The sequence below is a fragment of the Hypanus sabinus genome, chromosome 6 (genome assembly GCF_030144855.1).
Source record: "Hypanus sabinus isolate sHypSab1 chromosome 6, sHypSab1.hap1, whole genome shotgun sequence".
NCBI lineage: Eukaryota > Metazoa > Chordata > Chondrichthyes > Myliobatiformes > Dasyatidae > Hypanus > Hypanus sabinus.
Window position 1 is genome coordinate 107,391,718 of NC_082711.1, and position 72,089 is coordinate 107,463,806.

Sequence of the window (72,089 nt, forward strand, 5' to 3'; positions counted from 1 at the left end):
AGATGGATGAAGAAAGGAAACTATAGGCCAGTTAATCTGACCTCAGTGGTTGGGAAGATGTTGGAGTCAATTAATAAAGGGTGGGGTCTCAGAGTATTTGGAGGCACATGATCAAATAGGCTGTATCCAGCATGATTTCCTCAAGGAAAAATCTTGCCTACCAACTCTGTTGGAATTCTTTGAAAAATCAACAAGCAGGATAGTCAAGGGAGAATCAGTTGACATTGGGTACTTGGATTTTCAAAAGATACATATGAGGCTGCTTAACAAGCTATGAGCCCAAAGTATTACAGGAAAGATCCTAGCATGGATAAAGCAGTGGCTGATTGGCACGAGGAAAAGAGTGGGAATAAAGAGAGCCTTTTTTAGTTGGCTGCCAGTGACTAGTGGTGTTCCACAATTGTCTGTGATGAGATTGATTCTTTTTACATTACATGTCAATGAATTGGTTGATGGAACTGATGGCTTTGTTGCAAAGTTTGCAGATGACATGAAGATAGGTGGAGGGGCAGTTAGTTATGAAGAAATAGAAAGGCTATAGAAGGACAGAGACATATTAGGAGAATAGGCAAGAAAATGGCAGATGGAATACAGTGTTGTGAAGTGTATGGTCATGCACTTTGGTAGAAGAAATTAAAGGGTTGCCTATTTTCTGAATGGAGGGAAAATCCTAAAAACCGAGGTGTGAAGGGACTTGGGAGCTCTAGTGCAGAATTTCCTAAAGGTTAATTTGCAGGTTGAGTCTGTAGTAAGGAAAGCAAATGCAATGTTCGCATTCATTTCAAGAGAAGTAGAACATAAAAGCACAGATGTAATGTTGAGACTTCACAAAACACTGGTGATGCCTCACTAGGAGTATTGTGAGCAGTTTTGGGTCCCTCATCTTTGAAAGGATGTACTGAAGCTGGAGAGGGTTCAACGGAGGTTCACAAAAATGATTCCAGGATTGAACGGCTTGTCATATGAAGAGCGTTTGATGGCTCTGGGCCTACGTTCTCTAGAATTCAGAAGAATAAAGGGTAACCTGATTGAAACCTGTCAAATGTTGAAAGGCCCTCATAGAATGGGTGTGGAGAGGATGTTTCCTATGAGGGTAGAGTCTAAGACCAGAGGACACAGCCTCAGAATACAGGGGTGTCATTTTAGAATTGAAGAGGAATTTCTTTGGCCAGGGAATGGTGAATCTGTGGAAGTCTTTGCCATAAACATCTGAGGAGGCAGTTGATATAAGGCAGAGGTTGATAGATTCTTGATCGCTCATCACATGAAAGGATAGAGGGAGGAAGCAGGAAATTGGGGCTGAGAGGAAAATTGGATCAGCCATGATGAAACAGTGCAGCAGGCACAATGGTCCAAGTGGCCTAATTCCGCTCTTATATCTTATGGTCTTTTGGTCTAACTATCCCTGATTAAACTGGATCTAACTAAGTGAAGAACTCTGCTGTCCTTCAGAACTGATTGTATTAGATTGTCCACCACAGAAGCAGAGTAATTGGTCTATAATAACTTGTTTTATCCTTGTTTTAATAAGTGACAGTCACAGTCGTCCAGTTATCTAGTACCAGCGCTGCAGACAGGGCTAAATGTAAATAACTAAAGAAGGAGAAAATCCAAAAAACAGAAAAGACAGAAAAGCCTCTAAAAGGAAAATCATTAACGTAACAAGTGTCTGCAGAATAATAAACTAAAGATACAACAGTGGTTCCATGGTTGCAAGAGGTGATCCCACCTGCTCAGTCTCATTCTGGAGCTATCTGAGCCTCTGAGGACAGCTGAATTCAGAGGTGGACACATGCATGGCTATTGCCTCAATTGCAGGTTCCAACCCAGAGACAGACAGGTGTCAGAACGACATGGATGGGCATCTGCAGGACGAGGTGAGAATCCTCTGGGCGACTGACCACCATCAAACCAAAATATATGGGAATGAGGAAAAGGATTTTACTGCCGGCATATGAAACCCCAGGAATAATCAGGAATTTCAAAGCATGGGAATGCTGTAACAGTTGGAATCATCATAGTCAACCTCCAAAAAGCATTTCCCCTACTTTACACATATATCATAGAAGGTACATTGTCCTTCCAGTGTGAGGTCATGGATTGTCAGGGTCCAGGTGAAGTTGGATCTTGGTCCATGTTGAAGCCAACCGTGTGGGAACAAAAAGTCCTCAGGACTTGGAGGGAACAATCCCTGGAATACTTACATTTTTGAGGTAGCAGCAGGAGGCTAGTAAGCAGAAGGAAAAGAATAAAGGCTATTTGGCTCATGACCCCTAGCATGCACATTGGCACTGACATCAGCTGCAAGGTTGGGGTTCAATTCGCCACTGCCTGTAAGGATGACCGCATGGGTCTCTTGTTTCATTCCAAATACATACAATTAGAGTTAATGAGATGTGGGGATGCTATATTGACACTAGAATCGTGGTGAAACTTGCAGGCTGCCCCACTGATTTGATCTGAATTGGTGCTAACAATGCATTTCACTGTATGCTTCAATGGACATGTTCCAAATAAAAAAAAAACCTTCCTTTCAAAGGAGAGAGGTTTGTAGATCCCTGTGAAGGCCTGCATCAGTACAAACCCTTTCAAGATGAATGTGTTGCACCCAAACATATACTTGCAGGCAAGCTGATTGGTACATTCGGAAAGCACAGACACTGATTTAGCTGATGGATGAAGAGAAAGATATTGGATTAAGAGACAGTCACAGAGTTTATAGAATTAGAAACAACACATTAATTTCTCAGGGAAGGGAGCTTTGCATTATGTTAGTTCACAGCTGCACACGGGAGAGGTTTAATTTTCCCATCGCTTGTCAAGTATCAGCACCTTCCATGGTCTCCAGAATGTGATTTGGACCTGTCCATGAGCACTGAGAAAGATCAAAGCCAGAGATTTTCCAGATTGGGTCTATTTCGTGAAGTTTGGGAATTCTGGTGAACTCTGGTCTGTTTACAGAGCGGACATTACTTTGTTGGATGAGTAAATAACAGATCTGCATGACTTTAAGCAATTACTGAGGTCCTGGTCATAAGGATTTTATTTTAATTCATTTATAAAATGTCCAAGGAACTGTTTCTCCACGGCAAATAGACAGAGGGATTTTCCATCACATTAAGGCTGATAAGCTTTAGAAACTCACATGGATTTACGGGAATGAACTGTTTGGTTGGATGTCAACAAATTGAATATTACCTTTTTTGGATCATACACAGTATTTGGCTTGGGGTACAGAGGGGTCAATGTTAATGCCCATGGCTGGTGTTGATATTCCAGGGCTTGTGTTTACCAGTAACTGGACCAGACTGACTCTTGTTGCTAGCTTAGCACCTACCAGATGCATCTCCACCACCCTACAAGATCTCTGCACTCCTTCGACTCAAGTCTCTCATACATTCCTAATTTCCATCCGCCCATTGCCGGCAGCTGTTATCAGATGCCCCGGCCCTTATCATTGAAAGCCCTGCATAAACCTTTCTCCCTCTCTACCAATCTGTCAACCTTTCTTAAAATCACTTCTTAAAACCTGCCTCTTGAACCAGGTGTCTGGTAATCTGTGGAGTCACACAGTAGTGTAGCAGTTAGCACAGAACTTTACACGACTGGCCGTAAGATCGGGGTTCATTTCCCATTGCTGTTTAAGGAGTTTGTCACAGTGTGTGCTGACAGGTGATAGAATCCAGGTGCCGACAAACAACAGACTCCCATGTTGAGACAGAGTCAAGAGTCAGAACATCGTTGGCTTGACCAAGCAAAACAGCAGGATGAATCAGTCTTGAAACACCAGAGCCCCACAAACAGTGCTAATTGAGGATCCACATTAAATGACCGCAGTACGCTGAAAACCCTTGCCGGTAAAAAAATAAACTTGACAAGATTAAACAGAAAGCACAAGGGTTTAACAACTCTAGATATGACAACAATTTATAAATATTAATCCCTGTGTTCTCCCCATGACCACATGGGCTTCCCCCCAGTGTTCTGGTTTCCTCCCACAGTCCAAATACATATGGTTAGGGTTAGTGAGTTGCAGGCAGGCTAGGCTGGCACCAGAAGCATGGCTGCCAGCAAAAACCTGGCTGCATTGACTTGCTGCAAAATGACGCATTTCACCGTATGTTTTATGTACATGTGAGAAATAAAGCTAATCTTTAAATCTCTTTAATGTCATCTTACTTCAATGCTGTAAAATAGGTTGGAATGTTTTACACCACCGCAGGTGCTGTGTAAACTCAAGTCAGTATTGTAGTTCAGCTCCTTTGCCACTGAGAAATTACTTCCTGCCATTACAAACTCAGCAACTCTCTAAATATTCCTTATCCACAGGTCACAAATGTCATCCAAAATCAACTGATAAACATATCACAAAAGATTGTTGAATAGCAAGTCAGAATCCTCTGTTGAACGATGCACCAAGTAAGCTGATGTAGAAATACTGCGGATTGACTTCTTGATTCGAACACAATCAGAAATCATGCCAATTTATCAGAACAGTTTGCTGGTCATTCCTCCATTTTAAATGCTACACTGCCACCTAGTGATATTAGAAATTCATTGCAACTTCAACAGAGCCTGCTCCATGCAGCTGCTTAAACAGACTGTGTGATCTGGTGACCCAAACGTAACTATCCAAATAATAATCTCCTTCATTAATTGTCTGTGATGTTGTAATTGTTCATTGGTACATGTCGGTATTAATGATAGAGAAATCCCTCTAACAAGAGAAACTAAAAATGATGGAAGTTACTAACAGCAAAAAAGACCGGTGATAAATCAGCACATAGAAGGAAGATTGAAAGTCTGGCTGACTGGTGCCACAGCAACAACCTTTTACTCAATGTCTGCAAAACCAAGGAGCTGATTATTATCTTCAGGGAAAAAAATGAGAGGTCCATGAGCCAGTCCTCATCAGAGGATCAGAGGTGGAGAGGGTCAGCAAATTGAAATTTCCCAATATTATTATTTCAGAGCACCTGTCCTGGGCCCAGCATATAAGTGTAATTATGAAGAAAGTGTGTAGCGCCTCTACTTCCTTAGAGGTTTGCGAACATTTGGCACAACTTCTATAAGTTTGAGAAACTTCCATAGATGTGTAGTGGAGAGTATATTGACTGACTGCATTATGGCCTGGTATGGAAACATCAATGCCCTTGAACAAAAAGGTTCTGGCCTAGGCCATCATGGGTAAAGCCCTCCCCTCCATTTAGTAATCTACACAAAGTGTTGCAACATCATCAAGAATTTCCCTGACCCAAGACATCCTATCTCTTCACTGCTGCCATCAGGACGAAGGTGTTGGGGCCTCAGGACTCACACCACCAGGTTCAGGAACATTTATTACCCCTCAACCATCAGATTCCTGAATTAAAAGGGATAAACCACTCAACTTCACTTGCCCCATCATTGAAATGTTCCCACAATCAATAGACTCACTTTCAAGAACCCTTCATCTCAGGTTCTTCATAATTATTGCTTATTTATTATTATTCTTTCTTTATATTTGTATTTGCAGTTTGTTCTTTGCACACTGGTAGGACACCCAAGTTGGTGCAGTTTTTCATTGATTCTATTATGGTTCTTATTCTATTTTGGATTTGCTGAGTATGCCTGCAAGAAAATTAATATCAGGTTGTACATGGTGACACACACTATACTGTATGTACCTTGATAATAAATTTACTTTGAATTTTGGAAATTCAAAGAACACCAGAAAATAGATTTTCAGTAGAAACACTTTATCAGCACAAGGCTACCTGACTAATGCTTAAAATCCAAAGCATTTTAACACCATTTACACTCATGATGCAGATATGGACAGAAGGAAGGTTATACACCTATCTCTGGCACATCAGGACAGCAAAGACTCTTGTTTTATTAATTACAGTTCCGCCTTCAATGCTGTAATTCCAAGCAAACTCATCTCCAAACTCCTAGACCTGGGAGTCAACTCCTCCCTTTGCAACTGCATCCTTGGCTTCTCAACCTACAGACCCCAATGAGTAAGGATGGGCTATAACTCCCCCACCATGACGATCCTCAGCACTCATGCCCCACAAGGTAGTGGTCTCTGTCTCGTATTCTACACACTCACAACTGCATGACCATATTCTGATCTAACTCCAGCAACAAGTTTGCAGAGGACGCCATCGTACTAGGCCGTATGTTAAATGGCAATGATTTGGAGCATTGCGGCATGCTGTCACGTCGACAATTTCCCCTCAATGTCAACAAAACAAAGAGCTGACCTTTGATGTAGGAAAGGAGGTCAGTGTGCATACACCTGCTTACATTAGTGACACTGAGATTGAGAGGACGGAGTGAAAATCACCCACACAGCCCAATCATGTAGATGCCATGATCAGGAGTCAAAGAAAATTTGGCATGTCCCTTTGATCTGCACCAATTTTTCTCAATGCACCTGCAACTGTTCAGCCCAAGACCACAAGAAGCTGCAAAGAGTTGTAGACACAACTCAGCACATCACAGAAACCTCTGCGTGTACTTCTCGCTGCCTCAGTAAAGCAGCCAGCATAATCAAGGACACCATTCTCCCCTCTTCCCTCTCCCATTGGCAAAAGATCAGAAAGCACATAGCACCAGGCTCAAGGACAGCTTCAATCCCATGTTACAAGGTTATTAGGCAAACTCTTAGCAATGTAAGAATGGACTTCAAAGCTACTTCATTGTAGCTTTGGAACTTGTCTGCCTGCATCGCTGCACTTTCTCTGTTATACTTTGTTCTGCATTATGTTACTGTTTTCCCTTCAATACCATTGTAATTAAATGATCTGTACTAATGATCGTCACTGTACCTTGGTACATGTGACAATAGTAAGCCAATAGGGAACTATTAAACTGTGCTCCCACTGGCCCTCTCAGGAATGGGGCATTTTGAAGAGTGGGGAGTGGTTCCTACCTAATCTCCTAATGAAAATTTAACCATCAATCAATATTGTCAAAATATTATCACTTTTATGTTGTCCTATACATTTGTATTAGGAGTGATGTTTTTTCTCTCCTCTATATTATGTATTGCAATGGACTGCTACTACTGAGTTAACAAACTTCATGTCACGTGCTGAAGGTAATAAACTTGATTCTGGTTCATTCTCTTGTAAGTGAGACTGTAAGCAGTGCTTCAGCAGCTATTTTGGAAAATTGATTTCCATGTAAGCAGGAGGAACAATGCCTGATGACCACTGGGTACGCAAATTGGTAAGACTGGAGTTCAAGGCCTAGCGTTTGGTGACCAGCAGGTCAACATTAAGGATCCAGGCCTGAGGATGAGATTATCTGAGAATGATCTCAGGTTTAGCAGATCAATAGCAGAAACTCCTTGTGTCTACACTCAATTGCTCTGATTAAGTTACCCCAGAATAAGAATCAGTTCATCAAACAGTTCCCAAAATGGAGGTTACAGAGCAGCTTCACAAAATGGCAGCCTTCATTCCTTCAAGCACATTGTTACCAGATTTGGATATGGCCTAAGTGAGGAGTGAGACACTGAAGCAGGTTGATAGTTCACAGACTTTAATACAAACAGTGGTAAAGGGGAAATAAAACAATAAATGCAAGGCCAAATAGGGCTGTCAACTGACACTCTCAAATGGGAAATGAAGCCTACACTGTGGCTGAAAAGAACATCGAAACATTAAACAAATACCGCTAGTCTTCAGAGTCAGTTGACTCAGAAGTCCAATTTCTCAGGGAAGGCCAAATGCAAACAGACAGCGAAGCATTACTATGCTCTGTCCAAGTCTCGACAAGTACCACAACAAGAAATATGGAGTTAAATACTACCACAATTAAATAATAACTAGCTGACACGTGCAAATTCACAAGCGCAATTGCGGTATCTCCTGCGCTGCCGAATCCGTGGTTATGGCATACATGGCAAGAACAAAGGCAATTGGTTTGTCTTCCTTCACTGATCTCGACTCATTCAAGTTCGACGTATTCCTCTATATTTTAATTTGTTCATCGCCAACATGAGAGCATAAGATTATAAGAGTCGTAGGCAGCAGCTTTTTCCCAGGACAGCAATGGTCAATATCTGAAGACGTCATTTAAGTTGAGTGGAGGAAACTTTAGACAAGGTGTCAGAGATAGTCTTTTTTCCCACACAAAATGGTGGGTGCCTGGAACACACTGCTGGGGTGGTGGTGGGCTCTAATACAACAGGGACATTTATGAGCCTCCGAGACAAGCACATGGATGTAAGAGAAGTGGAGTATTATGGCCTATGTAGGAAAGAAGGGTTAGATTGGTCGTAGAGTAGGTTTATATTGACTGGTACAGCATTGTAACTGAAAAGCCCATACCGTGTCATAATGTCCTATGTTCATTCCATTTATTACAAAAATAAATTACTCCACATATTGGAGACTTCAAAGTTAGAGAACATTTACCCCAGATCATCCTCAATTGATTTGGACAGTCTTAATTAAGCTCTGGTCAGCATGGTCCCGGAGCAAAATGTTTAGGGTTAATCTAAAAAATAACCCTAAATTCTGTGTTAATAATTACTTAATCTCAATTTAAATTTCCAGTTGCATGATTGGCAAATCCAAGTTGGATAATTGGAGTGAAGCTACAGATTAGCAAAGATTTAAAATCATTTGCCAAAATTGGCTTACAGACTGAGTGATTGACTCCTGCTTTGACATGCACCTTCACGATACCCAGTTACTTTAATTTCCTGAAGCAGACTTTTCAGCATTTTGCCTACCAGCCCAGGATGAAATTCCATTCATTCGTTTATTTTATGGTGCAGTTTGGTTTTAAGGTTTTAATTGAAAGGATTGTTTATGTTATAAACATTTAGATAACATCCATAACACAACAGTCTGAATGTCTGGATTAATATTTCTCAGTCTTCACCAACTTAGAATACTGAGTGAAGGAGTTATTTTTCAATTTGTATTGATGCCCTGCACAACTTATTTGCAAACTTTGACAGTAAAACATAAATCCAATGTTTCAACAAACAGAAGGCGAATTGGATAGATAAGCAGTACTGTGAATCCCTGGGTCACTGCAGAGGAAAGTGACTGAAGAGAATATCAAGAAAAATTAACCCTTTAAAGGGGATGTTGTCTTTTTTGTGTTTTGTTTTCTCTGGTGATTCGTGGGCAGTTTCTTTTTTTTTGCTAAAAGTAAATTCTGGCCTCCTTCTAGCTGGTTTTTGCTCTTCCAGTAATTGCAATGACATTCAGATGACATTGTGGCCTCTCAGAATTGAGGAGATTATCTTAACCACTTAGGATTGATGGCACTTAAAGGCTATGTTTCATACAGGGACTACAGAATAAAGAACACGTTACTACGGAACAAAAACTGTGATGATAATGGTGAGATTTAATGACTGCACAAGAAGGAATTTCCCTGTCATAACGGTTTCATGAAGAGAGATCTAATCAAGCCCACTCTGCTGATAGCTTTCCACAAGTTTGACCTTTCATTTTTACTATCCAGTCAGTTACATCTTTTTCTAATTCCTGTTGCATTCCACAACATAACAGATAAGTGCAAAAATGGTTCTTCAAAGTCAGGAATTCACAACCTGGGGTTGACAAACCCCAGGCTTAGTGGCATTGGTCCGTGGCATGAAGAAGGTTGGGAACCACTGATCTAACTCAACTCCCTTCTTGTTTGCCAATTATTTTTAAATCTTAATAGCTAAAATCAAAACATTGTCAGCATTGGTGTTCTTATATTCTGGATATTTATTGCTTGCTTATTTAATATTATCACTTCTTTCTTTTTGTATTGGCACAGTTTGTTGTCTTTTGCACCAGAAGGTGGTGTGGACTTTCATTGATTCTATTAAGGTTAGTATCTATTGTGGAATTATTCATTACTTATTGAGATATAGTGCAGAATAGGTCCTTCTGGCCTATGAGCCCAGTGGCCCCGATTTAATCCTAGCCTTATTCAATGGACAATCCTAGCCTTAATCACAGGATGACTTACAGTGACCAATTGTGTGGTAGTTAATAGGTTATTCCTTTGTCACCCAGTGAGCTACTCCCATGTGGGAGGAGCTCATATTTTGTACAAGCAGGGTATGCTGGTGCCCTGGTGTGCTCTGCACTATCCTTCAATAAGAAATGGTGTCAGATGAGGCTGGTTGTCAATGTTCAGAACATGGAACAACCTACAAATGTAGCCGAGATCCGCAGTTTTCTTGGCAAGGTAAACCTGCTGGGAAAATACATTCCAGATTTGACAGAGAAATCAAAGCCACAACTTGACCTTCTCTCTCAGAGTAGCATTTGGACCTGGGTCACACCACAGACATTTTCATCACTTAAGCAGAGCTTATCTCTCCACCGACATTGGTGTTCTTTGATCTGAACAAAGAAACTGTGATCTCAGCAGATGCCTCTTCCTTTGGCCTAGTGGGAAGGCTCGTGCAAAACTGCAGTGGTGTATGGAATCTGGTGGCATATGTTTCAAGAGCACTGACTCCTACTGAACAGCGTGATGCCCAAATCGAAAAGGAGGTGCTGGCTGTCACATGGGCTTGTAAACACTTCACTGCTACTTGACAGGCACTAAATTCCGATAGTCCACAAGCCACTTGTCAGCCCCTCAGCTTGAAACACTTGGATGACTTACCTCCACATCTGTAAAGATTCTGAATAAGGCTTATGCGGAACTGCCCCCAGCAAATCTTTCACACCAGCAGGCATTGTTGATGATGCCATACAAAAGTGAGTGGATGGAAGCCGACTCCACCCTCATGGAAGATACCAAAATCCACTTAGCTCAGGTACGTGAAAGATTTCCTGCATCATAATGTAAACTGGACGAAATTCTCATGGAGTTGGAAAGGGACCAAATCTGTGGCAAGATCATGAGATACTGTGAGCATGGATGGCCAGCTGTTCCAGAAGGAGTTCCCAAACTCAGACCTTACTGGCTTAAAAGATACACACTCACGATTCATGATGGTTTGCTGCTAAAGAGATCTGGACTCATCATACTATGCATGCCAAAATCATCAGTCAGATGCACCAAGGGCATCAAGGTATCAAAAAATGTCACCTGGGAGCAAGACTATACGTGTGGTGGCCTGGCCTGAGCACGCAGCTGGGAGATTATGTAAAGTGATGTGAAGCATGCTGAAAACTGCACAAAAATCATGCTGAACCTTTCTGTTCCACAGAATTCCCACACTTTCCATGGAAAATGGCAGGCACAGATATTTTCGAAAAGTGACAAATACCTTCTCTCTGTGGGTTACTATTCATGGAGTGTTCAGATGTCCACGCTGTCCTCTACATCCTCAGCAGCAATTACACAGCACCAGGTGTGAGTCAACGGTCCACAATTCAGATGATCAGAATTCAAAGCCTTTGCGAGGAACGATGAGCTAAAACAGCAGACAAGCAATACCCACAGGCAAAAGGACAAGCGGAAAGAGCAATGCCAATTGTTAAGAGTCTCCTACTGAAGGAAAAAGACCCCTCCGAAACACTGATAGATTATGGCTCCACACCTCTTGCGAATGGCTACAGTACATCTCTCTACATCTGCAGACCATGTAGAAATTTTACGAAGTTGGAATAAATTTCTCCAGAAACTAACTTCCTTCTTGAATTCCATGCTGAGGAAGAAAGCGGACTGCTTGATAAAGTACAGATGCTAATATATCCTGCAAAATGCTTATAGGGGAACACTGACCTCTGTTATCTCCACTGCTTATCTCTCTTCTGCAATTAGCTTTGTTGAATTCTGGGATTCCTTCAACATAACACTAGCTAAAGCCAAGCATAACAGCTGAGAGGCACAAACTGGTACAACTGTGGCAGCCAAATGGAGAGCTCCGTGTCTGCCTCAGCTCAACAGGAGATCCTTCTGACTTTTCTCAGTCAGAAAGCTGTGCTCAGGTCAAAAGCCAAGGTGGGGGCAGCACAACACTTTACAGTACCAGCAACCCAGGTTCAATTCCCACTGCTGTCTGTAAGGAGTTTGTAAGTTCATTCCGTGACTGCATGGGTTTCCTCCAAGTGCTCTGGTTTCCTCCCACAGTCCAAGGACGTACCAATTGGTAGGTTAATGGTCATTGTAAATTGTCCTGTGGTTAGGCTAAGGTGATATTGAGGATTTCTGGGCAGTCTGGCTCAAAGGGCCAGAAGGGCCTGTTTCGTGTTGTATCTCAATAAACAAATAAACAAATAAAATCTGGGCTCATACTGACATATAATACAGAGTTGGCGCTATCCTGTCAGAAAGCTGCCTTTCCACTGCAACCCTGAAAGTAAGCGCCATTATTTGAGTAGTGTGATGTGATCAATCAAGTCGAGTTTGTTCTCCCTAGCGGTTGTCTATCGGAGGGTCCTCAGTTGACTGTGGAGGCCGATCCAGAATCCACATCTTCTGGTGCAGTGTGGGTGAGAGAAGGTGGTGGCTGTGTCAGTGGCTGGGTCTTTTGGTTGTTCAGTCTCTCCTTTCGCAGCTGCCCCTTGTTCTCTACGGTGCAGCAGAGGTCGTTCTCGTTTGTGCAGCTCCCTCTTGAACAGATTTCTCCCAGGCGTATCTATTGAGTGCAATGTCTTCCCAGTTTTTAGACATAAAGTTGAATTTATTCAGACTAATTTTGATGTTATCTCTGAAGTGTTTCCTTTTCCCACCAGTGGCTTGCTGACCCTTCTTCAACTGGGAGTAAAGGATCAGTTTGAGGAGATGTGAGTTAGACATCAGATTTCAGCCCACAACATCGACTGTACTCTTTTCCTGGATGCTGCCTGGCTTATTGAGCTCCTCCAGAACTTTGTGTGTGTTGATCAGAATGACATGACCTGTCCATCGGAGTTGGCGTTGCTTTATCCTGGTGGAATGCTGTTCATATTGGCCTCCTCCAGTACACTGGTGTTGATGCATCGGTCCTTCCATCTGATCCTCAAAACCTTTTCTAATGATCTTTGGTGGTATTGCTCCAGGGCTTGCAGGTGTCTCCTGTAGGTAGTCCATGATTCAACTCCATACAGTAATGTAGGGAGGATGACTGCTCCGTGGACCAAAAGTTTTGGTTGGACCTGTAGGTTGACTCAGAGATCAGTCACCACTTGAGTAGTGTTAGTGGAGCCAATGCAAGATTAAGGTTGCAAAATATACCAAAGGACGAAGAGAGTTCTTACCACTGGCTGATATTTACCACCACCCCAACCAGCTTCATGACACCAGGTTTCCCGATCATTACTTCATTGCTAATTTCCAGAGTTCAATACATTATGGAGACACAAGACACTGCAGGTGCTAGAATCTGGAGCAAGGTCAAGCTGCTGGGGGAGCTCGGCAGACGTGGCCATTGCACATTACTGTTACAGACAAAATGTCATCCCGCAGATAGACCTGTCCTTGAGACTTAGCATAGTTTGGACTGAGGTAACCCTCCATTTGCTTCCACTATGATATGCCATCTAATGTCATTCATAATTCCATCATTGGACGCTTCTGATTCGGAGAAGAATCCAGATATTTTGGAGTTTTAGCTTAACTGTCTTGTGAATTTCATTGGCTTTGTGGATAGATGAAAACCATAGAGGGCCAGAGATGAAGAAACATTGCTGATGTGAACAGATTTATAATAGAATTCCTTGATTTCCCAACAGCACGGTGAAATTTGGTCCATAGCTGCACGTGAGCTCTGCACGCTGGCCTTGCCGTCCCACTTGGTCCTATTAACGTGGATAAAGTTTGTCAGGCTCGTGCTATGGGCATAGATGGATTATTCAACAGTTGAGGGAATATCAGTGTTTGGAATACCTAAAATTGTAACAAGAGGAAAAGTTTGCTCTTTCCAGAAACAAGGAATATTCTGCAGCACTTGTCCCTATCCCCACACCTCCAACTGATAGGCAATCTCTCCTCAGCCATCGCAGGGTCCTCCTAAATTCTACTCTTCCATTTACATCAGGAAGATACTTTTGCTGCACAGATACTCATGGTTCAGGGAGATGGCTCACCACCACCTTTTGTACAGGCAATGAAGAATAGGAAATAAATGTTAGCTTTTCCATATAATATGCAATAAAGAAAAACATTCAGTGAGAATTGTCAGGCCTGCACAGGCGGGCACCTCCCAGTCTCCACATAGCTAACAGGAGTCACCTGCCACTCATTTAAAACTCCTCATCTGCAACCTATTTAAACCCAGATCTTATTCATAGTCTTCGTTCGCCCATTGAACCAGCCAAGCAGTTGCTCCTGGCCATTAGTTACCTTGTCACCTGTGGTGTTTGGTACCTGCTCTCTCTCACTTTGTGGCCCCATTTCACTTGTTACTTTCACAAGATTTTATTCAAGTTGTTGTTCATCACCGAATCGTCTCCCACTGCTCTGCTTTTGGGCCAAGCCTGCTCTACGCTTCGTAACAGGATGAGTGAGCCTCCAACTGACCCAGCGGAGTACGCTCACCAAAGGGAACCTGTCTGTTGACATGAGCACGTGGTCCAGAAGCAGCAGGAAACCACTGACCATCTGCTTGCTGCAACTCTCTGTCTCAATATAGCAGGTCCGCAACCGTCAGCCTCCTCCGTCTGAGCCCAATACTTTGACGGATCCCCAACTCAACGACACAACTTCCCACCCCAGTGTGTCTTATGAAGATGGCAGCAGTTAGCAACGCTACTACAGGAAACATTCTCCAAATTGTTCACAAAATTCTATCTTTCACCTCTTTTATGTCTTCTTTTTATTCCAAATGTGGTTCTGGTACTGTTTGAGCCTGTGTTCTACAGTTTAATGGTGTGTTTTCAGGTCGACTGGAAGATCTGGTGCTTTGTTGTCTCCGAGAAGGTTCAGAGAGGTGAGCGGCCTCAAGGGCAAGAAGCTTAGAGCCCATGATCGACTCCATTTCTCACTGATCTTGCTGATTAAAGTGTCAAGGAAGTTTGAAGCATGCAAAAGGTAAGTGGGAGTTCAGCACCATCTACCAGCCTCTCACTCACTGCTGCCAGAGAAGGTATCTCTCTCTCTCCCTCCGAGGGAGACAGAGACCATCACATGCAGATGGTCTGGGTGTGAGGCTTCTGGATTGGACTGTTGTTCTTGGTTGTTCTTTATTATGTTTCTATGTTTCTGTTGCTATTTTGAATTGGGGTGGCTAGAATATAATGAGCTGAACTGAAAATGGACTCTTTCAATTTTACTTTCTGTGTTTTCACTTGTGCAATTGCCATTTGTGCAATTTTTTGCAGGAGGTGGAATCGATTCTTTTCTTTGTATGGGTTTCATGGTGTTTCTTTGTTTTGTGGCTGTCTGTGGGGAGCCGAATCTCAGGGTTGTATATTGCATACATACTTGGATAATAAACGTATTTTGAATCCTTTGGTCCCTTTAAGATTACCCATCCTGTGAATCCAGTCACTGTCCATCTCCAGCTGCCACCATCGCTCAAAATCAAACCTCCCTTCCACGTGTCCTGCCTCAAGCCCATTTTCCATGGACCACTCAACCCAGCTAGGATGGTGGAAAGTGGGTCAGTGTACACCGTTCACTGGTTGCTGGATACGTGTTGTCATGAACAGCCTGATCAGCCGGGAAGAAGGGTGTGTCCAGGAGGAGAGGTGTCATCCAGTTACATCTTGGATCCATCACTCCTCGAGGAGTTCCACTCGTCCTATCCAGATCATCCTGGGCCACTGAGTGCCAGCTATAGGAGGGTTGGGGTCCTGTCAGACCTCCCAGACTTCACCCAGATAACAGGATTCACCTGCCACTCAATTCCAACTCATCACCTGCAGCCTATTTAAACCCAACCCTCATCCACAGGGCACTGTTCACCAATAGAACATGCCAACCTCAACCAGTTGCTCTTAGTCTTCAGCTACCTTATTGCTTGTGGTGTTTAGCATCTGTTCTCTCTCATCTTGTGGCCCCTTGTGCCTTGCTATCTTGTAGTCTACTGTTTAAAGTTATCATTCATCACTGAATTGTCTCCACTGTTCTACTTTTATGTCCAGCCTCCTCTGCATTTCATGACAAAAATATTTAATTTTTTTCCCTAAAATCCCTGTGACCTTGACGGCCGATATTTTCCGCCCCACCTCACACATGACCTTGACCATGTAGGTGATGTAGTGGATGAGATGCTGCTGCAGATTTTATGTCAATGTGTGCAGGGGAGAAAGAAAGGATGGCATACTTTCAAAAAGACCCTGACAACAAGTAACACATTTCAGATACTGTGCTCATAGTGCAATGTGGACTCTGTAACACCTACCAGATGAAATAGCTCCCTCATCCTGGAAGCACTCTTCTTATAAAACTGTACAGATTGAGAGGGCTTGGAATGAATTCCAGCCTCTGCAGAGAAACTGAACCAAAAATGGATTCAGAATATTAAACTGAATTGTGATCAAAATTACTGGCCAAGATAAAAGTAACTGGAACTGCAATGAAATATGACTGGAGGAGTTTCATTCCCGGCATGCCAAACTCTCCAGTGACTCCTCTTGGGTAATTCCTGGAGCCTGTCGCACAAACGTCCTGTCAGTGATTTGATATCCAATGCTGGCAGGATCTTACCTCCCAGAGAGACAAATTGTTTAGCTGTGAAGTCGCAGAAAGGAGATAAAAGTGGGACATCGCCTCCAGATAAATGCCAGATGCAGGTTTAAGTGAATATCTGCTTGCTTCATTTGGTAATAGTTGATTTAATAATTTACAAAACTAAATTAGATATATAGACTAACTCAGACATAGACTTGCGGAGCAGACTCAGTGGGCCAAATGGCCAAATTCTCTCCCCTGTCTTGTGGCCTTAGATTGCGGATCTGTTTCTGATGGGTGTTGCCAACATTTTCTGTTTGTTTCAGAGTTTCATCAGTACAGAAATTTGCCTTTAGTATTTGTTCTCCGGACATAGTTGCATCAAGCACTTACAAAGATACTTGGGTCCTGAAATTGTGTTCTACATCTTCTTTATTTGGGTGACAAAAGTACTGAATTATTTAGTGGAAAAAATATATATATGCTAAGTGGAGCTTTATCTTTCACCAACTTGCACTGTAGAATGAACAGAACACTGCACAACAAAGCCTACAACCTCATTTATCCACTTCTATTCGGCTTTACAGTCGAGCAATGAATGCCAAGAGCCAATGTGCAGCAATGCATCTCACTTCAATGCCCAGCAGAAATCACTGAGATAGATAATTTTCCTGCTCAAAGATGCTGTTTCTATCCCCAGTCCTACACAATGGGATCAGGCAGGGGGGCTGCAGTGCATTAATTTGCTGCAGGATCCATATACTATCTCACAAAGTGCTCCTGGCCCCACAACACCTACCCGGCTTCCGTTAAGATGGTGGTGTACCTAGGCGCAGTAGTCTCTTCAGGCTCAAACAAAGTTGTAATTGTTCGTCCTCTGCATCTTCTCCTCGATCGCAGGACCCTGCTGGATCAAGTGCTGCAGGTCTGTCCCACTGATGAGCTGTTCAATGGCAGTGGAGCTGGACGTGCTGCACACCATGTTGCCACCTACTACAGCCACCCCAGGAGGAAGGCATTAGAGGTGGTGCGTGAAGGTGGTGCGCGGACGCAGTGCCTCATCCAACAAATTGTGCAAATCATTGTCTTGGATGTTTTTCCTGTGATCACAAGAGCCTGTCGGACATTGGTAATGTAGAATACTGCAAGTTGGGTTCACTGGTTCATCGATGAGACCGACAGTGGGGAGTTGTGTGACCTCGCTTGTGGCACTGACCAGACCCTCATGCTGCAGGGTCACCTGTTGCAGCCACCCAGGGGAGGAGACTCCAGGGCAGTGTGATAGAGAGTAGAAGCATGTCCAGCGCATTAGAGTCTGTGCTGGGTTAGGGGAGCTGCCCCTCCTGTCAGTGCTTCCCCCTAGTGTTCACTTGATGAAAGACAAGCTGGATTGCTTTCGTCCACATGATGAGGAACTGCTACGTACTTGTTCTCGCTGAAACATGGCTCCAAGACAACATCCCATGCACCATCAATCTTTAAGCTGTGACACTCAGGGACATGAGCTATATATTTTCTTGTAACTGTATGATTTTCTACTATCATGACTTTGGCCCCGTAAAACCATTGTTTCATTTGGCTGCATCTCCGCATATGGTTGAATGACAATTAAACTTGAATTTGAACTACTGTGTACCTCCTTGGCTCCATTTGTAATCATCAACCCTGCAGATCCTATGCATTCCCCAATCTACCATGCCAACCGTAGGGGGGCACTTGGGCATAATGGTTAGCACAATGCTTTACCGTGCCAGCTGTAAGATTGGGGTTCAATTCCCACCACTGTCTGTAAAGCATTTGTACGTTTTCCCTGTGATCACATGGGTTTCCTCCGAACGCTCCGGTTTCGTCCCATGTTCCAACGACACACAGATAGCATTGATGTGTTGTGGGCATGCCATGTTGGTGCCAGAGCATGGCAGCACTTGTGGGCTGCTCAGCACAATCCTCACTGATTTGATTTGATGCAGACGATATGCTTCATTGTTTGTTTTAAAGCTTCAATGTGCATATAAGAAATAAAACTAATCTTTAATCTTTATCTTTAATTCTGTTCTTTCTGAGCATTTTTCATCTGTTCCAGCTGCTGACTTCCAGCTGAATTCAATTTGGGAACACCAGCTTCCCCCACCCCTTCCTCCATCGTAGTTCTTCACCTCTTCTCCACTCTTTCAAAATTCCCCTTGAAGCCTCACTCCCAGACCAGGATTGTATTAAATCTCTTTGTGTGCCTGATCAGATTCGATAACTCACCTGTGGAATACCACGGGACGTTTTCTCTATTTAAATTGTTATATAAATGAACAGTGCATGGTCATTGTTAAAGTCATAGAAACTTGTGGAAGCAGCCAAGACTTAAAAAAACATGCCTGAGTTATAAATTTGTTATAAATACCTCTGCCATTCCAGAAGTCTATCGTGAAGTTTAATTAGACATAATCACTTCTGGTGTTTTTATCCAATTTTCCTTGATCCTTAAAATAAACAACAAGGAAAACACATGGGATTAATAAGAGTCTGATTGGGAATGTTCTGTGGTCCTGAGACCCCACCCCCACTCGTCTGCTGATGCATTCCAAAGCCATGAGCTGGAACCAGCTTCAGCAGAGAAGCAAAGGCACCCGATTCTCTCAGCACTCCGACTCAGAGAACTGTGCGCTCCCTTTCAATTCACAGTCTTGGGACATCTCGAGAGATGGGGACCTTGATCAAACTCTTCACTGTGGCATCAGCCATCGTTCTAACGGTGCGGTGTCAATCACATTTCATGGACTATATGGAGAGAAGGCTGTCTGCTTTTGAGGTGAGTCCACAAATCTTTTCTAATTTATGAAGAAGGGAAACAATGAAACATTTCTATCGGTTTTGTGGCCCACGAGTTGCTCAGTTAAGTATTTGTGCTTCGCGTTCCCTTCTCCAGCTTCCTGTGCTTTGTGTGGAAGAAGTGCATTCTCTTTGTCGACTGGAGTTGAAGTCTGACTGATTATTTTTAATATTACTCTATTTGGGTCATTTGGGGCTGATTTACTGTGCATTTCAAGCGGTCCAAGCATTCCTGCAGATGTTCCGAACAGTGCAAGCGGGACAGAACTTCATACAAATCGCGTGGCGCGGAGCCCCCGGGGGACCACCAGCTGCAAGCGATGTCTGTCACCATCGGACAACTGCCACCGCCTGAACAGCAGCGCGTCGCCACCTCCAGCGTTCCCCACTGCGAGTATAGGGCTCTGGTCTCCGGGTCCAGGGTGGAGACCTCTGCCCACTCTGGCCGTCGTCACACACTCAGCCATTTCCCACCCGGGCCAGCACAGGATCGCTCAGCTGGTCGCTGTGCAGCGGCGGGTCCATGGTGGGGAGGTTGTCGTTGGCTGTTACTGTCGCTTGCCCGTGGTTCAGCTGTGTAGTGTTGGGCCGCTGCACTGCCACAGGCTGCTGTGAAACCGGTGGTCCTGCTGGGTCCGCTTCCTGGAGCTGCCCTGCCAGAGAGCCACGGCTTCAGAACTGCGGTAGAGTGTCGGCCCCCAACACATCCACACAGGGCAGCAGGTCCAGGCCAAGGATGCAGGTCTCTTGCATGTCGGCAAGGCACACCTCATGCTCCACTGTGATGCACAGCCTCCTCTTCCTTCACATCACCGCTCAGTCGCCGGAGACCGTAGCCAGCTGGACCGCCGTCGTTGTCCACCCAGACAGGGATGGCTGGTCCGTGTTGAGGAGAACACGGAGACGGATGGTAGTGATGGTTGACCCCATATCTACCAACGCACGGCATTTGATGCCCCCCACCACGCAGTCCACGCATTAGCCTTGCTCTTCACCTAAACGGCCCACCCGGAGGGGCGACAACTCAGGGATTCTGCTGGAGGCTTCCGGCGGCGCTGCCTGCTTGGTGTTTCCCGACGGCTGCTCTGAGCTGTGGCATGGTGCCGGTGTGGGCATCTCCAGGCGAAAAGACCTGCCCCACCGCACTGGAAGCAGAGATCGTCTCACGGCATTGGGAGGGCCTGTCTTACAGGCTCCTCCTCGTCAGTTTCCTTCTCCACCTCGGTGACACAAACCCGAGCTTGCTGCGTGAGAGGTGATGCCGGAACACCTTTGGGGCTAAAATTGTTTCTGCCTTCTCCACCTCGGCCGGTGCCTCACCCAGCCACGATGGTGAGGTCAGGCGAACATGCTACCGAAGGCGCTCTAGCGTCAGTGCCTTTGCTAAGGCGTGGAGGGCAAGTTCTTCCCGGGCCGCAGATGGAAACTGGGGGTAGCCCAGTGATGAATATCAGCTGCCAGTGCCCCCAGGCTTTCTCCCATACGGCGCTGTCTGCTGCCCAGTCCCTCCCTCATTGCGTCCACCAATGGCCTCTGCTCGAAACACCGCTCCAATGCCACTATGACGACCCTATAGTCATGCTGCTCCACCAGCGTTAGGTTGAGGAGGGCCTGCAGGGCTTTTCCCTCTAGTACCAGGGCAAGGAGCACCGCCGTCTCGGTAGGGCTCCACCTGTCCTACCATGCTGCAAGTCTGTCTTGCGACAGTTACAGCTCCAGGCAGCTGGTACCATTGTACTGGGGAACTTCAGGGTGGGTGCTAACTGCAAAGACCCATTGGCCTTCCTCAAGTGCTGGTGGCGTCTGCCATGGTGCCCATCCTCCCATGGCTGTGGCATCTTGGGTTCCCCGATGCGGGTCACTACAGAGACGATTGATGCGCTCCATTCTGCTCCCCCACCCCCCCCACCGGGGTTGGGGAGCCTGGGTACATTCACTCCGTCGGGGCTCTCTGGAAAGGCACAATGCTCAGTTCCCAGGTCCTCCCTCCGAATCTCGTCTTCGCGAGCCCTGCCTGTGGGTGCAGGGGAGGTATACAGCTCGGTCCCTCATCTTACTCCCCAGTCTTAAGGCACTCTATCCGCTGTCGCAGCTCTTCGATCTTGTTGCTGATCTCGCATCCCACGCCTGACACCTATTTGGTGCATAATGACAGACAAGAAGCTCTTTAACTCAACAACTATTTTATTGTGATAGACACAAAATAGACCAGGCACCATGACCCAGAGAGTGAACCCCACCAGTCTTATACCGCCGGGAGAACTGACCAGCACACACCCTGGTTACATTCAGGCTGACCCACAAATACACAAGCAAATAACTGTCTAATCCAAGCTAACATGTAACAATAAATGAACTGGAACTTCTCAACATAATCCCACAGCAGCATTTTAACACAAGAACAAACAGTACTGGTCATTAGAAATGCAGAGGTGGGCTGTCAACCATGACACCCGCCACTCCCCACCCCCCCCCCGAATGTCACATTATTAACCACTGCACTATCAGAACATACTTTATAGTGGAGACTCAATAATTCTTGCATGTGATTTAAATGAGGACTCACGGAGTCATAAAACACTACAGCACAGAAAAAGGCCTTTCAGCCCATCCAGTCCATGCTGAACACTTATGCTGCCTAGACCTGCACCAGGACCACAACCCTCCATACCACTCCCTTCAATCCAATCTTCTCCTAAATGTTGAACTGACTCCTCAGTTGATTTGGAACCAGAAGACCCTTTAGCAAAACTATATCAACATAGTTAGATAAATGCAAATAATACTGAACCAGATATCATATAAGGTTGGATTGAGCATCAAACAATCATGGGAAACTGACTAATTTCTAGAATAAAATAGAAACCATCCCATGTGCAGGTACATTAGTGGGGCTTAAATTTCACAATTTACAGTTGAACTGAGATGAATTCTCATTGAGATAAATAAACAAGCAGGGTGCCAGGAGAGTTTTAAGATTTTATTGAATCAGTGTTGGCATTGACTCCCTGACATTTCTATCTTTGACCCTTTGTTTTAACTCATGTCAGATTGCTAGCTCTTGCTCCATACATTTGCATCAGCTTTCTCCCCTCTTCCTTTCTAGTCCAAATGAAGGGTCACACAACAAACTATTAGCTATCTATTTCCCTCCATAAAAGCTGCCTGACCGCTGAGTTGCTCTCGTAGTTTTTGTTCAAAGTTCAAAATAAATCTATTATCAAAAGGTGTGTGTGTGTGTGTGTGTGTGTGTGTGTGTGTCACCATATACAACCCTGAGATCCATTTACTGATGGGCATACTCAATAAATCTATAGAATAGTAACCATAACAGAATCAATGAAAGACCACAACAACTTAAGCATTCAACCAGTGTGCAGAAGACAAAGTGTGCAAATACAGAAAGATAGACATAATAATTAATAAATATGCAATAAAAATCAAGAACTTGAGATGAAGTGTCCTTGAAAGTGAGTCCTTAGGTTGTGGGAACATTTCAGTGATGGGGCAAGTGAATTTGAGTGAAGTTATCCCCTTCGGTTCAAGAGGTTAAGGGATAATAACTGAACCTGGTGGTGAGAGTCCTGAGGCTCCAGTACCTTCTTCCTGATGGCAGCAGCGAGAAGACAGCATGTCCTGGATGGTGGGGCTCCCTGACGATGGATACTGCTTTCTGGTGTTGCGTTGTGTCCAGTACATCATTTGATAAACACACTACTGAGTGTGATAGTGAAAAGTGTAATGTTAAAACAAATTACACAATGCCATCAAGTTTCATTATCCATCCATTACTGGCAAAAAGCCAAGGCCCCAGCACTGATCACCAACTTTCACATGGCCTTCTTTGCAAGATCCTTTCATTTACCAGTCTATATCACATTGTATTTGAATTTGGATCTCTGAGGTTTCAGGACAGAACAACCATGGTGAATTCATTAGTTACCAAACAAGAGTATAGGTCATCCAGTTTAGGGAGAAAATCATAGAATATCACAGTCTTGTTGCTCCACTTTGTTCAAACACATCCTGTTACTTACAGAAGTGCTGCAGGTAGAAATAATTTTTTTCACGCTGGTTCTCAAAACCTAGCTAACTTGGGCAAAGGAGTCCTTTCTTTTCACCATTAGCCTTTGGAAGCATAGATGATTACAGAAGGAGGCCATTCAGCCCTTCTTCATTTACTAACAATCTGAAAGACCTATCTGTTCTCTCTGTTCTTTGTTGAAAGCTATGTAATGTCTTTCAGCATCTAATTGTGATTGTAAGTACTCTATGATTGAAAGATCTTCCCATCTTCCCTCTTTCTTAGACCTACATTTCCTCATCATTGGCATCAATGTGGTAGCTGGAAGGATTCTAAAGACACACAAAACATTATCCTCACAACCCTACACCAAAAGGAAATCTGTATTAAAATAGTGACATCAGAATAGTAAAGCTCCTCAAGGCTCATCATGCCAGTGAAATTCAGTCACATTTAACACTAGAAGCAGACCCAATCAAGAAGGTCATGTGACATTGAGCACTGGGGAGAAAAGTGACTGCGACTTCATGGAAGTCTGAGTACGAGTAACAGAGATTTGAACGAACTTACAATAACTAGAATCCAAAGTGAGAGAATGGCTGGGACATTATTAGAATAATTGAATCCAGAGGTGTCAATGTCAAGGAATTAAGAACACATAAACTAACATAAACATAAATTAAGAACACATATTGAGGCAGGAGTAGATTCAAATTCAAGGACTTGGCAGAACTCCAAGAATAAACTTCTATTGTTTTTCACCAGCAACGAATTGCTGTCTGGTATGACCAGACACACAGGTACTCCACAGAATACAGAGAATTTAAGAACCAGATTCTTGCTTTTGTTGAAAACTTGGATAAAGAGAAAGAAGAGCAAAGACAGAACCTGGAAATGGCAAATTCCCGTATCGATCGCATCGAGAGGGAGTTAGACTATTTGGAGACAAGAAATCCAGCACCCACCTGTCTGGAGGTAGATGAGGGATTTACTGACCAAGATGCTGAAAGTGCTCAGGAAAAGAAGAAACGCAAGCTTATGATGGCAGGTAAGAGTTGATCAATAAGTTATTAATTGTTGACGCACTATTCAAAGTAATCTGGTCCCTATTGTTCAATGTTGCTTATTGAAACTTTTCTAATCAGCTACCAAATGATTTCTGGTAACCTAATGTTTTAAGGTGGGTGGCAGGGTGCAGCTATGTCTCCACCAAAGGAGGTGCAAAGTGCTCCTTCCCTCCACTAGCCTGCAGGTCAGCCTCAGGCAAGATACAGCACCTGTTTAACCAGCAGATCAAGGTCATGTGGAGGGATGCGGATGGTCGTATTTGAGCAGCTGGTGCACATCACAAGTGCTGGTTATGCAACCACTGACACCAGGCAGACAATCTCTGAAGAGTATTGATAATGGCTGGGGTCACCCATTTTGTAAATACACTGCCCAGAAGAAGACAATGGCAAACCACTTCTGTAGAAAATTTGCCAAGATCAGTCACGGTCATGAGACTACGATCACCCACATCATACAACACGGCATGTAATAATGGTGATGAAAGGTTTAAGAAAAACATAGCTTGTATATATATCCCTTAAAATATTTTACACTCAAGAAGTACCTTTGATATATTGTAATGTTAGATGCATGATGTAGAACTGAGCTAGGTTAATCTTAACCCCACTCTAAGTCATTCTAAGCTCTGTTATGTCAAACCCTGTAATATCAGATGTGACAACAGCAATCTCTGGTCCTCCAGAAAAGGACGGAAAATATCAGCCAGTTTCTCTTTTTTATTCAATCTAATTAACTTCTTGAATTTAAGTGCACATAGGTTGATGTGTGAGCATGTATGTGATGCTTGTAATGCAGGAAGCATTGCTTTGGTGAGAGTCCGGTGTGCATCCCTCCCAGGGATAAGATTTCTGGAGCTTCTGTTGGTGTTTCTCGAGCCAACTGGATTTTTACAGGATGGGATTGAATACCCCATCTCCAACCTTCTTCCTATCGCAGCGAGGCTTGGCACTGCTCATTGTGGAGTTTGGTGTCTTAGAAATCCCCTTGTCTTGTGCAATACTGGTGAAGTTTTTCTGGAACTTGTTCATTTCTGAAAATTTGACCATCCATGTACAGTATGTGAAATACATAGATCCAGATGCTGTTGAACAGGTCCAGTGATGTCAAATAGAACAAATGATACAACCAACACCACTTATTTCCACACAAGTGGTCACCATCATTATGTGCTGTGTCATATGACATCATCATTGTGTGCCATGTCATATGATGTGGGTCATCATGGTCTTTCCATGACCATGACTGTTCTCGGCAGATTTTTCTACAGAAGTGGCTATTCTGGGCAGTGTCTGTACAAGACAAGCGATCCCAGCCATTATCAATACTCTTCAGAGATTGTCTACCTGGCGTCAGTGGTCATATAACCAGGACCTGTGATATGCATCGGCTGCTCATAGACCATCCACCACCTACTTCCATAGCTTCATGTGACCCTGATCGGGTGGGGGGGGGGGGGCAGCTACTCAGGTGCTACATCTTGCCCAAGGGTGATCTGCAGGCTAGCAGAGGGAAGAAGAGCCTTACTCCTTTGGTAGAGACACACCTCCACCTTGCCACCCTACAGCAAGACTTAAAGACATGAAAAGGTGATAACATTCTTTGATAAAGTTATAGCAGGACTGAAAGAAGCTGCAGAGGGTTGTAAATTTAGTCAGCTCCATCTCTGGTACCCTGGATATCTTCAAGTAGTGGTGTCTCAGAAAGGCAGCATCCATTATTAAGTACCTCCAGCAGCCAGGGCATGCCCTTTGCTCATTGTTACCATCAGGAAGGAGGTACTGAAGCCTGAAGGCACACACTCAGCGATTCAGGAACAGCTTCTTCCCCTCTGACATCCGATTCCTAAATGGATATTGAACCCCTGGACACTACCTCACTTTTTAATATATATTGCACAATTTTTAATCTATTCAATATATGTATACTGCAATTGATTTACTTATTTATTATTATTTTTCTTCTATATTATGTATTGCATTTAACAGCTGCAGCTAAATTAACAAAATTCACGACACATGCCAGTAATAATAAACCTGATAGTGATTTTGATTTCATAGACAGTGATAGTGTCACAGAATGAGGTAGTATTGAGACAGACCGAATACTTGATGACCATCAACAGGAACACAGAATGATGCAAGGACAGGCCTTTCAGCCCATCTAGTCCATGCTGAATCACTCATTTTATATGGTGCTTGGATTAATCTCACATTCACATCCTCACCACCAGAAACTACTATTACACTGGGGACAACTTGCAGTGGCCAGTTAGTCTACCCAACCTGCCAGACTTAGGAGTGTGTAACAAAATGAGACCATGAGGCTGAAACCTGTACAGTCACAAGGAGAATGTGCAAAATGCACACAGATAGCATCCGAGGTCAGAAATAAGTCCCGGATCTCCTTTGTTGTGAGGCAGCAGCTCCGCTGTTTCTGCCACCACTTTCACATGGCATTGAGTCATAAAGTACAGCACAGAAACAGGCCCTTCTGCCCATCTAGTCATTACTGAACCAATTAACTGCTTTGGCCCATCAGCCTGCATGGGTCCATAGCCCTCCTCACCCCTACCATCCCGCTACCTATTCAAACTTCTCCTAAACATTGAAATCGAGCTTGCCAGACCCACCTGTGTGGACAGCTCGTTCCACACTCTTTGAGGGTAAAATGAAATCAAGTATTCTTCCTGCACACTCCAAGGTAAAGGAAACAAAGTTTTTTTTTTAAGAAAGGCTCTAAGAATAAGCTGGGATATTGCATGACGTTGCTTGTGGGTAAATTATTGGAAGGTTTCAAAAGGTACACTTAATGTCAGAGAAATGTATAAAAAAATACACACTGAAATTTTTTTTCTTTGGAGCCAGCCATGAAGAACAGAGGAGTGCCCCAAAAAATGAATGACAGTTAAATGTTAGAACCCCAAAGCCCCCCCAGCTCCCCCTCCCACATGTAAGCAGCAGCAAAGCAATGATTCCTCCCTCCCCCAACAGCAAAAAAAAACATCGGCACCCCCACTGAGCACTCAAGCATACAGCAAAGACACAGACTTGCAGTATCCCAAAGACGACTTGTTCACCCAGTATTCGACATACCACAGGCTCTCTCTCCCTAATAAGGGAAAAAGAGGTGTCCCTGTTTCACAGTGAGAGGGGAGACATAACAAACAACTCACTGATTTGCAATACTAAAAGTCTGTTGCATCGCTTTTTCCGAGCTCTGTGCCCAAAGAACTCAGGTCTCTGGACACACAGCCAGCTCACTGCTTTTGAACTTCCATGTACTCCCATGACACATCTGGCAGCAGCACCAACCTCCAGTCAGCCTGCCTCCAGAGCCATGAAATCCCGCCACTTCAAAGGTGCACAAGTCTTCTAGGCCACGTCCTTGGAATATCAAATAGCAGCCAGTTGTGAGACCCCGAGAGCGGGTGCCATTCCCGCACAGAACTAAAGTCAGTGCATAACTACAGGTCAGAACCCTGAGAAAGAAAAATAAAGATATTAAAGATAGAAATAGAGCTGTTTCCAAAGATGCAAGCAAAGGAGTCACCATCAGGCCCCATCATCTCCTAACCTTCTAAGGGACCAGATGTATGAGCATTTGGATAGACGTGAACTGATTAGGGATTGTCAGCATGGCTTTGTGTGTGGTAGATCGCATCTAAGCAATCTTATAGAGTTTTTTGAGGAAGTTACCAGGAATGCTGATTAAGACCAAGCAGTGGATGTTGTTTACATGGACTTTAGCAAGGCCTTAGACAAGGGCCCACATTGAAGGTTATTCAAGAATGTTAAGTTGTTCAGCATTCAGGGTGAGGTGGTAAATTGGTTTAGACATGGGCTTGTGGGAGAAACCAGAGAGTAAAAGTAGATGGTTGCCTCCCCGGCTGAAGTCCGATGTCTAGTGATGTGCCATGGGGATCAATGCTGGGTCCATTGTTGCTTGTCATCTATATCAAAAATCTGAATGAAAATGCAGTAAATTGCATCAGCAAATTGCAGATGACACCAAGATTGGGGATGTTGTGTACAGCTAGGAAAGCTACTTTGGAGATGTCTTCACTAGGGAAGACACAGACAATCTCTCAGATGTAATAGCAGCCAGAAGACCTAGGGTAATGGAGGACCTGAAGGAAGATCACATTAGGCAGAAAGTGGTGTTAGTTAGACTGATGAGACTGAAGGCTGATAAATCCCCAGGACCTGATGGTCTGCATCCCAGGGTACTTCAGGAGGAGACTCTAGAAATTGTGGACGCATTGGTAATCATTTGCCAATGTTCTATAAATTCAGGATCACTTCCAGAGGATTGGAGGGTAGCTAATGTTATCCCACTTTTTAAGAAAGGAGGGAGAGAGAAAACAGGGAGTTAAAGACCAATTAGCCTGACATCAGTGCTGGGGAAGATGCTGGAGTCAATTATAAAAGATGAAATAGCAGCACATTTGGATAGCAGTAACAGGATCGGTTTGAGTTAGCATGGATTTACGAAGAGGAAATCATGCGTGACTAATCTTCTGGAATTTTTTGAGGATGTAACTATGAAAATGGACAAGGGAGAGCCAGTGGATGTAGTGTACATGGTCTTTCAGAAAGCCTTTGATAAGGTCCCACATAGGAGATTAGTGGGTAAAATTAGAGCACATGATATTGGGGTAGGGTACTGACATGGATAGAAAATTGGTTGGCAGACAGGAAACAAAGAGTAGGGATTAACGGGTCCTTTTCAGAATGGCAGGCAGTGACTAGTGGGGTACCGCAAGGCTCGGTGCTGGGACCGCAGCTATTTACAATATACATTAATGATTTAGATGAAGGGATTAAAAGTAACATTAGCAAATTTGCAGATGACACAAGGCTGGGTGGCATTGTGAAATATGAGAAGGATGTTAGGAGAATGTAGGGTGACTTGGACAGGTATGTTGAGTGGGCAGATGCATGGCAGATGCAGTTTAATGTGGATAAATGTGAGGTTATCCATTTTGGTGACAAGAACAGGAAGGCAGATTACTATCTGAATGGTGTCAAGTTAGGAAAATGGGAAGTACAACAAGATCCAGGTATCCTTGTTCATCAGTCACTGAAAGTAAGAATGCAGGTACAGCGGGCAGTGAAGAAAGCTAATGGCATTTTGGCCTTCATAACAAGGGGAGTTGAGTATAGGAGCAAAGAGGTCCTTCTGCAGTTGTACAGGGCCCTGGTGAGACCACACCTGGAATATTGTGTGCAATTTTGGTCTCTAAATTTGAGGAAGGACATTCTTGCTATTGAGGGAGTGCAGTGTAAGTTCACGAGGTTAATTCCTGGGATGGCGGGACTGTCGTATGTTGAAAGATTGGAGTGACTGGGCTTGTATACTCTGGAATTTAGAAGGATAAGAGGGGATCTGATTGAAACATATAAGATTATTAAGGGATTGGACACACTAGAGGAAGGAAACATGTTCCCGATGTTGGGGGAGTCCAGGACCAAAGGCCACAGTTTAAGAATAAAGGGTAGGCCATTTAGAACAGAGTTGAGGAAAAACTTTTTCACCCAGAGAGTTGTGGATCTGTAGAAAGATCTGCCTCAGAAGGCAGTGGAGTCCAATTCTCTGGATGCTTTCAAGAAAGAGTTAGATAGAGCTCTTAAAGTTAGCGGAGTCAAGGGATATGGGGAGAAGGCAGGAAAAGGGTACTGATTGTGGATGATCAGCCATGATCACAGTGAATGTTGGAGCTGGCTCGAAGGGCCGAATGGCCGACTCCTGCACCTATTGTCTAATGTCTATCAAAGTTAGCAGCAGGATGAGGACCAGCTGGCCAAATGGGCTGAAAAGCTACAGATAGATTTTAATGCAGACAAGTGATTTGTTCCACTTTGGGAGGACCAACCAAGGTAGGACTTAAATGGTGAGTGGTAGGGCACTGAGGACTGTGGTAGTAAAGTAGTGGTTGTCTGGGAATATAGATCCATCATTCATTGAATGTGATGTCACACATAAATGAATCATTAACTTTGAAGGTAGCTAAGATAGACTGGCAAATGCTACTTAAAGGGTTGGCGGTGGATATGCAATGGCAAGCATTTAAAGATCGCATGGATGAACTACAACAATTGTTCATCCCAGTTTGGCAAAAGAATAAAACAGGGAAGGTAGTGCACCCGTGGCTGACAAGGGAAATTAGGGATAGTGTCAAGTCCAAAGAAGAAACATATAAGTTAGCCAGAAAAAGCAGCACACCTGAGGACTGGGAGAATTTCAGAGACCAGCAGAGGAGGACAAAGGGCTTAATTAGGAAAGGGAAAAATTATTATGAGAGAAAGCTGGCAGGGAACTGACTGTAAAAGCTTTTATAGATATGTGAAAAGAAAAAGATTAGTCAAGACAAATGTAGGTCCTTTACAGTCAGAAACAGGTGAATTGATCATAGGTTAACAAAGACATGGCAGACCAATTGAATAACTACTTTGTTTCTGTATTCACTAAGGAGGACATAAATAATCTTCCAGAAATAGTAAGGGACCGAGGGTCTAGTGAGATGGAGGAACTGAGGGAAATACATGTTAGTAGGGAAGTGGTGTTAGGTAAATTGAAGCAATTAAAGGCAGATAAATCCCCAGGGCCAGATGGTCTGCATCCCAGAGTGCTTAAGGAAGTAGTCCAAGAAATAGTGGATGCATTAGTGATAATTTTTCAAAACTCCTTAGATTCTGGATTAGTTCCTGAGGATTGGAGGGTGGTTAATGTAACCCCACTTTTTAAAAAAGGAGGGAGAGGAGAGAGAAACCGAGGAATTATAGAACGGTTAGTCTGACATTGGTGGTGGGGAAAATGCTAGAGTCGGTTATCAAAGATGTGATAGCAGCACATTTGGAAAGAGGTGAAATCATCGGACAAAGTCAGTATGGATTTGTGAAAGGAAAATCATGTCTGACGAATCTTATAGAATTTTTTGAAGATGTAACTAGTAGAGTGGATAGGGGAGAGCCAGTGGATGTGGTATATTTAGATTTTCAAAAGACTTTTGGCAAGGTCTCACACAGGAGATTAGTGTGCAAATTTAAAGCACACGGTATTGGGGGTATGATATTGATGTGGATAGAGAATTGGTTGGCAGACAGGAAGCAAAGACTGGGAGTAAACGGGACCTTTTCAAAATGGCAGGCAATGATTAGTGGGGTACCGCAAGGATCAGTGCTGGGACCCCAGTTGTTTACAATATATATTAATGATTTAGACGAGGGAATTAAATGCAGCATCTCCAAGTTTGCAGATGACATGAAGCTGGGTGATGGTATTAGCTGTGAGGAGGATGCTAAGAGGATGCAGAGTGACTTGGATAGGTTAGGTGAGTGGGCAAATTCATGGCAGATGCAATTTAATGTGGATAAATGTGAGGTTATCCACTTTGGTTGCAAGAACAGGAAAACAGATTATTATCTGAACGGTGACCAATTAGGAAAAGGGGAGATGCAACAAGACCGGGGTGTTATTGTACACCAGTCATTGAAGGTGGGCATGCAGCTACAGCAGGCGGTGAAAAAGGCAAATTAATTTTTGGCATTCATAGTAAGAGGATTTGAGTACAGGAGCAGGGAGGTTTTACTGCAGTTGTACAAGGCCTTGGTGAGACCGCACCTAGAATATTGTGTGCAGTTTTGATCCCCTAATCTGAGGAAAGACATTATTGCCATAGAGGGAGTACAGAGAAGGTTCACCCGATTGATTCCTGGGATGGCAGGACTTTCATATGAAGAAAGACTGGATCGACTAGGCTTATACTCACTGGAATTTAGAAGATTGAGGGGGGATCTTATTGAAACGTATAAAATTCTAAAGGGATTAGACAGGCTAGATGCAGAAAGATTGCTTCCAGTGTTGGGGAAGTCCAGAACGAGGGGTCACAGTTTAAGGATAAAGAGGAAGCCTTTTAGGACCGAGATGAGGAAAAACTCCTTCACACAGAGAGTGGTGAATCTGTGGAATTCTCTGCCACAGGAAACAGTTGAGGCCAGTTCATTGACTATATTTAAGAGGAAGTTAGATATGGCCCTTGTGGCTAAAGGGATCAGGGGGTATGGAGAGAAAGCAGGTACAGGGTTCTGAATTGGATGATCAGCCATGATCATACCGAATGGCGGTGCAGGCTCGAAGGGCTGAATGGCCTACTCCTGCACCTATTTTCTATGTTTCTATTAAAACAACATTGGCCTTCATAAATCCAAGTACTGAGTATAGACCATAACCAAGAGAAAATGTACACATGCTAGAAATCCAAAGCAACACCCTGAAGAAGGGTCTCAGCCTAAAGTGTCAACTGTTGACTCTTTTCCATAGATGCTGTCTTAACTGCTGAGTTCCTCCAGCATTTTGTGTGTGTTGCTATTGAGTACAGGTGTTGGGATGTTATTTTGAAGTTGTATATGGCTTTGGTGATGCCTAATTTACAGTATTTAGTGCAGTTCTGGTCACCTTCCCACAGGAAAGATATCAATAAGATTGAAAAAGTGCAGAGAAAATTTACAAGGATGATGCTGGGACTTGAAGACCTGAGTTACAGAGAAAGATTGAATAGGTGGAATTTCAATAGGTACATGGATGGGAAGAGTTTGCTGGGCTATGAACTGGGTGTAGGTCAATAGAACTAGGCAGATTAATAATTTAGTATGGATTAGATGGGCCAAAGGGCCTGCTTCCCTACTGTAGAGTTCTATGACTCTAAAGTTAGATTGAAGCATCTCTTCCTAGGATAACATTTTTTTCTTGGTCAAGCCAAGCTTATTGTCATTTTGACCATAAGCTGCTGGTACAGTACACAGTGAAAATGAAATAACGTTCCTCCAGGACCCTGATGCTACATGAAACAATACAAAACTACACTAGACTATGTGAGACAGCACAAGGCTACACTAGACTATGTAAAAACAACATAAAAACTGCACTAGACTACAGACATGCACAGAACTACATAAAGTGCTCAAAACAATGCAAGACAGTACAATAATTAATAAACAGGACAATAGGCACAGTACAGGACAAATTACAATATCATGATAAATGTAGATGTCAGTCTAGACTCTGGAGTATTGAGGAGTCTGATGGCTTGGTGGAAGAAACTGTTGCACAGTCTGGTCGTGAGGACCCGAATGCTTCGGTACCTTTTGCCAGATGACTGCGTGAACCAAGTTCATAATTAACCCCAGTGATTTTTCTACAAACAGTACCAAGCTTGCCTATGTGGCTTACTAATGAAAGTGCAATTCTCATTAAAGTCCCAAATGACAAGCCACTAACTCTGGAGTGTCTGAGCAATGAAACTGATAACTTGTGAACAAAATGAGGGGGAACTTCTTTAGCCAGAGATCGGTGGATTTCGTTGCCACAGGCAACTGTGGAGGTCAGGTCAATGTGTATATTTAAGACAGAGGTTGATAGATTTGTGATTAATCAGGGCATGACGGGATATGAGGAGAAGGCAGGAGATTGGGGCTAAGGGAAATGGATCAGCCATGATCAAATTGGTAGAGCAGACTCAGTGGGCCTATTGGCTTAACTCTGTTCCTATTATCTCATGGTTTTATAAAACATGCACTTCAGGGAGGAACCAAAGAAAAAGTATTCCAAGTACTAAAAGTATGAAATCTCAAACTGAATGTGACAACATGGGAGGTTCTTTGGCCCATCAATCTCCTCCAGACTCCAAGGAAGAACAATTTATCCAGTCCTACTCCACCACCTACTCCTCAGAGCTTTGCACATCTTTCATACTTGTCCAGATTTCTTTTATACCGCACAGTTGAATCTCCACCACTGGAACTGATGGTAGTGCCCTCCAAGCTCACGTCATCCATAGGTTTCCCCTTGTGTCAAATTTGGTGATTTTAATAATAATAAGTACTTTATTGATTCTGAGTGGGAAATTATTTTATTTCAACAACAATATTTAAACACACAGCAATAATAATAAATATAATAATATTAACTAATAATAAAGTACAGAATAGTAATACAGTATACACAATAATGTACCAATATGCAATAATAATGTATGGAATAATAAAATAGTCTATAGTACTATGATGTGTGTTCTGATGTACAGAGATGAATTGTTCTATAAGCTTGTTGCATTTGGTAGGAAAGATTTTCTGTAATGACACTTGTGACAGGGGAGCTGAGTGAGTCTGTTGGAAAGGGGGCTCCACTGTTTATTCAGTAGGTCGTGGAGAGGATGTGCCAGATTGTCCATAATAGATAACAGTTGTTTAGTGATCTCCTCTCGACCAACTCAAAAGAGTTCCAGTTGTAGCCAAGGATGGATCCAGCCTTTTTGATGATTTTGATTAGTCTTTTTGCACCACCAACATTGATGCTGCTTCCCCAACATAAACTTGCAAAGAAGACTGCACTCACTACAAAAGACTGGTAAAAGATTTCCAGCATCCTGCTGCAAACGTTGAAGGATCTCAGCTTCCTTAGAAAATAGAGTCTGCTCACCCCCTTATTGTAAGCAGCTTTGGTGTTGGTTTTTCAGTCAAGCCTGGGTGTGGAGATGAACACCCAAGTATTTGTACTCCACTACCGTAACCTCTTCTCCCAGAATGTATATAGGACTCATCACAGTCAATCGCCATCTCCCTGGTTATATCCATATTCAGGAGCAGGTGATTCCTCCAGCACCACTCCACAGACTTGTTCACCAGTCCTCTGTACTCCAACTTCTGCCCATCCCTGATACACCCAACCACCGCAGAGTCATCAGAGAACTTCTGCAAGTGACAAGACTCAGATTTGTACTGGAAGTCTGAGGTGTACAGTGTGAACAGAAACAGACAGGACAGTCCCTCGTGGCGTTCCAGTGCCACTCACCACCATCTCAGAGAGAGAACTACCCAGTCATACAAACTGGGGTCTATCTGTCAGGTAGTCAGTAATCCAGGAGATATTGGATTTGTCCACACCCATCCTTTGCATCTTCTCACTCAGAAGGAGTGACTGGATTGTATTAAAGACATCAGGGAAATCAAAAAATGTGATTCTCACAATGCCACCTGCATCATCCAGGTGGGAATTAGCTCTCTGCAACAGGTAGATGACGGTATCATCTACTCCCTCAGGAGGTTGGTAGCCAAAATGTTGAAGGTCCAATGAAGATCTCACCTGTTGTCCAAGGTAAATCAGGACCAGCCTCTCCATCACCTTCATCATATGAGATGCAAGGGAAATTGGTCTGTAGTCACTGTTCAGATAGGATCGCCTTCTTGGCTACAGGAACCAAGCTGGAAGTCTTCAATATCACTGATATCATTTCCTGACTCAGACTCAGATTGTAAAGGTGCAGCAAAATATTTTGCCAATCTCCTTCAGTATTTACCTGCATTTCTTGAACCTTCTGGCAGTAGGTTTACTTTATTTCACAAATCAGGGACCCATTTCAAATTGTGCTCAATTGGGCTTTTCTCCCATTGAAATCAGTGATGGTGAGAAGCATTCAGAATCAGAGTCCAAGTCAACTTTACTGTCACTGACTTACATGAAGTGAAATTTGCTGTTTTATAATGCAAAGATAACAAAAATACTGTAAGTTACAAAGTTAAATAAATATTGCAGAAAAAGTACTATTTCTGATCATGAACCATTCAGAAATCTGATGGTGGAGGGAAAAGAAGCAGTTCCTGATTCGTTGTGGGTGGGCCCTCAGGCTCATGTACCCACTTCCTGATGAGGGTATATCCAGATGGAAAAGCCTAGACAAAGTGGATGTGGAGAGATGCTTCAAATAGTGGGGTAGTCCAAGATCAGAGGACACAGCCTCAAAATAGAAGGAAATCCCTTTAGAACAGAGGTGAAGAGGGATTTCTTTAGCCATAGGATGGTGAATCTGTGTGATTCATTGGTACAGGCTGCAATGGAGGACAAGTCATTGGGTAAATTTAAAATGGAGGTTAATAGGTACTTAATTAGTAAGGGCATCAACAGTTAAAGGGACAAGGCAAGACGTTGGGTTTGAGAGGGACAAAAAGATCAGCCTGGTATAATAACTGATGCAGCAGACAGCATGAGGCTAATAGTCCGATTCTGCCTTATGGCTTATGGTGTCTTATGGTGGACACCTACTACCTCAGTGGTGGTGGGGGTGGGGGGGTATATATCTCTGTTGGAACTGGCTAAGTCTTTGCAATCCTGTGCATGGGATATTCCATACCAGGGTGAGATACAGCCGGTCAGAAAGCTGTCCACCAAAGAAACGTTCTCTGCTCCCCGTTTCCTTCTCAGCCCTTTGACGTTTCCACTTTGTTCCTTTCCAGGCTGTGAAGAAATGGTCTTCAACATCAAGGGAATGAAAATAGTCAAAAGGTTGGAGACGGCCTCTGGCCTGTGGATCAGGGACCTGATGTCAAACTCTGAGAAGGTGTATGTGTTTGACGGCGTAAGTAACGACACAATCTATGAGTTCAAAAGACTGAAAGACTTCACCGATTTTACTGGCTTGATTAAGGCAAAGAAAATCAAACTGCCTTACCCGTGGGCTGGTACAGGTCACATAGTGTACAAAGGCTTCTTATATTACATCCGAAGTGAGCCTCAGTTTCAAGTCATGAAATTTGATCTGAAGAACCAGACAGTGTCAGACAGCGCCATGTTCCCAGCTGAGCAACAAATCCCGGTGTATGGCCTCTCGCCATTCAATTACATTGATCTAGCCGTGGACGAGAATGGCTTGTGGGCCATATACGCCACCAGAGAGAATGAGAAGAACATCTGCCTGGCCAGGTTGGACCACAAGACACTGGACATTGAGCAGATGTGGGACACTCCATGTCCCATTGAAAATGCGGAGAATGCCTTTGTCATCTGTGGGACGCTTTATGTGGTGTACAACAGCAAGCTCCGTAGCCGCTCACGTATCCAGTGTGTGTACGATATCACCGACATGGTGAATACTGACCAGGCACCATTGTTATATTTCCCCAGGCGGTATGGGGCTCTTTCCAGCATTAAGTACAGCCCAAGAGAGAAGCAGCTGTATGCTTGGGATGATGGTTACCAAGTCATATACAGGCTGACATTGAAACCAAAATCAGAACTGTAAAACTTTGCTCCTATATACAAGTTTTTGGCAGGAGGACTGGGTAATGAGACTCTCCCCAAAGGCAGTAGTGAACCAGAATAAGGAGGAGAAAATAACGTTATTCTCAGATGGTTGATTAGCTAAAGTCAGCCATATCTTTAAAGAAAAAAAATATAATAAATAATGTACATAGCAGTGGTGATGCATTATATGTAATGGCACAGTGATGCAAACTGCAGTAGTCATTCAAAAGAGGCACGGTGAAACGGGGCGGTATTTGCTGTACACCAGAGGAATAGGAATGCAACAAGCACTTCTGCACAAAACCAGTTAAAATCACAAGCACTGCAACTTCACGTGAATATGAATAGGTTCTCCCAAAAAAAAGACCAGTATTTATACAGTGTCGTGTATGACATTCCACAATTCTTCACAACTTACTGAGTAACTTGGCAGCAGTTAATGTTGTCGTAGAGTCATACAGTGTGGGAACAGGTTCTTCAGCCCATCTAGTGTAGGAAAGCCCACAGCCTATTTCACGCAACAGTAGTTGTAAATAAAAAATCAAATGGAATATATATATCTTGTGATAGACAGCATGGCTTTGTGAGAGGTAGGTCATGGCCCACAAGCCTGAGTGAATTCTAAGGTTGTGACGAAGCACATTGATAAAAGTGTATATGAATTTTAGTAAGACATTTGATAAAGTTCTTCATGGAATCTAGGGAAGATTGCCTGTGTGGATTTAGAACAGGCATTTCCATAGAAAGCAGAGGGTGGTTGTAGGTGAGGAATCTTCTGCGTGGAAAAAACAGGAAGACCCACCAGCATAATATCCCAACTTCTATACTCAATGCATTGATTAATGAAGGCCAATGTGCTGAAAGCTTTTTTTTTTATGACCCTATCTACCTGTGATGCCAATTCCAAGGATTTCTAGTTCTGTATCCCCAGATCCCTCTGTTCTACCATGATCCACTCTGCCCGACTGAGATAGCTGGAGACTTTTTCCTGGGCAAAAATGACTAATACAAGGGGGCATAATTTTAAGGTGTTTGGAGGAAAGTATACAGCAGATGTCAGATGTAACTTTTTCCGCAGAAAGTGGTGGGTGCATGGAGACCCTGCCAGGGATGATGGAAGAGGCACGTACTTTAGGGACTTTAAGAAATTCTCTGATAGGCACATGGATGATAGAAACGTGGAGAGCTATATAGGAGGGAGGGGTTAAAAGGCTGGTACAATACTGTGGGTTGAAGGGATTTTACTGTGCTGTGGTGTTCTATGTTCTATAGTATATAAGTTTTGATTATGAAGCTGTGGTCAGAAAAACAGGAAGAACTCCCCAACAAGAAGGGTGGATGGGTATCTCAGCAAAGGCTGATGCCCACTGTGCTATGCTCCATGTTATGAACTGAAAATCAGACCAGATTATTCGGTTAAGTTTATGAAGAATGAGTTTGACCCACTGACCACTAACTCAGAGATGAGAGTGATATCACTGAGACACAGTGACACTGACACCAAGGGTAGTTGCAATCTCGTTAGCATGAATTTTGAAAAGAAGGACCAGTATGATAATAAAATATCTCAGTGTAACTATTCTAATGAATGTGGCGTTGAATTCCTACTGCCTTGCGTCATAAGCCTTACAGTAGCTTAAGTCTATACTTCTGAATGTTTAGTATCAGGTGATCTCATGGTTCAGCTGATGTACAAGGTCTGTCTTGTAGGCATTATTTTATTTAGAGAAACAGTGCAGAAAAGGATCTTCTGGCCTTTGAGCCAGGCTGCCAGCAACCCACCAATTCCACCCCAGCCGAATCACAGGGTAATGACCAATGATCCTGCTAACTGTACTTCTTTGGACTGTGAGAGGATACTGGAGCACCCAGAGGAAACTCATGCATTCACAGGGAGAGGGTACAAACTCCTTAGAGATGACACCAGAAATGAACTCCAAACTCTAACGCCTTGAGCTGTAATAATGTCGCACTGACCGCTACACTTACGTTGTGCCATTCTTCACAAAAATTCATTCCAAACATTGGAACACAGCACAGCAAAGCATATTACAGATCCTTCAGTCCACAGTGCTGTACTGATACTTTAGCCTACTCCAAGACGCAACAAATCTTTTCATCCCACAGAGGCCAGATCTCTCCATTTTTCATCCATATGCCTATCTAAGAGTCTTTTAAATGCCCCTATTGTATCAGTCCCTACCTCCACCCCTAACAGAGCATTGCAGACACCATGCACTCTCTGTATTAGAAACTTACCTCCGACATCTCTCTCTAAACTTCCCTCCACTCACTGCCAAAAACTAGACTTCCATTCCATGACCAGATCTGTACCTCAGCCAAAGCCATGTCCAAATGCTTCATGATGTAGGCCAGGCTCTTCCATGTATTAGAAGATCAATTGAGATGCTGCAACCAGACACCCCCCACAATCCTCAAACTGTTATGAACTACACTTCTACTTTCAGTCCTATCATGGACCAGAGCATTACGTCAGACGCCTTTAATGACTGGTTGTCTAGCACTAACACCGCCATTGTTAGAACCTCTATTACAAACAGTGTGAAGGACCATACCTCTCCATCCCAGATACTGTCACTGACTGGATTCTGACACTATTATGAGCCAGGCCTTTTATAGCAGACATTGGGATAAACAAGACCTCAGTCATTACCTACAAAGTAAACCTGTGTTTACAAAGATATTCATCCCATAAATACACAGCTCTAATACCAGGTTATTATTTTATTAATGCTGTTAGTTATGGTAGGGAACATGAATTTCTGCTGTAACATTTCACGTCCTACGTCAGAATGCAAATCAGCGTTTTCACTGCCATGGATGGAGAAGGAATCATTCTGCCTTTGGCTCAGTATTGATATTTGAAGGAACATCGCCTCTAACACCACCCTGATAGAACATTGCAGGCACCTACTGCCCTCTGTATAAAAACTGATGTCACCCCCGATTGATATTTCCAAGGGCTTACCCTCACACTGAACTTAATACCCCTCCACTGGGCTAGCTGACACAGTTGATCTTCACCACCCTGTCACTGAGCCAGTTTCTTAATACCATGTCAGTGAATTTATCTTTAATACCCTGACTTTGGATTCACCCTTGACTTTGAAAAGTCACGTCACTCTGCTGTTACTAAGCATGTTTCTTGATACTCTACCCCGGCCTCATCACTAGCATTTTGGCATGAACTTGCTGACTGACATGAGAACATGGCATGAATTTGCACTCTGCAGCCCAAGCACGAACTTAGTGGATCATCAGCTCCAGTCATAACTACGTCACCACACCATTGCAATGTGAACTAAGTTACAATGTATATCTTGATTGTACTCTCCATTAATTGTATTACCTTTTATGTAACCACTTTATAGTTATAGTGATCTGTACTAATTATAATCAGTAACCGAGAGACTGGTTGATATAAGCAATTAAAATGCTTTGCATTCCATACCATTCAAGACTGAGAATGGAAGTCTTTCTGTTAGTTGCTCTGGTGTCATGGGAAGTACTAATTTCGTAGCTTCCAGGAATAATATTTATTTATTGAGATACAGTGTGGAGTAGGCCTTCCGGCCCTTTGAGCCATCCAGCAATTCCCCAATCCAACCCTTGCCTCATCCCAGAACAATTTACAGTGACCAACTAACCTACCAACCGGTACGCCTTTGGACTGCTGGGAGGAAACTGGTGCACCCAGAGGAAACACAAATGGTCATGAGGAGAACTTGCAAACTCCTTACAGACAGCAGTGGGAATTGAACCCAGGCCGCCTGTACCGGAAAGTGTTGTGCTAATCACTACACTACTGTGCCACATAGTGGTTTGCACAATTCAATATGGAACAAATAGGTCCATTCAGCCCATCATGCCTGTGCCTGACTGGCTTTGAAGAGCAGCCTAATCAGTCATAATACACCACTCCTATCGATACTCTTTCTTTTCCAAGTATATATTTCCCGAAAGGTTATAGACATGGATTCTCACACATCTTTAGGCACTACATTTCATTCGTGATCTTTTTCCTGTGAGGAATGGCTTCAGCTTCTCCAATTTGACCATCCCATTGATAATCCCCATTGCTGAAGAGCCCACATAAAATGAGTTTGGCCACAATCAACCTTAGATTGCATTCAACATTTAGATAAGTACCCCAGATCATTTGGTCAGAATTTGTGAATACTGGATAAAGTCTGTCTTGATTGGGGTGAAAGGGGAATTGATCTTAAAATGACAAATTTACATGAACATTTTGTCTAGTTGGTCTTTGATTTCCAGATCCTGTCAATTAATATCACAGTTTACCACCTAAGGATCCTATAGGTGTTGGATAGTTGTGAAGCAGAACCAGCCCAACTTCACCTAATTGTATCTCATTTCTCCTCTACTCCCCTTAATGACTATTGCTATCCCAGGAATTGCTGGATTCCTGTAGAACTAACCACTAATTAAGATCTTGTGCTTTGCATAAATAATGGAAAAATAGGGGCAGAGGCAACATTATAATTTTAATTAGAGTTCCCATTCCCATTTCGACTTGTCAGTCCATGGACTCCTCTTGCATTGTAAGTGGAGGCCATAGAAGAAGAAGAAAACCCTTAACTCCGAGTGGAGTCATTGGCATGCCGTCATGACGGTGTTTTTTTAGCAGGCTTTCTTGTTTTTACAAGGCCAAGTTGCTAGCTCGATGCTCAACCCAACACAGATGGAAAGTGTGCAAGGGACCCGGCTAGATTCAAACTCAGGAGCCTTCAATCCGAAGTCCAGCACTGATGCCACTGTGCCACCAGCTGGCTAAGTGGAGGCCATAGCAGCCATTTAATTGCAAGTATTGGACAAATAAACTTTTCTCAGACTTCCAGCCCGGAACAGGTATCGATTATAACTGACATGGCAATGACAAACTCTGCCATCTTCATCAGGGATGATGTCTGGGCATGTCTAGTCCGGTGGTGTATATACCCAAGTCGTCCGTCCATCCTGATTGGTTAGTCCTCATCCAATCAGGTTTCCGCTCTCCTTCCTTGTTTACAATCGAATCACAGTTCTTACTCAGAACGAGACCTTGGTTTTTGTTAAAATTCTTTTCTTCAACTTTTATTTCAATGGCTTCCTTCACAAGGTGATCCCAAAAGACATTGGCATGGAACAGTATTTTTGTGCCATTGAGGTCAATCCTATGGCCATTGCAAATGCCATGTCCTGCTACCGCCGATTTCTCTGGGTAACCCAAACAGACATGTCTCCTGTGCTCCTTGATGCGGGTTTCCATTATGTGTCCCACCTGGCCGACATGCGCTGCTCCATATTCACAGGGAATCCTGTAAACCACAGCCATTCTGAGCCCCAGCTCAGCTTTGACCCACATAAGCTGTGATTTGAGTTTCCTTACAGGGTTGTGCATGGTCTTAATTCAGTATTTCTTCAGAATCCTGGCGATCCTTCCAGAAACCGTGGAAATATAGGGAAGACAGATGATAGTGACAGGTTCCTCCTCACAGTTAGTTTTCCTGGTTTTTCCATCAGCCCTTTTAAAGGCTAATTGATTTCCTTCACCTTGTAGCCATTTTGTAGGAACGCCAAGCATAATCGTCTTATTTCCTCATGGAGACTCTCCGGGTCCAAAATAGTTTTTGCATTGTTAATCAAAGTAGAAAGAACCATTCTACATAGGGAGGCGTGATGGTGGGTCTCTGATAGATGCCATCATCAATTTAGGATGGAGATGGAGAAGAATGATTGCCTCCCATTCCTGGACATTCTAATATGATGGAAACCGGACATGGCTTCTATCGGAAACCCGCACAGTGGCACCTGAACGCTGACTGTTGCTGATCAGCTGAATGCTGAATGCTGTCTAGGTTTTGCTACGTGTGGGTATGGATTGTGTACGAGTTGTAGGATGGGCTGGAACTAATCTTTTGCACAGCAGCATTTAGCTTTTTTAGGCCAGTGGTTCCCGTCATTCCCAAGCACAGCAGCCCTGAGAGTCACAGCACACCATGAGTTCTGACTGATCAGCAGGCAGCAAAACTGACACCCTGCCTTTTGACCAGCCCAACAGCCTTCTGATGTTTCAAGGTCTTTTGTACTAATTTATCTCATATACAATATTAAATATTTTTGGGGAAAAATTTTCAAAAATAATAAGAAGTTCACTTGAAAACACATTAAAGTTCAAGAAAATAATTGCATTAATTGTAGTTGAGTGACATAATACACCTATCCTTCCTATTACTCTCAATCACCTCAGTCAAATCTTCATACAGGATTACCTCAGTTCATTGCTAACTCCAAAGAAAACAGCAGAAAGAGCTGGAGATAAGTGCCAAACAACCTATTTTGCAGGAACTCGCCAAGGCTTCCTTGACAGCAACAGCAATCTCTAGCATCCGGAAGAAGAGCATCTCACACGCCAGGTTTCCCAGCATCCTAATATTGTATACTGCTGTACTTCAGTATCACTGCGTCTAAACCCTGGAACTCCCATCCCAGCAGCAATGTTGTGGTGTCACTTCCAGACCGGAGTCAGTGATGCCTCCCCACACCTCCCCCCCCCCCAAGTATTTGCTCAGCAGTAGACAAGTTGTATTGTGGTTGACTGCAGATTTCTGCTGCATTTATGGACTCAGGGTCTGGGCCATATTTATTTTTTGTGTGGTTGTCGTTTACTGGTATCCGATATGTGCTTGCTATCTTGTACACCCTATCCTCATTATATGCGGGGGATACGTTCCTCGCAGTCGCCGCATAATGTGAATAATTGTTTAAATGGAGAAAATAGGGATGCATTCCAGACGGCTTCCTAAGTACGTTTTATCTGTAATTTATTCACATCTTCACACCAATACGACACAAAAGCAGTACCACAAGGCACATTCGTATTTTAAAGTAAAGTAAAGTAAAGTCAATTTAAAGTAATATTCAATGTAATAAATCATAGAAGGTTAACATACTAGTGTGTACAGTACTCACCAACAGTGGCAGGTGTGTTCGCTCCAGGAGATGAGTGGTTGTTGTGGTGTCGGGCAGCTTTACATGGATAAGGCACATGGATGGTTGTGGGTTGTCAGGATCATATCAAGCACAGCAAAGGGTGAAGGAAGACTCACAAATTCTTAGAACCGCCGGCACCGGTTTGAAGAAAGTGGTGAGGGTTGTTTGCTTGGCAGCATTTTGTTGTTCAGTATAAATTTGCTTGTAGGGAAGAAGGGTTGAAAGGCAGAGAATGACTGAAATGCTGACTCCGTTCTAAACTTGGGTCCATGTCCACCGCCATTTGTGCCAAGTGTTCCAACTTCCACCATTCCCTCAGCGTTGGTAAACTCCTGGGATTTTCAAAATCCTCTGTTGCTTGCAGCATCTGAGAGATAGTTCACCACAAAAGAATACGCCTTGAATGTGGATCACACCTTGGTCAAGTGGCTGAATCAGCGATGTTGTTTTAGGCAGCAGGAAATGCACTCTTACGTTAGGATGAATGCTGTCCAAATGTTTAGGATGGGCTGGAGCATTGTCAAGCAACAAAAGAATTTTAAAGGCAAGATTCTGTTCCCAGCAGCAGCATCCCAGTGCTGTGTTATCTTCATCTGATGCCACACTGTTTATAACTCCCAACTTTTTTCAAATATTAAAGTGGTTCTCTGCCGCTCGGCTGATGGCCCAGGACATGACATGGGACGCTTAGGAGGCATAGTTAAATATTTCAAGCACAAAATCAGTGCACTGTAGGGAAAACCAACAAAAGTTTAAGAGCGCAAGATCGCACATCCACACCTTGCCAAAACCTGTGCGAGACTGGCAGGAGTGAGACTGTGAGGAATGCGCACGTGACTTGTATTGCTCCTCGCATAACTATGTGTTTTGGACGCATATAAGGAGACACTGGTAGAAATAGGTTCCTCGCATAACTGCGAGCCCGCATAGTCTGAAGGCGCATATAACGAGAATAGGACCAGGCAAGGACCTGGCCTCAAGCCACATCGTCACCTGTTTAGAGCCCCCAGGAGAGAGGCATCAGAGCCAGTGCGCTCTACCAGGGGCAGTGTGGAGCAGGGTCCAGGCTGGAGATGGTGCTGCCCCTAGTGTTTGCTTGGCAGAAGACAAGCTGTATTGAGATCAACCATAGATTTCTCCAGCATTCATGCCTTGAGTCTGGACTTCTGTTTTGTGAGGCTGTATCTTACTGATATCGTCATGTGCTTGCAAAGTCTGCTTTGTGCTGTGGGACTGTTTGCCCCGGAGTATTGTTGTCTCATTTGACTGTGTTCATGGATACTCATGTATGGTTGAATGATAATTAAACTTGAATTGAATTGAATACTGCAGAGCCTTCATTAGAAGGACTATAATCCTAGAAGTGTTGACCCATGCCAGCACCATACTTACAGACCCAACTAGAACGGAATAATTGAAAGGTTTACCACTCCTTTTACTACAGGATAGTCAGCACTACCACCATCTAATTAAGGGGTTCACAACCTATTTTATGCCATGGACCCTTACCATTAACCAAGCAGTCCGTGCCCGCCAGTTTAGGAAGCACTGATCTAACTGTTCCTGTCATATCTCACTCTTCTTCCATCATTGCCTTCCATAGCAGTTTCACAGTGATCTGATATTCTACTCTAATATATTGCAAGGATGTTGGAGCACTGACCTACAACAGTGGTAATACCTCTATGGTGCCACACCCCTGACTGCTTGCTATTACAGACACAGTGCTGTTCCAGTCACTAGTTGACTAGCTGTCCTTTAGTTTGATATGGGTTTTCTTACATGAATTTTGCAACCCAGAATTTATCGCCTGTCGTTAACAGCTCTTGAACTTGAATGGCCTGCTGGCTAATCAGAGAACACATAACAACACAGTTGGGTTTGGAATTATGTCAAGGTCAGATTAGGTAAGTGTGAGAAATGTGTCCCCACTCCTCGCAAAGGACCCGAGTGCCCTTGATGCTCCCTGCTCAGACAGTTTTCCCAGTGGGAAGCTAACTGATCCTACCTTGTCTGCGAGCCACTGCTTTGTCTAGAAGACGTAATGTCAGGATAAAGTCTTTCAACACTCCAGCCCTTGTTAAATTTAGTGACTAAAGAATTGCAGAACTCACAAACATCAATATGCAACAAATAATGTTTCTGCAACTAGAAGGGGCTTGTCCCTGCAAGGTTGAGGGTTATTAGTTGAAGAGTTGTCAGTAGGTCAGGATTTGCCTGCTGTGTGTACTGCCTGCAGTTACTAGCTCTACATGTGCTAACCCCAGTTGTTGGAACTAAACTACAAATATATGTCAACACTAGAGATTGTGCAGATGCTGGAAATCTTAGGTATTGCACACAAAATGCAAGGGGATCTCAGCAGGTCGGGCAGCATCGATGGAGGGGAATAAACAGCCAAAGCTTTGGGCATAGAACCCTCATTATGACTGCAAAGGAAGGGAGTTGAAGCCAGAATGAGAAGGCCGGGAGAAGGTGAAAGTGCTCAAGCTGGAAGGTGATAGGTGAGACCAGGTGAGAGGGAAGGGAGATGAAGTAAGAATCTGGAAGGTGATAGGTGGAAGAGGTAAAGGGCTGAAGAAGAATAAATCTGATAGGAAGAGAGTGGACCATGGGAGGAAGGGAACCAGAGGGAGCTGATGGCCAGATGAGGAGAAGAAAAGGGGAGAGAGGGTGTCAGAAACACACTGAGTCTCAGCAATTTGCAGAATGGTAAACTTTATTTTTCGAGTCTGCAGAGTCGGACCCAACCAGCTCCTGCTATCCTGCTAGATTGAGTGCCGAATTACACTTTGCACAGTTTTTTTATACCCTACTTGTTTACGACTTTGTGAGTTGCACCCATGTGAGGTGCAGACATTCTTCCTTAATCTCATTACAAAATTACAAATGTGATTACCCTTTGGCCCACTTATCAGCCTCAGCGCATTAACACCGTTATTGTTCAACCGTTAAGCATGTCTTCCCGTTACCCGTATCGCTTCTTTAATCAGCAAGCTATTGTTTCATCCTGATTTTGCAAATTGGTTTATACGTTGCCCTACAAGTTGCTTTGCACGTTCTTTCTGTGTCAGCACATTCTAAATGGACTCCTTAAGTACCGTCTTTAATTTAATCATTTCTCTCAATCCACCCTTTTTCTTTTTAGAATGTGCTATCAGTTGGGCTTTTGCCACGGGTTTACATAGGCTTCTTCCTCTAGCTCTATTTCCCTTTGTAGGAGTACCTGAACAGGATCAGCTGGGGCCCCTGGTTGCATGACTTGTCTTGCCACCCGAGCTACTAGCTCCCACAAGCAGGGGATCAGACATGGTAGCAGAAGGAGGACCATCAATCCCCCTCCTATAACCCCTAAAGCGGTTCGCCACCAGCCTCCTTTCAACCATCCGTCCAGCCAGTCCCAATACCCCAGCGGCTTCCAGGTCTGTACCGGCACGTGGGCCAGTTTCCTTATTTTATCTGATATTTTTTGAACCACCTTTCCGTTGTCATCTATCTTTAAGCAGCAGTTGGTTAGATTAAACTTTCCACATACTCCTCCTTTTTGTTGTAGTCATAACATTTCTCGTTTACATGCGAGTGTGATACAAAGGACCCTGGAAAAACCATCATGCCCACCCTTACCGTCGTCCTGCACTTATCACATCCCCCTTCAGCGCTTCTCAACAATAGCAGTATATACATTACAGTCCCAAAGTTCATTCTGTCCGTCTTTTGAGCTTTAGCACCATCGGGTCTTCTCCCTGGACGCAAGTCCATTCTGCACCTTCTTCGGGCTTTACGGGTCCCTTGATTCTCACGGCGTGGGTCCACCCTTTTTCTTTTGTCCTTACTGCGGCTTCGGTGGTCAGTAGCACCTGGAATGGGCCTTCCTACTGCGGCTGTAACTTCTCTGGCTTCCAAGTCTTAATCAGGACCCAGTCACCGGGCTGAGTTCGGTGGAGTGCGAAGTCCAGAGGTGGGGTTTGTGCGAGTAACCCCTTCCTGCGCAATTCTGCAAAAAGAACGAGACAGTGCCTGTAAATAGTCCCTTACAAAGACATCTCCCCCTTGCAGGGAAGGATAGCCCTCCACCTTGTTCCAATATGGAAGGCCAAACAACATTTCATAAGGGGATACTCCTATATCTTTTCGAGGAGCCGTGCGGATTCTTAGTAGGGCCAGGGGTAGACACTTGGTCCAGGGTAGCTTGGTTTCCATCATTAGTTTTGTCAATTGCGTCTTCAAAGTACTGTTCATCCTCTCAACTCTTCCTGAGCTCTGAGGATGCCAGGGGGTGTGCAGCTTCCACTGGATTCCTAAGGCGTCACAGATTAGCTGGTGTGTTTTTGAGGCAAAGTGTGTTCCCCTATCTGAATCAATAGACCCCATTATTCCATATCTCGGGACTATATTTTCTAATAGGATCCGTGCCACTGTAGGGGCGTCTGCTTTAGTGGTTGGGAATGCTTCCACCCACCGAGTGAAGTGATCCACAATTACTAACAGGTACTTCCATCTCTGAACTTGTGGTAGTTCCGTAAAGTCTATTTGGATCCGATGGAACGGTCGGACGGCTAGTGTTTGTCCCCCCTTATGGGTGGCACGCATCATTTTCTTGTTTACCTTTTGGCAGGTGTAACAGCTCCACACCTCCTGTTGAGCTAGTGTGAATATCCCTTTACAAACATAGTCCCTTAGGATAGTGTCGCACATAGCTTGCACTCCCCAATGGCTTTGTTGGTGTAGTTGTTGCAGTATATGACGAGTTACTTCCTTATTCAGTACTTGCCGTCCGTCGGGGGTCTTCCACTCGCCTTCTGATGTTTGTCGGGCTCCCAGCTGGCTCATAGCGTCTATTTCTACTTGGGTGAAGACTGGTAGTTTGTTAAGCCCTTCCCTTATTGGTATCAGGGTTAGAAGTCGGACCGTTTTTTCCATTGCTGCCCGTTTGGCTTCTTCATCTGCGAGCCGGTTTCCTATTGCTTCCGGGGCTGTTCCTCGTTGATGTCCTGGAACGTGAACCACTGCAATTTCTTGAGGAAATGTTAGGGCTTCCAGAGTCATGCTTATCATTTGTTCGTGAGCTAATTCCCTTCCCCTGGCTGTTATCAACCCCCGTTCTTTCCAAATCTTTCCGAAGGTGTGTACCACTCCATAGGCATACTTAGAATCGGTGTATATAGTGCCTATTTTGTTTCTTAACAGTTGCAGTCCCCTCTGCAAGGCATATAGTTCACAAGACTGGGCTGACCAATTACCCGGGAGCCGGCCGGACTCCACCGTCTCCCTAGTCCTCCCGTTTATAATAGCATATCCACTGTGTCGTACCCCATTGATGCATCTGGAGGAGCCGTCGATATATAGTTCCTCGCCTTCAATTAGGGGAACTTCTTGTAGATCTTCCCTACTTTTTGTCTGAAGGTCTGTTAGCTCCACGCAGTTATGCTCGGTTTCCTCCCCTGTTGATTCCCCGTATAAGAACTGTGCCGGGTTACAACTATTGTTCTTTTCAAAGCTTAAATCATCCCCGACCATCAGAATGGTTTCATATTTCAGTATGCGAGAGTCCGTCAACCACCGCTGAGCTTTTTGGGCTAAGAGGGTGCTAACGGAGTGCGGGGTATACACCGTCATTCTTCCCCCAAAGGTTAATTTCCGTGCTTCTTCTACTAGTACGGCTGCTGCCGCTACAGCTTGTATGCACGTCGGCCATCCCCGGGATACCGGGTCTAACATTTTTGATAAAAAGGCCACAGGTTGCCGCTTTCCTCCTTTTTCTTGGGTTAGTACTCCTAACGCAGTTCCTTCATTGTTTGTTGCATACAGCTGAAAGGGCTTTTCCAGTGCTGGCAGTGCTAATACCGGGGCCCGAATTAGTTGCCCTTTTATTTTCCTGAACTTCTGTTCTTCTTCTTCGGTCCAGCTGATTATTCCCCGGTCTTCCTTTGCCAATTTGTCGTACATAAACTTCACCAGGGAGGTATAATTCTCTATCCAAATCCGGCAATAGCCCACTAAGCCCAGAAATTGTCTTATTTCCTTCTTTGTCCTGGGAAGCGGTATTTTAGTTATTCCCGCTATTCTTTCTGGGGTTATTTGGCGGTGCCCTTTACTGACTCTGTGTCCGAGATATGTTATTTCCTTCTCGGCAAATTGCAGTTTCTTCTTGGACACCCGCAATCCTTTTTCTCCTAGGTAATTCAGGAGTCTTATAGTATCGTCTCGCACTACCTCCTCTGCTGGTCCCGATAGTAGTAGGTCATCGACATACTGTAATAGTTGGTTCTTTTCGGTACAATGGAATCCAGCCAATACTTGCTCCAGTACCTGTTCGAATAGGTTTGGGGACTCCGTGAACCCTTGGGGCAAGACTGTCCACCGGAGTTGCTTCTTCCGCCCAGTGAAGGGATTTTCCCATTCAAATGCGAACATATCTCGGCTACCTTCCTCCAACGGGCAACTCCAAAAGGCATCTTTTAGATCTATCACACTGAACTCATTCGGCTGTTCCCTTCCCCAAATTGATATTGCAGCTTGTCGTATCATTTGCCTCTCTTGTGCAGAAAATAGCGTTCCCATAATCGCATGCATTTCTTCCCAAGTGTAAACATTAGGTCCTAAGAATTGATCCAACTGTTCTGCCAGTCCCATTGGATCTTCTAATAAAGTTTTCATATCTTTCTTAAATCCTCGTACTTCGGTACTTGTCAGAGGGACGTTTACAAATCCTGTTCCTCCCCGTTCTCCTCCCATTGGAACCTCTGGAAGGGGACACAGCTGTACCTCTTCCTTTTTTAATTCGTCTTTCTTTTTCTTATCTGCTCCTGTCACACTCCTTGTTTCGATCCTTGCTTTTGCTTTTTCCCTAACATCCCTCTCTTCCCTCTCCGGGTCTATTTCTTCTGTTTTTTCACTTTCTTCACGTCCTCCCTCTGCTCCCGCAAGGGGCGCAGAAGGCTGGACATAGGGAGGGGGTAAATGATCGAGTGGGTCCCACTTCCGCTCCCCTTTAATGCCCAATTTAAAACTCTTTGTTGTTACTCCTGGCCAGGGAGCCCAACAAAAAGCATAGGCAATTTCTTCCGGTTTTACATTTGGTTTTGAATTAACGTAAATGTTTAAGGCTTGTCGTACCCAATCCTCCTCAGACCCAAGCCGCGGCCACCAGACCGCAGGTTTTTCTATCGGCTGTTTCGACCAAATTAAACAGTACTGTATCATTTTTTTCTTTTGTTTCCCTTTTAGTCTTCCACATCCCCAATTCTCAAACATTCTACCGAGGGGGCTATCAGGAGGAACCCCCGGGTATGGTCCCGGTCTTTCCGTTTCCTCTTTCTTTTTAGAGCCACCCCCTCCCATCTTATTCCGCTCTTACTTAATCCCGCACCCTTCTACTGCAACAGTAGGCACTTTACCCGGTGCGTCCCAAGGACTTTTATCAGGAGGACCCCCGGGTAGCTATCCCGGTCTTCTCCATCCTTACTTATTCCCGCACCCTTCTACTATAATAGTAGGCACTTACCCGGTGCGTCCTGGGGACTTCCAGTACCAGGTACTGTCCCCTTCTCCCCGTTTACCGCTCTGCGCTGTCCGGATATCACTCGCTCAAGCCGTGCCGGAGCGACGAGCAAGGAGTCAGGGACCGCCAAACTCGGCGGGGTGCACCGTCTCCGATGTCCTTCCTCGTGTCCACCGCGGCCGGAGTGTGGATCCCGGACGAGCCCCCACGTTGTCAGAAACACACTGAGTCTCAGCAATTTGCAGAACGGTAAACTTTATTTTTCGAGTCTGCAGAGTCGGACCCAACCAGCTCCTGCTAGATTGAGTGCCGAATTACACTTTGCACAGTTTTTTTATACCCTACTTGTTTATGACTTTGTGAGTTGCACCCATGTGAGGTGCAGACATTCTTCCTTAATCTCATTACAAAATTACAAATGTGATTACCCTTTGGCCCACTTATCAGCCTCAGCGCATTAACACCGTTATTGTTCAACCGTTAAGCATGTCTTCCCGTTACCCGTATCGCTTCTTTAATCAGCAAGCTATTGTTTCATCCTGATTTTGCAAATTGGTTTATACGTTGCCCTGCAAGTTGCTTTGCACGTTCTTTCTGTGTCAGCACATTCTAAATGGACTCCTTAAGTACCGTCTTTAATTTAATCATTTCTCTCAGAGGGTAACCAGAATGAGTAGTGGAAAAAGAGAGAAGGAGGAAGGACGAAATGATCAGAAGAGTTAATGAAATCAATGCAATGTTGGGTGTTAAATTGTGTGTGAGTGTCTGTGTGTGTATTGCTATATATATAAATATATACACACGCATTTATGAACAAATTCTGGATTCAAATGTACAAGTTAGAGGCAATGTTTGGCAGTTTTATTTTAATACCAATTGTTCGTTCTTTTACAACTTGAAAACTGCTTCTGGATTGTTCTATAATGAGCAACAGGCCAAGTCAGAATTACCATACAAATTCCTAGGAATGGTTCCAGGAAACATTGCCTGTGTTATGTAATATACTATGCAGCCATTTTCACCACCTCTATGTAACTGCCTTGCTTACAGATCAAGGTTTTTAAGCAGACAGGCAGTGCTCCAGCAATTCACAACTCGCAGTCATCCTTTCCACTATGAGCCCTGTGGTTTCCTCTGGGATGGGAACATGCAGATCGACAGCTGGGTTTTACAGAGATGTGTCAACATCTGGATTCATGTACATGACACAGAATTCCTTTGTGAAATTAAAGTTTGAAAAAATAACCAGCATTTCCCCAAAAGTAAAGCACCTGCACCCCCACCCACATACAGATTCCATGTCCCCTTCCTCATCCTTCCAGTTGCTGTCCACTCTGTCTACAACTGTTTGAGCCCAATGTCTGGACTTCCTTCCTTCATCCTTCTCTCTTTTTCTTTAGACTGTATCTATTTTTGATATCTCGCTATCTCCCAATGATCTACACTTCAAGCAGCAAGAAAAATGCAGAATTGCACCAGCTCTGAATTTTGATCAGGCCTCACTTGTTATGATCCCAGCCCCCTCCTTTGTGAGAATCGCAAGAGCACCCGTCGAAGGACCCAGTAGGAGACAGAGAGAGAGAAAAACGTGCCAAATTGCACGTCCCACTCGGGATGCAGAATAAGACGACTGCGACTATTGTCTCATGGAGACCACGTGAAAAGCCCTCGGGCAAGGTGGGCTGGTTGAGAGAGAGATTGCATCATCCCAACCTGATTGACACCTGCGACCCCGTGTGGAAGTATAAAGGAGAGTTTCAGGGAGACAGCCCCCTCAGATGCACCAAGAAGACACGAGAGAGTGTTCCCGCAGCAGCGGAAAGCCACTCTGAAGGAAGCCACGTGCGTTAGATTCCGGGATTGGAATTTGTGGCTGAAATCACAGAAAATCTCTTTTAACTAACATCGGGGAGAGGAAACCAACGCTCCCCCGATTTCACAGAAGCTTCATCAAGACTCGGCAAGTTCTTTCTCTTCTCCCCCAATCTCTCTTTCTCGGTCACCCCATGTGAAACCCAGCGATTTTCAAAGGGCTGAGGCCTGCAAACTTTCTGAGTGACTTTTATATTTCCAACGGACAATCTATTAACCGCTAGACAACAGCAGAGCTCACTTCTTAATGATGATTATTACTATACCCGCGCTTTAGATTGAGTGTTGACGATGTGCACTATCTGAATGTATGTATTAACCTTACTTTTCTGTCCCTTTACGAATAAAACGTTTGAAAATAGTGACATCAGACTTCAACGGACCTCTCTATCTTTGCTGGTAAGTTCTCCAGTTAAGGGATTCGTAACACACTTAAGTTCTAGGTAATGTTTTGGTCATGATATAGAAAATCAGGAGAGGGTACAAAATAAATTTTCAACAATGTGCCCATGTCATATGACACATCACATGATGATGATGAGGAGGAAGAGGCCGCCAGTGTAAGACATCATGGAGAGACCAAATAGAAAATTCAGATGAAACTACTTTACCCAAAAATTGATCAGAATGTAGAACCCGTAACCACAGAAAGGGGTTGAGATGAATAGATGCCATTTGAGACAGGCTACATCAACAAATAAGGGAGATGGGAATAGAAGAACAGAAGAAGAAAAGAGGGAAGATGTGTTCAAAATAAATCCAGCATTGGTCAGGTTGGTAGAAGTGATCTGGTTCTGTATACTAGAATTTAAGGTTTGATCCAGTTAGAGACTATCAATATATATATATATATTTTTAAAAAGGAAATTGAATTGTAACTATGCAGTTCCATACATCACTCCACTGAGTGATTGGTTGCTGTAAACTAGTTGTTGAACTTAAAATATACAGGCCAAAACAGCAAAGTAGATATTGGGCTGAAGTTGAGGTCAAAGGGCAAGGTTTCTGATTGGTTGATCACTAAGTTCTCACCATAAAAATGACCAAAGCTTTCCTTACTCAGTGGAGACAAATTAAAGTGAATTTCTGGGAATTAGCCACAGACAGAAGGGTTGGATTTCAGGAATACCAATTTATAATCTTCAGGTCTGTCAACAAAGTTCATGTGAGCTTAAAGCCCCCAGTGCACTGGCAGATTCATTAGCATGGCCCTATCATGAAGTGAAAAGGGTTGTCAGTGACAGGTAGGCTGCAGCTGATGAAAGGTAAGCCCCTACCCACTGACTGAGTGAAGAGAAATGATTTCCAATAAGGAAATCAGAGACCATCATTATAAAGTAGTCATCACTTTCAAACAACTTCACTCTATTCGAGAGACGTCTTTTTCTGTTTCCAAATGATGCTAATAATCAGATATACTAGAACTAGTTCAGAATTAAATAATTTTAAAAAGATTGACATGGTAATTTTAAAAAACTGAAACTGTTGTTCATTGATTAAAAGGTTAAGTACACATTGAAATAAAGGAAGAACTTTCCTAACATCCTTGGCAAAGCCATTCAACCAACTGGTATTACACCACAGCTGTGGTTGGCATAATGCTGAGATGATACATATGAAGTTTATCCAGATTCCCAGCCCAGCAGATTATGGTTTGCCCCCAGACTCAATGGCAAACCTAGAGAGAGTGAGATGTGGCCTCCAGGACATTCCCAACATCAGTGCCCACACATACTCTGTGTCTGGACAACCACTGGTTAGCCAGCAGCACATTCCAGCCCATTCTGAGCAGAACTGGGTTTCACTAGTAGCCACGTTCTCAATTTAGATTTGTTTGCACCACCACTCAATGACTGTTGCTGGATTGGCTCTCTGACGCACCGACAACTCTGTGTGAGCAGGTTTTATGAAAGTTACTTGCTCACAAACAGTCTAGTACACTTGAGTAGAGCTTGAGAGAACCTCCTAACTTTACCCACTTTGGATTCTCACTTCTTTCTGCATGGTTTTCTATGGTCTTATGAACATCTGCAATAAAAAGAGATGGGGAAAGATCATCTGACTGGCCAAACCAATAATGAAAAAAATCTCAAAAAAAGGAAGAAAGCCCTAAGATGATAAAATACAAAGAACTATGAAAAGTTGCTCTCCTACACTTAAAGACAATTCCAGGTGGTCAAAAGTTATTCTGACTTTATACATGGCGATGTTTGCTGATTATATCTTTCCAGCCACACAACATGAGCCAACAACTCCTTTCAAGAAGCAGCTCCCTTCTCTGAAACAAGTGTCTGTCTTCAAGAAACCTGGTTTCATATACAGATTGAGTGAATTTATACATGGATTAGTATGAGACCACCTGCCATGAATTGGCACTACAGGTGTCTTTTAAGAGCATTGCTAATGTATAAAACAATCATTATATGCCTTTCAAACTCAAAGCTGCCAAAGTCAACACCTCATTAGGCTCTGAAGTACAGTGGGTAACTATTAGGAACTTCTTTTTTAACCTAGATTTGATCAAGGATCAAAGAAAGCCATACATGCTCTTTACTTTGAGCACATCCTTCAACACTTATGAATGATTTTCTCTGCATGAAGTAAATGGGGCCAGACTCTTAAACTTTACATTGCTTAAATATGTGAGCAATCACAGTTGAAATGGGAATAAATAAATATATAAGAGGGGTGATTGATATATTCATGACCTAAGGTAGAAAGAGTCAATTTTAGAAAACCTAGCACATTTATTTTTCAACATAGTCACCTCCTACATTTACACACTTAGTTCAGTAGTCATGAAGCATACGGATCATGGATCTCCAGAAAGTGTCCACAGATGGGTGATTGATAAGTTTGTGGCCTAAGGTAGAAAGAGATGAGTTATACAGCTCTCATTGCATACACATGCAGTTCAACTCTTTGAGTAATTAGGCAGAAAGGTTGAAGTTAATAACTCATCTCCTTCTACCTTAGGCCACAAACTTATCAATCACCACCTGTATTGTTTGGAGAAACAATGCCATGGGTTGTTTGGTCAAATTCAATGAGGTTCTTTATTTCCACTGAAAAATATCTCAAGCTGAAACAAAAACACATTGGGAAATAATGACTTTTTGGCATGGACTGCATTTGGATATCACTCAAAAATGTCATGTACAATTTTCAAGATACCATTTTCTTTGGTGGGATTCCATGGATCAGCTGATGTTCCTCAACCCCCAGATGCCTCTGAGTTCTTGAAAAGTTCACTGCGGAAGTAAGCTTCCCTTTTACCATGGGGTGATTCTCATCCTTTCACTATGTTCCCCTTCCATCCATGTCCCTGCTTTCACCTGACCGTAACTCCAAAAAATTTGTGTCCGACAAAAGGCGTTGCAGTCTGGCCATTGGTTCTATTTCTATTTCAGTACTATTTTTCCACACCCCGTCTAGTCTTTCTCACCCCATCTCCTTTCAAATCTCATCCATCTCTGCTCAAAAGTACTTAGACTACTTAACAGAATGAGGATGAACAAACTCAGTGCCAAAGACTCTTGTCAGTGTGGCCTTTTGTCTTAATCTCACTACAAAATACTTCAGGGAATCTTCCCTCTCTGTTCAGAAAATATGGAAATGAGTCATTGTGTGTCAGTCCAGACTATTTTCCACTAATCTACCTGTTAGTGAATCGTTTTAGTAATTTCGATGCAGGGAAGCAGATTCCATTTGTAATCACAGTAACACACTTTGTGGCAATTATTTCAATTGATTAATAAATTTATGTTCGGTCTGATTCAGGAGTTACATGGGGGGGTGGTGATGTTGATGGTGGAGGGGATGGAATGTGTTGGCAGTGGAGGATGGGATAGGGTGCCTGTGGGGGTGTGGGAATGGTAATGGTGCGGGGGATGGAGTGAGGGCTGGGGGAGAGTGTTGGTGGTAAATAGGTGGGAAGATTGTTGCTGATGGTAAGGGGATGGTAGGGAGTCTGTTTTTGCAGTGGGTGGGTGAGGTCGAGTCATACATTCATACAGGAATACAACACTAGGTTTCAATAGATACATTTAATGTCAGAGAAATGTATAAAATATATATACTGAAATTCTTTTTCTTTACAACCAAGGCCATGCTGACGACAGTTCCCACTCAGCTAGTCCCAGTCTCCTATATTTGGCCAATACCCCTCTAAGGTAGGGATTCCCAGATTCCCAGCCTCGGGGTCCTTGCACCCCTTGCTTAATGGTATTGGCCCATGGCATATTTGGGAACCCCTGCCCTAAGCCTTACCGTTCCATGTAATTCTTAAATGATACTATTGTACCTGCTTCAAACCTCTTCTCGCAGCTCGTTCCATATACTCACCATCCTGTGGATGAAAAAGTTGCCCCTCCAGTCTCCCCCCCCTTTCCCTAAACCTATGCCCCAAAGGGGAATGGAGAAAGAACAGTTACCGACCGCTTCTCATACTTTTAAACATTTTCATAAAGCTGTTAGTGTTGACAGTAAGTTTAATTTAAAGTTCAAAGTTCAAAATATGTTTATTATTAAAGTATTTATACCATTAAACCTAGAGATTTATCTCCTTGTGGATAGCCACTAAACAAGGAAACCCAGTAGAACCCATTTAAAAAGACCACCAAACACCAGAATACGCAGAAAAAAACAAATCATGAAAACAATAAAAGTAAGCAAATATTTTTAAATAAAACAAATAAATGAATACAAAAAATATGACCAATAGGGTTAAAGTAATCATACCTGAAAATGTTCCATCATTATTTTGCACATTTGCTTTCACTGCTGAAATTACAGGGAAGTCAAGCCAAACTCCGTTATGAGACAACTCTGTAAAGCAGTCAACGGTTGGACTGCCTTCATGACAAGCAAATAAAGATTATTTTACAAAGTACTTGTCCTTTTTTTTGTTAGTTACTGCACAGCTGCCAGATTCCTACGATTCTTGGCTCACAGATCGACTCTCAGGGTGGAGGACTGCTTTTGTATACACTGAGACACATCACTCACTCACAATGGTTGTGGTCCAGTCCATGAGGCCACAAAAATACCACATGGCGGCCAAAATCAGGCTTTTTGATCAGAGCAAGTTGTTTTTCAACTTGGCACACACTATTGAATCAAGAGTGCAGTGCCTATTTTAAAAGAATCTACACTCCATTTTAAATCCTTTTTTATGGGAATCAGCGTTCTTCAAGTCAAGGGTGTCATTGTTACTAAGCAGATACTTAACACTTCAGATACAGAGCTGAATAGTCTTTTCTGCTCCATTGCTTTAATTGCCTTCGCTTGGCAGAGTAAACACCCTATCTGCTACTTTGTCAGTGCAACCGTTGTCTGTTTTCCATCGTTAGTTTTTGTGAATTTGCCAATTTGAAATTACATACGGAGATCTGGGGAGCAAGCATGAACTGCAAGGGGTAACAGAGGGGGTTGGGACTGAAGAGCATGCTGATTACATATGCCAATATTGAAGGTTCTTCTGTAAAACAAGGAGAAATCGAACAGGATGCATTGGGCCCCATTTACAGAATCCAGAGCATGCACAGTGAGAAGAGTGTATGTAGGACACCGGGCCTCTACTGTGGCAATTATTATTATAATTTGGGTTGACCTACTGAAAACTCAACTGGTGAATTTGCTTCAGTTCCCTTTTTTAAAGATTTAAAATCCAGTAAATGCATATAATCTAAATGAATAATTTTTTGGGTATAAATCCAAAATGTTTCAGGCAACATGACTCCTGGAAACCTTACTTCTTGCCCTTAAAAAATGTCAATTTCTCTTAAGACATTGTTTTTTTGTTTTCAATGCAATAGAATGGATCTATCAGCTGCATCCCTAATGCATAAATCAGCCAAGAGAAGTTGACACCTAGGAATAGCCTCTCCTCCATGGACTCTATCTACATTTCTTGCTGCCTCGGTAACGCAGCCAACCTAATAAAAGATCTCACTCACCCTGGACATTGTCTCTTCTTCCCCTTCCATTGGATGGAAGATACAAAAACCTGAAAGCACGTACCACCAAAGACCATAAAATGCTAAGATCTAGGAATAGAGTTAAGCCATTTGGCCCATGAAGTCTGCTCACCATTCACTTATGGCTGACGTAAACTCTGTGGCCACTTTATCAGGTACCTTCTGTACCTGACAAAGTGACGACGAAGTGAATCTTCATGGTCTTCTACTGCTCTAGCCCATCCACTTCAACGTTTAACATGTTGTGCATCCTGAGATGTTCTTCTGCACACCACCATTTCAATGCATGGTTATTTGAGTTACAGCCACTCTCCTGGTAGCTTGAACCAGTCTGGACATTCTCCTCTGAGCTCTCTCGTTAACTCAGCAGGTCAGACAGGTCAATGGAAAAGAGCAAACTGTCAGCATTTCGGGCTGAGATCCTGCTTCAGGACTGGCAAAAGAACTGCTGCTCACTGGATGTATTTTGTTTTTCACCCCATTCTCTGTAAATTTTAAAGACTGTTGCACTTGAAAATCTCAGGAGATCAGCAGTTTCTGAGATACTCAAACCAATCAGTCTGGCACCAACAATCATTCTGCTGTCAAAGTCACTGACATCACATTTCTTCCCCATTCTGATGTTTGGTCTGAACAACAACTGAACCTCTTGACCACATCTGCATGTTTTTATACGTTAAGTTGCTGCCATGTGATTGGTTGATTGGATATTTGCATTAACGAGCAGGTGTATAAGTGTACCTAATAAAGTGGCCACTGAGTATATATCCAGCTCTCAAAGTTTAGATTCCAAGACACCATTTACTGATATCTAGGTTTTCATGTTTCTCTATATTTTATTGAACTTTACTTAAAACTATTGAATTTTAAATCATTACTCCAGAAAGGATAAAGATGGACAAAGTTTTTTATTACCATAAATTATGTATCATAAATTTTTTACAATTCTTTGAACACAGGACTCTTCTAATTGAATAAGTAGAGCTTCAAAACTTGAAATGATTCATTTTATGAACCATATAGAGGAGAGGGTAAATGCATTTTAAAGTCAAAGAATATCAAAGCATGTTAGGGTACTACAGAGCAAAACCAGCCCTTTGGCCTATTTGGTCCATGCAGACACGATCCTATGCCTAGTTCCATCTACCTGGACCCAGACCATGTCCCTCCAAACCCCTCTAATCCATGTACCTATCAAAGCATTACTTAAATGTTACAACTGTTACCAGTTTCACAGACAGCTCATTCCACACTTACACCACCCTCTGAGTGAGGAAGTTTCCCCGCAGGTTTCCCTCGAATATTCACCTTGAGCACAATATGGTGCCAGTGAACCACAGTGATATTCTGCAGACTACATACAATACTTCCAAATATACCCCGTTTGAATTACTCTACAATCTGCAGCATGTAATTTCCCTTTAAGCAATATACTTATAAGTCAACTTAATAATCGACAGATTTCATGAACTTCTGAAGGACTCAGCAGACTTAACTCTCAAGCAGGCAGGTACGGCACCTTTAAGCAGATGAAGGTTCATCACCTTGGCTGGAAGCGAGGTGGGTGGGAGGTGTGGAATCCAAGCTCAGCTAAAACACAAAGGAATGAGACCCCTTGTACCCAGAATCCTGTTGCTGAACAAATTTGAGGATCTGAGGCCAAGATTGCTGTATCAGAGGGAAATGAAAGATTGTTGTGTTCTGTGTTTGACTGAGATGTGGCTTTCTCCCAGCATACCAGCTGTGGCAATTAGACCCTAAGGTTTCTCGATTCGCAGGAGGGATTGAACTGCTGATTCAGAAAAGACAAGAGATGGAAGTGTATGTTTCATGATAAACTCCTGGCGGTGCTCCAATGTAGTGATTTTGTCGAACTTCTGTTCCCCAGACCTTGAACATTTAATGGTCAAATACCATATGTTCAATTTATGTAGGGAGTTCTCCTGCAAATTCTGACTGCGGTTTACAAATCACCAGCAGCAGACCATAATGAAGCACTTGAGATACTGCATGATGCCATCTCCAAACAAGAAACAGTCCATCCCGACACGTGTCAGATCATAGTCAAGGACTTCGACCAGGCCTGTTTGAAAAAAATCCTGCCCAATTACTATCAGCTTCTAAACTGTAGCACCAGATGTCCCAACACAGTAGACTACTGTTATACTAAGGTAAATAATGCCCACCGTTCAGTGCCCAGACCTCATTTCAATAAATTGGATTGCTTAACTCTCCTTCTCCTACCTGCATACAGGCAGAGGCTGATGGGCAAAGCCCCAGAGGTTAGAACAACAAAGAGGTGGTCACGGGAGCAGAGGATCAGCTATGAGATTGCTTCGAGTAGGTGGACTGAGCCGTGCACAAGGACTTGTCTGTGGACCTGAATGAATACACCGTAGTTGTCATGGACTTTATTAAAACAGGTGTAGATGAGTGTGTCCCCATAAAATCATTCAGAATCTTCCTCAGTCAGAAACCCCAGATGAATCATGAGACAGGCAGATCAGAAGTTTTCAAGTCTGGTGACCAAGAAAGCTACAAGAGGTCAAGAAAGCCCTCTCATGGGCAAAGTGGCAATTTCAGACTAAACTAGAATCAAACACGAGGAAATCTGCAATGCTGGAAATTCAAACAACACACACAAAATGCTGGTGGAACGCAGCAGGCCAGGCAGCATCTATAGGAAGAAGCGCTGTCGACGTTTCAGGCCAAGACCCTTCGTCAGGACTAACCGAAAGGAAAGATAGTAAGAGATTTGGAAGTAGTGGGGGGAGGAGGAAATGCGAAATGATAGGAAAAGATCGGAGGGGGTGGGATGAAGCTAAGAGCTGGAAAGGTGATTGGCGAAAGTGATACAGAGCTGGAGAAGGGAAAGGATCATGGGACGGGAGGCCTCGGGAGAAAGAAAGGGGGCAGAACACCAGAGGGAGAAGGGGAACAGGCAAACAACTAAATATGTCAAGGATGGGTAAGAAGGGGAGGAGGGGCATTAACAGAAGTTAGAAAAGTCAATGTTCATGCCATCAGGTTGGAGGCTACCCAGCTGGTATATAAAGTGTTGTTCTTCCAAACTAAGTTTGGATTAATTTTGACAATAGAGGAGGCCATGGATAGACATATCAGAATGGGAATGGGACGTGGAATTAAAATGTGTGGCCACTGGGAGATTCTGCTTTTTCTGGCAGACCAAGCGTAGTTGTTCAGAATTCCATCTAGCGGAATTAGTTCTTACTCTCAATAATTTCTCCTTTGGCTCCTCCCACTTCCTCCAAACCAAGGGTGTAGCCATGGGCAACCGCATGCCTTTTTGTTGGCTTTGTGGAACAGTCCATGTTCCAAGTCTATACCGGTATCCATCCCCCTCTTTTCCTTCGCTACATCGACAACTGCATTGGCGCTGCCTCCTGCACGCATGCTGAGTTTGTCAACTTCATCAACTTTGCCTCCAACTTTCACGCTGCCCTCAAATTTACCTGGTCCATTTCCGACACCTCCCTCCCCTTTCTTGATCTTTCTGTCTCCATCTCTGGAGACGGCCTATCTACTGAAATCTACTATAAACCTGCAGACTCTCACAGCTACCTGGACTATTCCTCTTCCCACCCGGTCTCTTGCAAAAATGCTATCCCCTTCTCACAATTCCTCCGTCTCCGCTGGATCTGCTCTCAGGATGAGGCTTTTCATTCCAGGATGAAGGAGATGTCTTCCTTTTTTAAACAAAGGGACTTCCTTTCGTCCACCATCAACTCTGCTCTCAAACGCATCTCTCCCATTTCCCGCACATCTGCCCTCACCCCATACACCCGCCACCCCACTCGGGATAGGGTTCCCCTTGTCCTTACCTACCGCCCCACCAGCTTCCAGGTCCAATGTATAATTCTCCATAACTTCCACCACCTCCAACAGGATCCCACTACCAAGCACATTTTCCCCTCCTCTCCTCTTTTTGCTTTACACAGGGATCGCTCCCTACACGACTCCCTTGTCCACTCATCCCCCCCATCCCTTCCTACCGATCTCCCTCCTGGCACTTACCCTTGTAAATGGAACAAGTGCTACACCTGCCCTTACACTTCCTCCCTCACCACCATTCACGGCCCCAGACAGTCCTTCCAGGTGAGGCGACACTTCACCCGTGATTCGGCTGGTGTGGTATACTGTGTCTGGTGCTCCCGGTGTGGCTTTTTACATATTGGTGAGACCCAGCGCAGACTGGGAGACTGTTTCACTGAACACCTACGCTCGGTCCGCCAGAAAAAGCAGGATCTCCCAGCGGCCACACATTTTAATTCCACATCCCATTCCCATTCTGATATGTCTATCCATGGCCTCCTCTATTGTCAAAATAAATCCAAATTCAGGTTGGAGGAACAACACCTTATATAACGGCTGGGTAGCCTCCAACCTGATGGCATGAACATTGACTTCTCTAACTTCTGTTAATGCCCCTCCTCCCCTTCTTACCCCATCCCTGACATATTTAGTTGTTTGCCTGTCCCCATCTTCTTCTGGTGTTCCTCCCCCTTTCTTTCTTCCGAGGCCTCGCGTCCTATGATCCTTTTCCTTCTCCAGCTCTGTATCACTTCCACCAATCACCTTTCCAGCTCTTAGCTTCATCCCACCCCCTCCAGTCTTCTCCTATTATTTCGCATTTCCCCCTCCCCCCACTACTTTCAAATCTCTTACTATCTTTCCTTTCGGTTAGTCCTGACGAAGGGTCTCGGCCCGAAATGTCAACAGCGCTTCTCCCTATAGATGCTGCCTGGCCTGTTGTGTTCCACCAGCATTTTGTGTTTAAACTAGAATCAGTTGTGGCTAGTCTTGAACACTAGCACGTGATATAAAATTAAATCAAGCGACATAGGCGACAACGGGGCTTTGCTTCCAAATGAGCTCAATGCCTTCTACGTTTGCTTTGACTGTCAAAACATGAAGGGAACTTCACAAATTCCCACAGCTCCCCAGTGAACCCGTGACTTCTGTTTCTGAGGCCGACACATGAACAACCTTCAGGGGCGTGAGCCTAAACGCATCCGACCCAGACCAACTACTAAAGATCTGTGCCGATCAGCTGGCTGGAACGTTCACTGAGATCGTTAAGCTCCCAGCCAAAGCAACAGGTTGACAGCAGATACCATCTCATTAGCTTTTCACCCAACCCTGGAACATCTGGACATCAAAGATGCATACATCAGGATGCTCTTTATTGACTACATGTCAGCAGTCAATATTATCGTCCTTGTAAAACTAATCAATAAGCTTCAAAACCTGGGCCTCAGTACCTCCTTGTGCAATTGGGTCCTTGATTTCCTCACTTGCAGACCCCAGCCAGTTCAGATTGGCAACAACCACCTCCACAATTCCCATCAGCACTGGTGCTTAGCTCCCTGCTCTTCTCACTTTACACTTATCCCTGTGAGGCTAAGCACAGATCCAATGCCAGATTCAAGTTTGCTGACGACGTTACGGTCATAGGCAAAACCAAAGGTGGTGACAAATCAGCATAATGGAGGGAGATTGAAAATCTGGCTGAGTGGTGCCACAACAACAACCTCTCACTTAATGCCAGAAAGACCAAGGAGCTGATTATTCGCTTCAGGAAGAGAAAACCAGAGGTCCACCAGCCAGTCCTCATTGGAGGATCAGGGGTGGAGTGGGTAAGCAATTTTAAATTATTATGTGTTATTATTTCGGATGACCTGTTCTGGGCCCAGCAGGTAAGTGCAATTATGATGAAAGCACAGCAGCACCTCTACTTTCTTAAGAGTTTACGAAGTTTCAGCATGACATCTAAAACTTCGACAAACTTCTTTAGATGTGTAGTGGAGAGTATATTGACTGATTGCATCACAGACTGGTATGGAAGCACCAATGCCCTTGAGTGGAAAATCCTACAAAAAGTAGTGGATATGGCCCAATCCATCCTGGGTAAAATCCTCCCCACTATTGAGCATGAAATTTTGTCACACGAAAGCAGCACCCATCATCAGGGACCCCCGTCACCCAGGAAATGCTCTCTTCTCAGTGCTGCCATCAGGAAGATGGTACAGAAACCTCAGGACTCACACCACCAGGTTCAGGAACAGTTATTACCCCTCAACCATCAGGCTCTTGAACCAGAGGGTTCACTTGACCCCAACATTCAAATATTCCTAAAAACTACGGACACACTTTCAAGAACTCTTCATCTCATGTTCTCAATATTTATTGATTATTTATTTATCATTGTTATTATTTATTTATTTTTGAATGTGTGCTGTTTACTATCTTTCGCACACTGGTTGAATGCCCAAGTTAGCGCCATCTTTCACTGGTTCTGTTATGGATTTGTGGTGTATGCCTGCATGAAAATGAATCTCAGAGTTGTATATGGTTGACATATAGGTACTTTAATAATAAATCTACTTCTCACTTTCGAACTTTGAATCCTTTACCTTTCACCCTATACCAATGACCTTTAATTCTAGTCTCACACAGCCCGAAGGGAAATGCCTGCATGCATTCACCTCATTATTCCACCTCATAATTTTGTATATCTCTGTAATATCTCCCCTCAATCTGTTACACTCCAAGGGATAGAACTCTAACCTATTCAACCTTTCTCAATAACTCAGGTCCTCAAGTCCAGTAACATTCTTGTAAATTTGCTCTGCAATCTTAATATCTTTCCTGGAGGTAGGTGACCAGAACCACAAGCAATACTTCATATTTGGCTTCACTGACATCTTGTAGAACTTCAACATAACACCCTAAATCTTGTACTCAGTGTCCTGATTTATGGAAGTCAATGTGACAAAAGCTCTCTTTACTATCTTATGTACCCATGGTGCCACATTCAAGGACTTATGGATCTGTATTCCCAGGTCCCTCTGTTCTATTGCACACAACAGTGCCTGACCATTCATTGTGTCAGTCCTACCATAGTTTGTCCTTCCAAAGTACAACTCCTCACACATGTCTGCATTAAATGCCAGCTGTAATTTTTCAGCCTATCTTGCCTGTTGGTCATGATCCCACTGCAAGCTTTGATATCTTTACTTATTGTCTACTGCACCCCAAACCTTGGTGACATCTGCATCCAATGTGATGAACAGCTGCTGGTAACTGGTAGCAGGGAGCATTTGGATGGTCTTCTTGGATCACTTTGATCGGTGGTGGGTCTTGGTCAATCAGCTTCCGGTCATTGCGGACTGAACTGGCAGATTGACAAATTTCAGACCATAAACCTGGAGCGAGGATAGCAAGCGTGGGCTGCACAGAACCTTTGTCTCTCACCAAAGCATTTCCGGTGACCTGTTTGAGGTTGGGTTGCTTGAGAGCAGTGAAATCAATAAAATCTCTTTCAACACGAGTCCGAGCCATGACAGCAGGGGCCTGACACCCACAGGGATCACCAATACTAAATGATAACGTGATGTAACAACCACTTTGTGGTAAAAGCAAGTGAAAATTAGAATTGGGTTTATTTTCACTCACATTTGTCGTGAAGTTTGTTGCTTTTTGACAATAGCAAAGTAGAAGACTTAAAATCTTCAAATAAACTCCCCTCAGGCTTCCAGCCAGGTACAGGTTTCGATTTTAACTTATGTTTCAATGACAAACTCTACCACCTTCACCAGGGATGATGCCCGGGCATAGTCCGGTGGTATTTATTCCCCTATTGTCGGTTCCTCCTGATCGGTTAGTCCTCATCCAATCAGGTTTCTGCTTTCCCACCTTGATCACGATCAACTTCCAGTTCTTACTTAGAATGAGACATTTGTCTTTCTTAAACTTCTTATCTTTAGTTTTATTTCAATGGCTTTCTTCACCAGGCGGTCCCAAAAAGTGGCAAGACTCCAGGCACACCGACAGTTCCACGACCATCTGAACACTATACATCCAAACATTAAATTTACAATGGAAATGGAAAAGAATGGTTGCTTCTCATTCCTAGTCTTTCTAATACAACGAAAACAAGATGGCACCTTCAGACATGGCATCTATCGGAAACCACTCACAAGGTGTGTACTTCAATAATAACAGCCACCAGCACCCCTCCTAACATAGAGTAGTTTTTTTCTACTCTGATTAACCGTGCAAAAACTATTTCAGATCAGGAGAGTCTCCACGAGAAAATAAAACAATTACACATGGCGTTCCTATGGAATGGCTACAAGGTGAAGGAAGTCAATCAGGCCCTTAAAAAGGCTAACAGAAAAATTGTGAAACCGAACAATGAGAAGGAACCCATCACTACTGCCTGCTTTCTCTATATTTCCACTGTTTCTGGAAGGATTGCCAGGATCCTGAAGAAATACCAGATTAAAACCATCCACAGATTGTAAGGAAGCTCAAATCACAGCTTATCTGGGTCAAAGATGGCCTGGGACTCAGGTCAGCTGGCGTTTGCGGGATTCCCTGTGAATGCAGAGCAGCGTATATCAGCCAGACGGGGTGCATCAGGGAGCACATGAGGTGTACAAGGTAGGAGAGCGAAAACCTGATTGAATGAGGACTAACCAATCAGGAAGGATCAACTACAGGGGTATAAATACCACCAGACTAAATATGCTCAGGCATCATCCATAGAACCATAGAACATTACAGCACAGAAACAGGCCTTTTGGCCCTTCTTAGCTGTGCCGAACCATTTTTCTGCCTAGTCCCTCTGACCTGCACCTGGACCATATCCCTCCATACACCTCTCATCCATGTACTTGCCCAAGTTTTTCTTAAACGTTAAAAGTGAGCCCACATTTCCCACTTCATCTGGCAGCTCATTCCACCCTCCCACCACTCTCTGTGTGAAGAAGCCCCCCTAATGTTCCCTTTAAACATTTCCCTCTTCACCCTTAACCCATGTCCTTTTTTTTTCTCCCCTACCCTCAGTGGAAAAAGCCTGCTTGCATTCACTCTATCTACACCCATCATAATTTTTAAACACCTCTATCAAATCTCCCCTCCTTCTTCTACACTCCAGGGAATAAGTCCTAAACTATTCAACCTTTCTCTGTAACTCAGTTTCTCAAGTCCCGGCAACGTCCTTGTAAACCTTCTCTGCACTCTTTTAACCTTATTAATATCTCTCCTGTAATTCGGTGACCAAAACTGCACACAGTACTCCAAATTCAGCCTCACCATTGCCTTATACAACCTCACCATAACATTCCAACTCTTATACTCAATACTTTGATTTATAAAGGCCAATGTACCAAAAGCTCCCTTTACTACCCTATCTACCTGTGACGCCACTTTTAGGGAATTTTGTATCTGTATTCCCAGATCCCTCTGTTCAACTGCACTCCCCACTGCCCTACCATTTACCTTGTATGTTCTACCTTGGTTTGTCCTTCCAGAGTGCAATACCTCACAATTGTCTGTATTAAACTCCATCTGCCATTTTTCAGCCCACTTTTCCATTTGGTCCAAATCCCTCTGCAAGCTTTGAAAACCTTCTTCGCTGTCCACTACACCTCCAATCTTTGTATCATCAAAAAATTTGCTGATTCAATTTACCACATTATCATCCAGATCATTGATATAGATGACAAATAACAATGGACTCAGTACTGATCCCTGTGGCACACCACTAGTTACAGGCCTCCACTCAAAGAAGCAATCCTTCACTACCACTCTCTAACTTCTCCCATTGAGCCAATGTCTAATCCAATTTACTACCTCACCATGTATACCTAGCAACTGAATCTGCCTAACTAAACTCCCCCCTCTGAAGTCCATGTAAACAACATCCACTGCCTTCCCTTCATCCATTTTCCTGGTAACCTCTTCAAAAAACTCTAATAGATTGGTTAAATATGACCTACCACGCACAAAGCCAAATTGACTCTCCCTAATAAGTCCCTATCTATCCAAATACTTGTAGATCCTATCTCTTAGTACTCCTTCCAACTATTTACCTACTACTGATGTCAAATTTACAGGCCTATAATTTCCTGGATTGCTTTCAGAGCCTTTTTAAACAACTGAACAACATGAGCTGTCCTCCAAACCTCCGGCACCTAACCCATAGATACCAACATTTCAAATATATCTGCCAGGACTCCTGTAATTTCAACACTAGTCACGTTCAAGGTCCAAGGGAATACCCTGTCAGCACCTGGGGATTTATCTATTCTGATTTGCTTCAAGGTAGCAAGCACCTCCTCCTCTTCAATCTGTATATGTTCCATGACCTCACTACTTGTTTGCCTTATTTCCATTGACTCCATTCCAGTTTCCTTAGAAAATACAGATGCAAAAAAAAAATTAAGATCTCCCCCATTTCTTTTGGTTCCATACAAAGCCGACCACTCTGATCTTCAAGAGGACCAATTTAACCCTTACTATCCTTTTGCTCTTAATATACCTGTAGAAGCTCTTTGGATTATCCTTCACCTTGACTGCCAGAGCAACCTCATGTCTTCTTTTAGCCCCCCTGATTTCTTTCTTAAGTGTTTTTTTTTTGCACTTTTTATACACCTCAAGCACCTTATTTGCTCCCTGTTTCCTATACAGGTCATATATTCTCTTCTTGTTTATCAGAGTTCCAATATCCCTCGAGAACCAAGGTTCCTTATTCTTATTCACTTTGCCCTTAATCCTGACAGGAACATACAAACTCTGCACTCTCAAGATTTCTCCTTTGAAGGCCTTCCACTTACCAATTGCATCTTTGCCAGAGAACAACCTGTCCCAATCCACACTTTTTAGATCCTTTCTCATTTCTTCAAATTTGTCCTTTTTTCAGTTTAGAACCTCAACCTGAGGACCAGATCTATCTTTATCCATGACCAAGTTGAAACTAATGGTACTATGATCACTGGAACCAAAGTGCACACACTTCCGTCACCTGTCCTAACTCGTTTCCTAATAGGAGATCTAATATTGCATCCTCTCTAGTCGGTACCTCCATATATTGATTTTGAAAACTTTGCTGAACGCATTTTACAAACTCTAACCCATCTAGACCTTTAACAATATGGGAATCCCAATCACTATGAGGAAAACTAAAATCCCCTACTACCACAGCTTTATGTTTCCTGCAGTTGTCTGCTATCTCTCTGCAGATTTGCTCCTCCAATTCTCTATGACTATTGGGTGGTCAATAATACAGCCCCATTAATGTGGTCATATCTTTCCTGTTTCTCAGCTCCACCCATATGGTCTCGGTAGACAAGCCCTCTAATCTGTCCTGCCTGAGTGCTGCTGTAACATTCTCCTTGACTAACAATGCCATCCCCCCCCCCCCCACCCTTCATCCCTCTGCCTCTATCACGTCTGAAACACCGGAATCCCTGATGAAGATGTCAGAGTTTGTCATCAAAATGTCGGTTATTATCAATCCCTTTACCTGGCTGGAAGCCTGGGAAGAGTACATTCATCACGTATGCTGGGAAAACACTAGGTTCTTTTTCACTTAAAAATCACTTTAAGTTACAATAAATAAATATTACAAAAGAAGAATACTGAGATAGTGTTCATTGTTTTATGAACAAAGAGGAAATCTGATGGCGGAGTTGGTTCCATAATGTTGAGTGTGTGTCTACAGATGTGTGTCGAGAGAGTATGAACTGGATAGTGAGGGTCCTTAATAATGGAGGTCATCTCCTGAGGCACCCACCGCCTCCTGCAGATATCTTCATATTCGTATATGTCTTACTGTCGCAGGATATTGTCAGCAGTGTTGACCACTTCCTTACTGGTACATCAGACTGGATGAGTCTAGTTTATGGTACCTGTCACCCCGGCTATGGTCCAGTCAGTTTTACGTTCAGGGTTGTTCGTCCTATTCGTAAGATGGTTTACAATACTGGAGGTCCCAGTGAGCCTTCAATGCAAGGGAATAAACTGGCTCTGGATACCTAGCTGTAGTAAATATTAATTTAGCTTTTGTAGATCAAACCTTTTTTTTCTCGCTCTATTGACTCTTAAAAATGGTGGGATGCATCAGGCTGCTCTAGATCCTAGAGCTTCCAGTGAGTTATCAGGCCCAGGACAGAGGCTGGGTACACAATGAATCCTGTGGCTTCAAATCCTTATATCAGCCCATCTCTGGTGCCTCTCACCACCAGTCACAATAGTTCCTACCTCCAGCTCACTGCCACTGGGAGACTCAGGATCTCCCCCTGCTGCCAGTCAAGCAGTGTCAGATCCTTGCTGTCAACCCCAGCCCCACCCATCACCCCTTCCCAACAGCTCCTGCTGCCTCCCATACAGCCTCCAGCTCCTGCAGCCACTTCTCCTGCTC

At 43.6% G+C, this 72,089-nt stretch overlaps 1 protein-coding gene across 1 annotated transcript; it reads left to right on the forward strand.

The window, feature by feature from the left end:
• The first annotated feature begins 19,097 nt into the window (after window positions 1-19,097).
• olfml3b (olfactomedin-like 3b) lies at window positions 19,098-40,961 on the forward strand. Its single transcript, XM_059972692.1, has 3 exons — window positions 19,098-19,306; window positions 24,116-24,398; window positions 36,709-40,961. The coding sequence occupies exons 1-3, from the start codon at window positions 19,199-19,201 to the stop codon at window positions 37,491-37,493; spliced, it is 1,176 nt and encodes a 391-aa protein (XP_059828675.1). The 5' UTR covers window positions 19,098-19,198; the 3' UTR covers window positions 37,494-40,961.
• The last annotated feature ends 31,128 nt before the right edge of the window (window positions 40,962-72,089 follow it).

Excerpts from the sequence above, each read along its gene's own strand:
- olfml3b (XM_059972692.1), top strand. The coding sequence starts at position 19,199 with ATGGGGACCTTGATCAAACTCTTCACTGTGGCATCAGCCATCGTTCTA. Across the intron at positions 19,307-24,115 it reads GAAGGCTGTCTGCTTTTGAG|CAACGAATTGCTGTCTGGTA; the intron begins GTGAGTCCACAA and ends GTTTTTCACCAG. Across the intron at positions 24,399-36,708 it reads ACGCAAGCTTATGATGGCAG|GCTGTGAAGAAATGGTCTTC; the intron begins GTAAGAGTTGAT and ends GTTCCTTTCCAG.